This window comes from Neomonachus schauinslandi, chromosome 13 (assembly GCF_002201575.2).
Source record: "Neomonachus schauinslandi chromosome 13, ASM220157v2, whole genome shotgun sequence".
Classification (NCBI taxonomy): domain Eukaryota; kingdom Metazoa; phylum Chordata; class Mammalia; order Carnivora; family Phocidae; genus Neomonachus; species Neomonachus schauinslandi.
Window position 1 is genome coordinate 80,049,002 of NC_058415.1, and position 59,605 is coordinate 80,108,606.

Sequence of the window (59,605 nt, forward strand, 5' to 3'; positions counted from 1 at the left end):
CCCCGCCGCCCCGCGCGCAGGCACGCGGCGCGACAGCACGGGGACGCGGAGCCCGCCGCGACCCGGCCACGCCGCGGGCACACGCGGAAGCACCGCCCCGCGCCGCCGGAGGAAACACAGTAGGCTGGGGCGCAGACCTCCCGCTGGCCCAGACGCGCGGCGGGGAGCTGCGGCCGCGCACTGACTGCCCGCCGAGCCGCCGAGCCGCCGAGCCGCCGAGCCGCCGAGCCCGGGCGGCGGACGGGACTCATGAGTACACACACGGCCGCCCGCGCTCGCCGCCTGGACGGCGGCACAGCGACACGGCACCAGCCGAAGGTGGAAACGTACACAGCGCACCCAGCACGGACCCAAGGTCCCAACCCACGACACACAACAGAGACATTTACAGAGTATAGGCATAGATACACACAAGCGGAGACACAGTTTGCACAGCATAGACACACAACAGAACATACGCGAAAGGTAGACGAGCAACAGGCATAGACCCACAACTCAGTAACAACACAGACACAGGAGGGAAAGTACACCAACGACATATCGCACACAAACACAACACAAAGATACAATCGCAAATACATGCCACATACACAAACACAACGTATAAATAATCGGCACACGGTGAAAGACAACATGCAGGGTCCTAGGAATAGCTGACGGAAGCAACGGACATGGCCCCAGTCAGATGGCGTCCTTTCCTAGGGGAGAAAGGGCAGACTTGTCCCTATCCAGACTCACTCTCTGTGGGGGTGGGGTGGAGAACACTTGCAAACAACCGCCCACCCCGTCCCTCAGCCCTCCCCTGACCTGCTACCATCCCATTCTGCAGACACCCCCGCGAGGCTGGACAGTGTGTGCATCATGGGTGTGGTCAGTGGACATCCCCATCCCAGCCTTCCTTGCTCACTGTCAAGTTGCCCACTCTTGGCCCTTTGCCTCCCAGCCGGGGGGTATGATCTCCCAGCTGGCTGGTTCTGCCTTTAGGATGCGAGGGGCGGAGCCGATGGGAGGAAGGGCTTACCTCTGGGTCTGAAAGGCCAGCTCCACAGATTACTGGCTGTGGGACCCTGAGTTTCCTTATCTGAATAGAGTTGCTGTGAAGATTAGAGTTAATATATGCACAGCCCCTGACACCCAGTGGGTGTGTTGTGATTGTTGTAGTTTCAAGCAATTACTTACTCATTGAGGGCACCCTTGGGGGGTGGGGACTAGAGTGGGAGCTAGGAGGCCCGTCGTCTCAAGGGGGAATCAGGTGTGGGCACAAGCAGCGACAACACACACACATACGGGGGGCCTGGTGCAGTGATCTAGACCGTGGGACTGGGAGAGTCCTGGCTTCCAGTCCAGCTCTGCCTTGGGGTCCCTATGGGATCTTGGGTGAGCTGGTCCCCCTTTAGGCCCCGTTTCCTCATCTGTTCAAAGGACTTATGAACACTACCCCATTTCACAGGCAGTTGCATAGATGAGGTTAAAATCAGATTATGAATGAAGATTAAAATAGCATAATGAAGGAGCAGATACTTTTGTAAAGGAAAAAAAGGTATGCAAAGTGAGTTGTTAAAGCCCTACACACTAGGAAGTGAGAAATGCCACCAGAAAGGTAGAGAGCTTCACCAGTGACTGTTTACAGGCAGCTCTAACTTTGAATTGAGAACAGTGTATAAATACCATGGGAAAGGTGGCACGTAGGTAGAATCTGGAAATAGGGAGGTGAGCCTTCCAGGTGGAGGGAATGGTATGTGCAGGAAGCCTGGGACAGAGCAGGCTGTGTTTATGGGGCTGGAATTAGGAGTGTGGAGGGAAGCAATGGAAGGTGAGGTTGGAAGAGAAGGTGAGCTGACTTTGGGGCTGAGCTCGATTTGCAGCCCACAGGCAAACCAGGGCCACTGAGCAAGGTGACAAGCTAAGCCGTGCATCTTCTAGAGAGAGCTGTGGGAAGTGCCATGATCTGAATTTGCTTTGGGATCTGGCAGGAGTGGCTTGAAAGTGGGGACAAACAAGACAAAGACAATCCAGTTGCTAAAAAAATAAAAACAAACAGTTAAGGATATCAATGGGCAATTCACAAAAGAGGAAATCTAAATTGTCAAAAATATGAAAAGAAGTTCAGCCTCACTGGTCATGTGAGACATGCAAATGAAAAGAGCCAGGCTACACCATTTCATATCCATCAGACAGGCAGAGTGAGAAGTCTGTTGTCGTGGGGCGAGTGGTGGGGTGTTAAGCACGTGGCATGGGTGGAACCCTCATACACCACTGATGGGGATGTAAGTGGCTCCAGCTACATTGGACAAGTGTTGACAACCTCTAATAAAGTCCAAGATGCCCATATCTGCCACGCAGTGACCCTACTCCACTCACTCTGCCTGTAATGCTGAAAACTTAGCTCTTAATTAATTGTCCATCCACAGCCGTCCAGATAGATAAATCATGATCTGTTCATACAATGAAATGATATATGGGGTGTAAAAATAAACCAAGACTATAAGCTTCAACACAGATATTTTCTAGAAGAAAAAAAACCAGCATCAAGTTGTGGAATAGGTACAGTGTGATATAAAAAGGTTTTTAAAAACACCCAAAACTGTGAAATATATATATACATATATATATGGACAATATATATATATGGACACAGTCAGGTACAGAGAGTGCTAAAATGTGTGCAGGAAATCAAAGTCACTGAATTTACACTAGCAGTTACCTCTGGGAGAGTTGGGAATGAGATCAGAAAGAGACACACGGGATTTAATTCTATCTGTGGTGATTTATTTCTTAGGAAATTAAAAATATCTGAAGCAAAGATGGCAGAGGGTCAAGATTTGACAGAGCTGGGTGGCCAGTCCATAGCTGTTCTCTGCAATCCTTTTCCTTCTCAAGCCTGAAACTTTTTCTCTATTTTCTGTATGTTTAAAATATTTGGAAATTTCATCTATTTGTTTTTAGTAGTCTACACCCAACATGGGACTCAAACTCAGGACCCCAAGATCACCGCAGACTCTTCCGACTAGCCAGCCAGGCACCCCTGAAATATTTGGTAGAGACCTTGACAAGAGTGCGGCAGAGGAGGTTGGTAATAGCACGACCTGTCACGTATGTGGGGCCATCACGGTTACGGTGTCCTAACACATCTGTCGCGGAGGCCTGCCAGAGCTTGGGGAGCTGGGCAAGGCAGCCTCCAGATCCGGTTGCAGGGGAGAGAATGGAGGCCAGGTGACGTGATTTGTCCAGGGTCACACACGATAGGGAGGGAGGAGCGGTCCCCTTCCCCTCAGCTGTGTCTCAGCACCTGCCCGTCACGGGAGACTACGAAACGCCACAGAACCTCCAGGGGAGGTCACCCTCCTTGAGGTAATTCATCCTTCTCCGTGCACTGCACTATTCTAGTTTTTTCTTCCGATGAAGGACAACTTGGAAAATAGGGAAAAGCACAGGAAGAAGATGAAAGTCACTTGTGATTTTCACGGTCTTTTAAGCTTTATTGAGGTATAGGTATTTCTTACACCATAAATCCACCTGCTTTCAAAGTACAGCACTAACTTATTTTGAGAGAGCATAATTTTGTTTCGGAAATATTTTCCGAGTGCTCTACAAAGAAGAAATGCTTTTCACAGATACAAATAATTATTGTTATAATTTTGGGAAATAGCTATGGTAAAGTTACTTTTACCCTTGAAGCCAGGTGGCCAGCTAGGTGGGTCTGTGTTTCATTGCCTGAATTTGGGGGTCAGTTTATAATGTCCCTGGCATGGAGGTGCCGAGAGTTTTCAAATTATAGTAGAAAGCAGGATTGTTAACACCATTTAAACACGAAAAACAACGACAACGACATTTGACAAGGTCAGACTCTGACCTATTGAAGTACTTGTGGTCTTGGTTAGCTGCCAAGCCATAAACACTTTAACCTGTGGCTTTTGGGGGAAATGAGAGAAGGCAAATGTCTGCCCCCTCTTCCAGCCCAGGAGGGGAGGAAAGAAGACTTCACTGAGACACAGGAGATCTTACGACAGGCCCTCCCCCCCGAGCCTTGCTGCGGGACCCTAGGTGGGTCCCTTCCCGCCTCTGAAATGTAGTCTCCCCATCTGTTAAAGTGGCGCTTTACTCACATTTCCACATTCAGGAGCCTTTTAGGGAAACGTGCTGCGGGCGGGCGCTATGTGAGGAAGAGGGGGTGATGGCAGAGGGAGATATGTCATAGAGAGAAAGACACAGCCTCTGGCCTCAAGAAACACCTGGACAGGACGGAGCTGGTGGGTGGGCCTGGAGGCACGGACCCATCAACAGGTTATTGTGATCGTGCATTAAGAGAGGGGTCAAGACAAGGAGTGGTGGCCTTGAGCAAATACCGGGGTTCTCTAAGGCCCCTCTGACAACATTATGTCATTCTGTGAACTGAATGTAAGCTTGGTTTCTCCCTCTCCGGGTGGCCTCAAGTAAGTCACTTCCGAATTTGGGCTTCGGACTTACTCACTGGTCAAAGCATAACATTTAGAACGAGTAGTTCCTAGTCTTTCTCCACAAAGGCTCTTGTATCAAGATTTGACTACCAAACACCGCTTTTATTATAGGATAGTTATTTTGTCTTCTCTCTCGTATGAATTAGGTTCACATATTACATGCAATCAGAACTTGGATTGATATGATACAGATAGCGTGATTATAAAATATAGAATTGATAGATAGCTAGACAGACAACAGACACACAGGATTCATGCCCAAAGCAAGGGCACTGGGTATTTAGTCCATCTATGCCATTCTATGGTAGATGCTTCCAGAGAGGGTTACAGACATCTTTCAAGCCACTCTGCCTCCTTTGCTTTATGGTAGGATATTCATGATGATCACCAAGGTGGATGGAACACATGCCACATGCCAGGCATCACCCTGGGTTTCACACGAGCTATTATTACTCCATTTCACTCATGAAGAAACAGTAAACTTGGCAGAGGTGAGCCATGAACCCAGGTAGTCTGACTCCAGAGCCTTTAACCCCCATGCCCTTTGTCCCCTTTGAACATTGCTATTGGGTCTCTCGTAGGGGCTTGTGCAGTTTAAGACACCCTAGATACATTGCACAATATTTCATCTTATGATAATAGTTTATATGTGAATAGTGCTTTGTAGTTTACCCAGGGGACCCTCACGTCTCTCACTCCATCCCCAAAGTCACTATACAAGATGAACAAGGCGGGGATTATGAGTCCCCTGTTTTGCAGGTGATGAATCTGAGGTTGAGGTTAAGTGATGTGCCCAAGGCCACATAGCTAGAACATGTTAGATACCAGCCTTGGGGAGCAGGAAGCCAGAACAACTGGAGAAGACCTTCCAAGTCAGGTCACCCACTCCTCATTTGTAGCTGGTATCTGAAGAGCAGGTAAGGCTTGCTCAAGGTCATCCAGGAAAGATTTGTTCAAGGTCAAGCGGTAAATCAGATGAGCCATCCTGTGATGGAAGCTTCTTTCTCCTTGCCCAGAGATTTACGTCACGTTGCTTTTGTTGGATCTCCAGCAGTCCTCTCAGGTTTCTCTATTGCCAGAACTTGTTTAAAAACCCTTCTGGTGGAGTGTTCTGTGATACGTGACATTCTCATGAATTTCAGAGGGAGTCTCTGCCTGGATGGGGGGAACACCTATATGACCATTCAGCTTGGAGAGCCTGGATCCCGCCACCAGAATTCTACAGCTATTTCAAGATAATCCTCAGTGTTTTGCTGCCCTCAGAAGAAAACTCTCAAGTCTGGTCTCTGTCTTTGGTCTGTCCTACTCCCTGATCTTTGGACCTAAAGTGGGACAATAGTTCCAAGAAGTTTAGCTAGGACCACTCATCTCTGCATCTTATAGCAGCTTTTTCCAAGATTATAACGCAAAATCCCATAGGCCTCCCGTCACGGAGGAGAGGAAACATCTGAGCCAGAACTGCGTGGAGGCCACCTGGCTTGTGTGGGAGACGCCCTGGGTAGGAGGCTGTGAGCTCAAGAGCTCTTCATTCCAGATGTGGCTCAGATCGTTAGTGTCTGGATCTCACCTGGGAGGCTTGGACAGGCCCAGGGCATGGGGGGGAGGGGCGTTGGTTAGAAGAGAGACTGAGAGGGGGTCCGGAGCAGTGGGCACCCGGGAAGGAGGAGCTTATGGGGCTCACCAGGAAGCAGCCCTCTGGGATGGCCCTTCTGCGATGGTTAATTTTATGCATCCATTTGGCTGGGCCGTAGCGCGCAGGTACCTGATCCAACACTGATTTAGGTGTGGCTGTGAAGGTGTGCGGTAGATGTGGTTACCATCTGCAGTGAGTTGATCTAAGTGAAGATTACCCCTGGTACCGTGGCTGGGCCTTATCTGATCAGTTAGAGGCCTTAAGAGCAAAACCTGGGGTTTTCCGGGGAGGAAGAAACGCTTTCTCAGGACTGTGGCAGTGACTCCTGACTGTCGTCAGCCTCGCCCATGGGCTTTAGGCGTGGCAGTCCCACAACCCTGAGAGCCAATTTCTTAAAATAAAGCTATCTCTAAATGAATGAGTGAATGAATGAATGATATATATGTATATATAGTGTGTGATATATATGATATATATATATATATATATATATATATGATTACAGATTACTGATCAGGCCCTGACGGGCTCATCTCCTGAGCACCTGATGATACATATGCAGGTCTCTCCCCCATTCCTTACCCTCCCGCACTCTGTCTGTATCCCCCAGCCCATCCCTCCTTCTGCAGACCATACCCTTGGGGTTTTCTTTTTTTTTTTAAGATTTTATTTATTTATTTGACAGAGAGAGAGATAGCGAGAGCAGGAACACAAGCAGGGGGAGTGGGAGAAGGAGAAGCAGGCTTCCCGCCGAGCAGGGAGCCCGATGCGGGGCTCGATCCCAGGACCCTGGGATCATGACCTGAGCCGAAGGCAGACGCTTAATGACTGAGCCACCCAGGCGCCCCCTTGGGGTTTTCTTCAGCCTGCTTCTCCACACTCAGGATGGGGAAGGGGCCAGAAGGACCTAGACAGGAATGGGGTTGTAGAAGATCAAACTTGGTGGCCACTGGAAGGCCTGGAACAGTGTGGTGAGACAGAACAGGACATTATGCCTGGCTGTTCAGGATGCAGCAGCTGGGTCTGTCGGCTGGGATATTTCTGTGGCGTTGGCAACAGAGGCTGTGTCAACATTTTCATTTCAAAAATGGTTTTCCTGGTAAGAATCTCCTGGGTCAGTGCCCACAGCACCATGAAAGGTGGCTATTTCCTGCTAGCTCGGCAAACAGGATGAGGACCTATGGCCTTGTATCAGTCGGGATTCTTGGTTACAAGTCACCAGGACCGTCTCTGGTCATCTTCAGCAAGGAGGGACTTGTGGGAAGACGGTGAGGGCTCACAGAACCAACAAGAGGCTGGGGAACAGGCTTGAACAAAGGGCAGAGCCAAGGGAGTCAGGGAAACCCCAGCCAATGGAACGCTGCAGACATAGTCTGATCCAGGGGCCTCTACTGAGAGTTGATTTTAGCTGCGACGGTCCCCTCACCCAAGAGTCAGCTTAAGGAACAAGTCCCTGATTGGCTGAGGCTGTATTTCACACATGCCCATTCTCTATCCAGGCAGGAGATGATGCTTTCATAGTCATGGTGGCCATGGGAAATGAAGGCTAGTTTTTTTCCTTCCTTACAATGGGGAATTCCCCCCCCCCAAAAGGGAACCAGCGTTCTAGGTGGGGATAGATACTGGGCAGATCCCAAGTAACAGCTAAACTTGGAGCTATCGTCTTACGTAAGCCAGTAACAGTTAGATGGTGTTGCTTAAAAATCAGCAAGGTAGAGTAGACAGAACTTAGATGTGAACTTGGATGACCTAAGAGTAAGTTCTACCACTGACTAGCATCATGATGCTGGGCAAGTTATCTAACCTTCAAGAGGCTCGATTTCCACCTCTGAAAAATGGGGAGAATAACAGCACTAACAGCTCACGAACTTGCATGTGTAAACATTCTGTAAAATATTTTGAGCCCTAGAGGGCTGTGGGGATGGAGCAATCATGCCTGAGGCATCTTTTCATCTTGGTTCCCAGTTCACAGCCTGGCACCTAGTAAATGCCCAGTAAGTGTTGTTGAGTCAATGGATAAACAAGCCATCAAGTGATTTTTATCCACATCCTAACTTGACCCTCAGCTTTGCAGAAAAAAAGGGCAGATGTTATTGAACTCTGACACAGGTTTTATGAGCTGAGGCTTCACAAATCAGGTTATATATATGTATTTATGTGTATAAATATATATTTATATTTTTTAAACAACCCCTTTGACATTTTCATTTTAATACGTGAGACCTGGCTACTTGTCTCAAGGAGAGTTTATGGGAAGAAAGCTTCCAGCTGGCTGTGGGGCAGCCCATAAAAACGTACTGAAAAAGGACCAGTTAGAAATGAGGGGCTATTATGGGGATAGAGATCAGTGACGCCATAAGCTCTAGTGAGGCCCACAGCATTTCAATAATTAGCTCTCTGGGCAAGAGGATGCATGCTTCATTCCTTCCTGGTTCCCAGTCAAAGGATGGGGCCCAGAATCTCTTAAAGAGAAACCATAGCTTTCAAATAACAGACAAACACATCTTTAACACAGGCAGGCTGTGTGATTCAAAGGGTGTGGGGGAGGGAAGGGTTTTCAAGAGCTTTAACTGTAATCAAAATGCCCCCATCTCTCCCTCTCTGCCAGCTTTCCAAATTCTACGCCTCCCCCCACCCCCCACAACTCAAGTCTGACCTCCTCCAGGAAGCCCTCCTTGGTAACTCCAGCTCATCATGAGCTCATCATGGGGTTTTTGGGTTTTTTTTAGCCATATGACTCCTTGCCTTTAAACCCTCCAGAGGTGCCTGTTAGATTCAGGGTCAAGTTCAGTCGCCTTGCGATTTGGCCCTTTCATGCGTCTGTGGCCTCTTATGCTCCCCAGCCCCAGCCTTGATCCAGCTGTGCCAGACAACCTTCAGCTCCACCTCCTCCCCCTCCACTCGGGCCTCAGAGTCTTGGACTGTACCCTTGCTTTGGCTGGGATTTTCCTTCCCCTTCTTTATGTGGCTGGATGGTATTTACTCCCCAGACTTAGCCCAGGCCTCTCCTCCAGAGCATGGGGGGAGATGGTTTGAGTCTCCCAGGCTGGGTTAGGTGCCCCCGCGTGTCTTCCCCTAGAGTACTCACCACACTTACTGTAAAGTCTGCTCCCCATCTGGGAGCTTTGCTCACTCACCTCTGTGTCTCTACAGTCCATACCAGATCTGGCTCAGAGAAGGTGCTGGGTTTTGCGTCCTGCTCCTCACACCTCGGAGCCCACTGGGATCACCTGGGGAGCTTTAAAATGCAGACACCTGTGTTCTCATCCTCACCGGTTCTAATTGGTCTGGCAGTGGGGCATGGGATTGGGGTGCACGGTTTGAAAATTTCCCCAAGTGGTTCTAATGCGCAGCCAAGGTTGAACAGCTCTGTGATTTATAGCACTTGACTCAGGACTTCCCCAGCAACTCAGAGGAGTTGCACTCAGGGTGCCTCTCGCAGGCATAACCTTGAACTCCCAGCCCCACTGTCCTTGCTGCAAGTTGTATTCAAAGAAGCACCATTCGTCCTCTTACCTGGATCAGCGGTGCTGAGCAGCTATATACCCCCGCCCCACGGCCCCCCAGCCCCCCAGGCCAATGAGGAGGGAGTCCCTGCGTCACAACACCTGTGAGAAGGATTCCGGTCTGAGCCGCACCCCGAATCCAAGGAGCCCATCTGGGACCCGCCGTGGAAAGAAGTTACCAGTGATTCTGAGGCACACCTGGGGGCCACGACTCGGGGCTGTAAGCTCCCCAGGGCTTGCAGAGCCAGGCATGGAAGTTAAAAACAGAAATGGCCTTGAGGGAACCATGGGTGGGGAGGGCGGTTCGGGGATTGGAAAACTAGCCAATCCTTGTCCTTTGGGAATGTGGGCCCCATGTTGTCAAATCCCCCCTCCTTTTTTAAATAACAAATCTGGATTTTTCTGTGAAATCTAACTATTTAAACTTGACAACTAATTCAATACAACTTTTTAAAGTTTTTAGTTAAATTCCAGTTAGTTAACTGGATACTAGTTTCAGGCATACACTACGGTGAGGCCACACTTCCATCCATTGGCCGGTGCTCATCACAACACGTGCACTCCTTCATCCGCATCACCTGTTTCCCTCTCCCCCCCCAGCTGCCTCCCCTCTGGGAACCGTCAGTATCATCTATAGCTAAGAGTCTGTTTCTTGGTTTGTTGCTCTCTCTTTTTTTCTCCCTTTGTTTATTTATTTTGTTTAAATTCCACATAGGAGTGAAATGATACGGCATTTGTCTTTCTCTGGCTGATTTATTTTTGCTTAGCATAATACTCTCTAGCTCCATCCATGTCATTGCAAATGGCAGGATTTCATTTCTTTTGACGACTGAATAATATTCCAGTGTGTGTGTGTGTGTGTGTGTGTGTGTGTGTGTGTGTGGACATACATACCACTGCTTCTTTATCCATTCATCAGTTGGTGGACACTTGGGCTGTTTCCATAATTTGGTTCTTGTTGATAATCTTGCTATAAACATCGGGGGGCATGTATCCCTTTGTAATTCAGTCCATTTAAATACACCTCTCCGGCCAAACAGAGCTCCCCTGAGGCCTGCATTTAGCTAGTAGATTGCCAGTTTGTCGCAAATGTTTCCTATAAACTCTGCGTACAGATTAAGCTGGGGGAGGCATGCTTGCCCTGTGTTGTCACCCTCTCCCCTCTGAACGGAAGCTGTGGGACTTTGGCCAGCACGGAGGGGCATCCAGGAAGGAGCCCCTAAGACCTGCCCCGAAGTGCATGGTTGGGGACAGTGCTCCTTACATTCTACTGCGTTCCCTCTCTTCTCCCCAGCTCAGCAGGAGAAGGCCTCTCTGGCCTTGGGGCCTAGGAGAGTCATGTTTCTCCTCTGCAACTGGTTCATGAACCCTGAACCGCGTGGGATCGGGGTTTGGTGGCTAAGAAAGCTCAGGGGACAATCTGGGACTTGTCTCCATAACATGCAGGACCTCAAAGCCTGCACTTTGTGTGCCTGCTTCATTCCCGGGTTCCTCTGACGTTTTCAGCTTCGGTTTTCTAGTTGTCACTCGTCTCATGAACATACCTGTACTGTTTGGTTTGTTTTCTGGCATAAGGCATGCTATAAATACATAAGCCCATACGAAGTAGTAAGTGTTCAAAAAAAAAAAAAAGGCTTGTTGAATAGGTGACTACTTGAATGATTCATCTTGCAGTCGCACCCAGAGCCCTGCCCAGAGCAGGTGTTCAGGAAATGAGGGCAGGAGGATGGGGTGGAAAGCGACAGTTTAGAGAGAGGGGGGGCAATAGGCCTGTCATTTCCTAGCCACTGGGACCTCTGCCAAAGTATTTAACCTCTCTTAGCCTCCATTTCACCCCCCCCTGTACAATGGGGACAATCTCAGCACTCACCTCATCAGCGTTGTTGGAGGACTGAACGAGCTCATGCATGTAAAGTGCCTGGTACACGACAGGTGCTTAGTAAATGGCTGCTGTGACTATTAATACTAAGAGTGCCCTCATCTGGGGCGCCTGGGTGGCTCAGTCGTTAAGTGTCTGCCTTCGGCTCAGGTCATGATCCTGGGGTCCTGGGATCGAGTCCCACATCGGGCTCCCTGCTCAGTGGGAAGCCTGCTTCTCCCTCTCCCACTCCCCCTGCTTGTGTTCCTTCTCTCTGTGTCAAATAAATAAAATCTTAAAAAAAAAAGTGCCCTCGTCTGTGAGGTCAGTATTTAAGAGCCTAATTAATAAGGCACAGCATGAGTGAGAATACTCTCGCTCTGCTCAAGCCAGCTAGAGTCTGACGAAGAAGCCACATGTACCCGCTGAGGAATAAAATGGAAATGAGTTCTGGGAAGCCCTCCATTTCCTCAGCTCTGTGTCCCAGGTCTCTGCTTACCACGCCCAGGGACCCCCTGGTTATAGCACTGATGGCAGGTGGCTTCCTGTCTGAGTCTAGAGTCTACTGCTGCCCCAATACTCTCTTTCCAGCATGCTCTGGTGCAGAAGACTCTGTCCTGCCCCTTCCATCCCTCAGCTCGGCAGCCCTAGTCCTGAACACCCCCTTTCTGGAAGCTTCTCACAGTTTCCCCCAAGCTTTCTAGCTCCTTTCCTGGCCCTGACTGACCGGCCTCTCTCCTCGTGATCACGTAGGAGCAAACTCATCATGAACAGTCATGAACGATTTGCTCTCATCGCTTGATGGCTACACCCCCACTGTAGGAATTTTGTGTCCTGGGGTGTTCAGGGGGAGCACTTACGGAGGACTGAAGGTAGCTCCGGGGGGGCATCCCTCTGAGGATGGGACATCAGGTGGACAGTCAGGAGTGTAACCCTGTAATACCGTTACGAGTAAGGCAATTCCTTATAGATCCTGGCCATGGGAAGGGGTCTATGGGGAATGTAAGGTCGGCCTAAATGCTGAATATTGATCCAGAGGTTCCCGGAGTGTGGTCCCCGGATCAGAATGATGGAAGGCATCAGCATCAGCTGGGAATGTGTGATAAATGCAAATTATTCAGCCCCACCCCAGCACTACTGAGTCACAAATCTGGGTGTGGGCCCAGCACTCTGTGTTCTAAATAGCCCTCAGGGTGCCTTGGATGCTCAGCCAGCTTGTAGACCAGCGGAGCAGTGGGGAGGGCAAAGCCTGGGTTCTCACTCTGAGCTTGTCACCTCCCCTGTAAAGAGGACTGATGCTTCCACAGCGGGCTCTGCAGGGAAACGAGATGAATGTGGGAACTGTGCCTGGCACAGGGTTGGTGCTGAGCAACCCCCTCAATGTGGGAGGTTGCCTACCCCTGCTGCTGTTCCGTGATGGGCTGGGAATCAGCCACAGACCCTGAGACAAGGGCTCCATCAGGGAAGTTCCCGGACACTGGATTAGAAAGGTTGGTTGGGCCCTAAATGCCAACCTTAGGATTTTGTATTTGAAATGTTTCTGTTACTTTTCTACTACAGTGCAACAGGATCCTTGTGATTACAGAAGCCCTGGGGCCACTTGGCGCCTTCCCTATAGGCCGCGGGCCTTTCCAGGCCTAGCGTCCCCAGCCCCACGCCTGGGCAGCCCAGGTCTGACACCACGCTCCCTCCCCCGGGGTGGGGCTCCGGGGTCAGCCCGGCGGGGCAGTGGGGAGGCCCTTATCAGACCTTGAGGCCAGGCTGCCGGGAGAGGCTCTGGCTGCCTGGGGAGGGCCCGGTGCGGTCCTGGAACAGGCTCGGGGGGAGCAGAACCGCGTGCTTGGAATGCAGGCGCCGCTCAGTGCATTCCTATGGCCACGGGTGCTGGGCGGTGCCGGGCAACCCGAGGGGACCGGAGGAGGGGCCGACTGGCCGGCAGCCCGACGCTTCCCGGTTCGGCCCATGCCCGGCCCTCCCTGCAGGAAGGCACATTTACTTGTGCTCATTTGCTGTCTGTCTCCCTAACCGCCCTGTGTGCCCGGACGTTGACCACTGATTACTGAGACTAGCACAGTGCCAGGAACATAGTAGCTGTCAGGAGGATTTGATGAGCGAACACTTAATAAACAACGTATTGGGAGAAGGCTTTAGGAATTCCCCCCCCCCCCTTAAATAAGCAGAGAGCTCATTTCCCTCCCATCCAACATACCCTGTGTCAGGACCTTATATGAGTGATCCCAGCCGCCCCTCATACCCCCACCAGTCAGGAACTTGGTGATTCGGCTCCACCCTTGATGGCAGCGGGGCTCAGAGCTGGTAATGCGACTTTGGACAAGGACCCCGCAGGGCCTGAAGCCAGGTCAGAGGACTCCAGGTCCAGTGCTCTTTCTGTCTGAGCCCCCCGGGGAGACAGGCCCTGCCGAAGCTTTACCCTGACCTCCTGGGTCTTTTCTCACTTGGATTCCAGAGTTACTGAAACTCATAAAGGAACTGGACTCCTTAAGAAAACAAAGCATAGAAACTTCCAGCAAGCTTTTCAAAAACATCTTCCCCCCACCCCCAGCTTCACTGATGTACAGTTGACACATGAAATTATCGGAGGATTTTTAGCTTTCAAATTTAAGGGAGCGTGATTGGCTTAAAGAGGAGTCTGATTTTCGTGTTGTGTTTATGTTACGGCTGTAAGAGCATGATGGCTTGATTAACAGGCTCTTCCGGTAGAAGTCTTCCAGTGAAAATTAGGAATCATCCAAAAGGGACGTGTGTTACTACTATTATTCAACCTTGTTCTGCAAATGTAAGCCACCACAGTAAGATGTGGAGCAAGATGGTGAGAGATAGACACCACCATTTCTTAAGGACTCTGAAATTGGAGTTTATATCAAATATTTTATCTGATTCTCGTAGCACCTCAACAAGCTAGGTAATTATTTTATGTATTAGTATTATTTTCATTTTTTACTTACAAAGTAATTAAAATTCACAGATCATAAGTCACTTGTTTATGTTTATCCACCAAATGGTCCTCTTGGCTCCAGAGTATTATTGCTGTTGGAAAGGAGACAAAATTATGCTGGGTTCAGGAGGATCTGTTTGTCCCTCTTGAAATCCAAGAGAATTCACTGAAAAGCTACTTGAATTAAGAAGAGATTAAGTAACTGGATGTGGAAGGTAGTCACAGTCCTCTGTATCTATACCAGCTATGTACCCACAAAACCAACTAGAAGATATAATTTTAAAACATCTGTTATGAAATACCTATGACGGAACTTACCAAGAAATCTAAAACACCTATAAGAAGAAAACTACAAATCCTTATTGAGAAACACAAAGATAAATAAATGGAGGTCCCTTCATATGATGGTCTTGGGTGGGAAAACTGATATTGTATAGACGTCAGCTTTTCTCAAGTGACGTTGCAAGTTTAATGAGATTCCCACAAGAAATCTTTGAAATATTTAATCATGTTTATTGTATCTGGAAGAATAAAAAATCAAAATATGTTGAAACATAAGAATAATTTAAAAAAAAGAATGATGTGATGGGCGATGGGAAATACCAGCTGTTATGGCACATTTTAGAACATACTATAAAGCTATAGAAATCAAAACAGAGCAGTAAGGTTGTAAGAAATGGCAAAAGGATCAGAAAAACACAAGACCAGAAACAGTCCTTATCATCTATAGGCTTCAGTGTATGATAATAAAGATGGCATCCCAGATTACCAGATACAGAAAGGATGGTTCAATGGGAAGGCGAGGACAACTGGCCAGCCATCTGGAGAAAAATTAAGTCAGAGCCTTTGCCTCTCACTATACATAAAATAAATTTCTGATGGAGGAAAGAGTCCATAAAAATTAAGAGAAAATCTAAATGATGACTCTCTTTTCTTTTGTTTTTACATTTTACCCTTTGATTTTGAAGTAATTTAGGACTCAAGTGAAGTTGCAAAAAGAATCCAGAATCCTTGTGTCCCCCATCACCTAGCTCTCCCTGATGACAGCCTCTTATGTAACATAGTGCATTTTCAAAACCAGGAAATTGAAATTGGTACAATATTATTAACCAATTACACAACTTACTTGGATGAGGACATATTAAACAATAAGAAATACAGCTCCATTTAAAAAATTAAGCTATTTTGGGGCATCTGGCTGGCTCAGTTGGTGGCACATGTAAACTCTTGATCTTGGGGTCATGAGTTCAAGCCCCATGTTGGACACAGAGCTTACGTAAAAAGAATGAAAATCTTTTGTATATTAAAAAGTCATAAAAAATAGAAAGGCAAATAACAAAGTGAGAAAAGTCTCGCAACAAGTAGGGCGGATGGATAGTTAATTACCATACGTTGTGATGATTGCTTCCAAATTAATAAGAAAAATACTAACCTTTACCTAGAAACTTGGACAAAGGGAATGTGTAGACAATTCACATAAAACAAAATGTAGATGCTTAATAACCACATGAAACAGATTTATCTTCCCCAGATACCAAAGGAACCTGTGTTAACATCTTAAAATGCCATTTCTCATGTAGCAAATTAGCACATATTTTAAAAATATAATCACACTTAGGTAAGATATATACTCTGATACACTGCTTGGGAAGTGTGAATTGTGTATGTAATTTCTGGAAAACAAATTTCAATGTGTATCAAGAGCCCTAATAGTGTTTACATCTGTTGATACTTTGTAGCTCTTCCGAGCATCTCTCCCCAGGCAGTGATCAGAGGCATTACTGAAGACTTTGATGAAGACGGTTGATCAAAGTGGGGTGAAGCTGAACTAGCCAGCAGTAAGAGGATGGTAAAATGACTTCTGTCCCCTCCATATAATGGAATACAACATTGCCACAAATAAATGTTTTTCATAGATTTTTTTTAATGGTACAGAAAACTGTTAATGGGAAACTGGAGATACAAGATAATGAATGATGTACACATATCCCAATATTAAAGTGTGTGTGTGTGTGTGTGTAATTTCTGTACCAATACCCATATCTCTGGAAGAAAATATACCACCATGTTAATAACAGTGATCTCTGAGCAGTGGGATGCTTTTCTCTATTTCCCCGATCCCTTTTTAAAAATAATGAGCACCTATCACTTTTATATTATTTTTCAATGGCTTTATTGAAGTATAATTTACTTAACCACAAAATACACCCTACCTTTATATTATTTTACATGATTATATATTTGTCCACTTAAAACAAATGTGTACTTAGAAAATTGAACATTATTTAAAACAAAAAACAAGTCTGGACTGTATCAGTTAGGATTCTACCGAAGAAACAGAAAAAAATACACCAGTATGTATGTGTATATATGTATATTTTATGTGTATGTATCAACACCTTTGAATTTTACACTTTACATGGGTGAATTGTATGGTATGTAAATTACATCTTAATTGTATCTTTTTTTAAATTAAAAAAATTTTTTTAAAGTAGCCTCCACGCCTAGCATGGAGCCCAATGCAGAGCTTGAACTCATGACCCTGAGATCAAGACCCGAACTGAGATCAAGAGTCAGACGCTTAACCGACTGAGCCACCCAGGTGCCCCTGAATTGTATTGTAATACCAAAAATTTCTTGACTCTGCCCCTCACAAGGTGTGTGACCTGGAAGAGGGACCCCCCCTGCCTCTGCCTCAGTTTCCTTAAGTTTGATGATTGTGATAGCGGGGATCTCATGAGCTTGTTGTGTATCAATGAGGGGAATTACGTAACCGGTTAGCACAGTGCTTGATACACATGGAGCCCTTGGTGAATAGTAACAACATGGAACATTCGCCGAGGTTGGCGGACTAGCGTGCTCCTCCATGACGTCGGTGGTCCTCCAAGCACCAGCATGCCGTGGAGTGGAGGAGATGGGGCACAGCGAAGGCCAAGCCAGACCAGAAACAGTCTGGTCTGCTGAGGGATGGGCAGAGTCTGGAAGCCAGGTAGTCCCGAGGCTGGAGTTCAGGTTCCGAACTATAAGGCAATTCTGGCTTCTGTGTTGTTTTGCCTTTATGTTTGTATGGATTTTTTTTGATTACTCTGACCTGCTTTGCCTGCACAGCCTGAGGCTAAACTTCATCCAACTACCACTTCCTTCCAAATTGCTTCTGTCCTTTTCTCTTGCTTAGAATACTTTCCAAGGTATAAGATGCCCCCGGAGAAAGGCTGCCTAAGACCTGGCAAGTGCCCCACACTCGGTGGACAGGGTCAGGCCTTGGGGAGGAAGGCTCAGCGTCTGCTCAGCCCCCTCCTCGCTTGTAGAGACCTCTTAGCCTCGGCCTCGCCATAGAAAACGTGCAGATGATGATAATACTTACTTGCCACGGGATGTTGAGAGGTTTGCTTACAAGCCCTGAAAGGCCCCAAACCATGGAGTTGTGTTGTCCCAGGACCCCCGTTGGCAGGGAGATGGCAGTCGTGGGGCTGGCCCACACCCAGCGAGCTTGAGAGCTTTCTGTGCTGAGGCAGCAAGTACAGCTGCTAAAAATAAAAGTCACGTCTAGCAGGGCCGTGGGCTGGCCCAGAAAGCAGGGCTCACCCCAGGCAGATGGGAGTGGGGGAGGAGGGCGCTGGGACACCCACCCACCACCAGCACCCTCGCCCGCAGTGTGTGTGTGGGGGGCTGATCCTTTTACCCAGCGCAAGGCCCCCATCCCCACCAAGGGGGGGCGCTGCTCCTTCCAGCCAAGGCAATGAGCAAAGCCCTCTAGTGCTGACCCACAGTGATGCAATGTGAGCTACATATTTTCCCAAAGTTTCTAATACTGACATTAAAAAAAAAACAACAGGAAAAATGAATTGTAATAATAGATTTAATCTAATAGGATGAAATGTTGATCATTTCAACATGTTCTCAATATAAAGAAGAGTAATGAAATAAATTAAATTCTCCTTTTTGTACTAAGTCTGGCAAGTGTGTGTGTTTTAGACTTGAGGCTCATCTCAATTTGGAGCGGCCACATTTCAAGCCCTGTATTAGCTCTGACTGCAGGTGTAACACATTTTCACGGTATCAGTGGCTCAGAATAGCACACATTTACCATCTTACCATTCTGGACGCTTGAAGTCTTGAAATGAGGCTTACGGGGCTAAAATCAAGGCGTCGGCAGGGCTGTGTTCGTCCTGGAGACTCCAGGGGAGAATTCCCTCCTTGGATTTTCCAGCTGCTGGGGGCCTGCTTTTCCACCTGCATTCCATCCATCCCCCATCTTCAAAGTGCATCATTCCAACCCCTGCTCCCATGGGTACATCTCTCCCCCTGCTTTGGCTGTCACTTTGCCTTCCTGGACTTGGACCCTCTTGACTCCCCACTTATGAGGACCCTTGCGATGATACTCAGCCCAGCCAAACGATCCAGGAGAACCTCCCTGTCCCAAGATCCTTCACCACATCTGCGAAGTCCCTCTGCCGTGGAAGGTGGCATCTGCAGAGGTTTGGGGATCAGGATGTGGATGCGGTGACTAACGGACCGGACAGCGCAGCTCCAGGGAATCAAGGTGAAAAGTCTGGTGAGATCTCCTAGCTTCACAGGGCAGCCCTGCCCCCAACACGTGGTGGGAACTTGGGCAAGTCGTTTCACATCCCTGCTTGACTGTACTTTCCTTGTGCATGAAATGGGGTTGATAATGATCCATGCCTGACAAAATGCAATGAGCTAGCGGGCATGTAAGTGCTTATTTAAATGTAAGGAGGGCAGACTGGAGGTTGTTGCTGCCCCGTGGTGGGAGACCTCACTGCTGGGAGGGTCCTCAGAGGCCATTGGTTCAGCAGCCTCGTTTTACACATGGGTAAACTGAGGCCCAGAGCTGGAAGAGGCTTGCTAAAGGTTCCCGGTGAGTTGGTAGCTGAGCCAGGGAGGGGATCCAGTGGGAACTTCCCATCCATGTCACACTGCCCATCCCCTATGAGCCCCAGTCTCCTCGCCTCTAACATGCAAATAGTGGGGCACCTGGATGGCTCAGTTGGTTAAGAATCTGACTCTTGATCTCAGCTTTGGTCTTGATCTCAGGGTTGTGAGTTCAAGTCCCGAGTTAGGCTCCACGCTGGGTGTGGCGCCTACTTAAAAAAATAAAAATAAATAAAATGCAAACAGTAATGGCATATTTTCAGGGCCGTTGTGAAGATCAAAGGATGTCTCAGGTTTGAACAAGCTCGGGAACAGAGGGTTGTGTGAAGGAAGGTCTCGATGACACCTGGGTGCAGGCATTAAGTATTTATCCACGGCAAAGGCAGCTGAACCCCCTGTCTCCCTAGCTTGCAGTGCACTGGAAAGATACCTCAGAGGACCTCAGGGGGCCTGCTGAGCGTCCTCACAAGCTCTTTCTGTCTTCCTGTCTATCCCTTCTCCCCCCTTCTAGAACCAAGTCTCAGGAGCAGCAGGAAGCTGGCTTTCTCCTTGTTGACAAGGGGCCTGCAGCCCTTTCCCGGAATGTGACCTCCCCAAGGCTTGGCCCTCACCTAGCTCAGCCCCTCCTGTGGGGGCTGTGTTTTGGTTGGGGTGAGAGGACCAGTCAAGTGCTCTTTGAGGCCGAGGGGGTGGAGGAGACTGAGCCTGGGGCTCCTGTTCTGACCCCTCCTGCTGCTGGCTGGGGCTTAGACCAGAGGTGCTCGCCTTCTGGGGCACCCTTCCCTGTCTTTACAGGGGCCAAGAGATAGCCTGTTCCTGAGCCAAACTCTCCCCTGCACCAGGAGGCAGGGCCAGCCAGCTGGTGGGAGCCAGCATGAGAGGCAGGGGTGGAAGAGGAACCCCAGGGTGGCTGTGGCCTGTGTCAGCTTCTCCCCTCCCTCCCAGCGTTCTGGCTCCATCTCGAACCCTGGGCCGGGCAGGGCTGTCCTTCGGAGCTGCAGGGAGACCCCTGGGCCGGAAGGAGTGGCGGCTGGCATCGGTGGTAAGACTCTAAAAACAGGCATGCTCCGGGTGTTAACCTAACCTGCTAGCTCGGCAGCTTCCATGCTGGGGGGAGGGCTTGCTTCATCCCACAACACCCCCACGAGGTAGGGATTTATTATCACCATTTCACACGTAGGGAAACTGAGGCACGGAGCTGTTAAATAACTTGCCCAAGGATACCCAGCTACGAGATGACAGAGCCAGGACTTCAACAGGACTGCTGGACTCCAACACATGTACTCCTGACCAAATGCAAGTGTGAGGCTTGGGGTGTGAGTCTTAAGTGGTCTGCACTCCTTGACCCATCACGAGGGAATCCAGCTCATGTGCTGTGGGGATGCACTGACCATGGCCCTGTGAGGGCAGACAGGGCCAGATCCTTAGGTCCTCAAGAAGCAGGGGCCAGGGCCTCGAAAAGCTATCACCGAAGATTCCCATGGGAAGGGGGCCTCTCTCAGTCAGACTCTTTGTGCCCAGAATCCAACCTGATCAGAGCTGGAGGCCTGTATCCATCACCACCTACCTGTCCACCGTGCAGATGGGAAAATGGGCTCAGAGATGGCAGGTGCCTGGCCCAAGATCCCGCAGCAAGAGTGTGGAGTCCTGGGGAGGCTGGACACTGGACATTCCGCTGGTCCTGGGGGTTCTAAGAGACCTCATTACACTCACCCGGCCCCCACCAGACATCCGTGGGAGGACAGTAGCCGCGGAAAAGAGCTTTCTCAACCGCTGTCCCAGATGCTTAAGTCCCAGGCGGATTCCACCCCACTGCTGGCCCTGGGATTTCTTGACAGATGGAGCTGTGCTTGGGAGTGGGAGTGGGGATAGACATCAGTTGTTTCCATAAAGAGAATCTTCAGTATTGATACCAACAAGTTACTGGGTGCAGGAGGAAGGGCTGGGCGTTGTGGCAGAAGACCCAGGTCCCAGGCAGGCTCTGCCTCTTGGCAGCTGGGTGCCCCCGAGTGAGTCACTTTTCTCCTCTGAGCTCCTTTTCACTTGTACAAAGAGAACAGAGACTTCGCGGCTAGAAGGGAGCCCACTGTTCCAGGGCGAGGTGACAGGGTCCGCAGGGCAGGCAGGGAGGGCCGAGGGCCGAGCTGACCTCCTCCACAAGAGAGGAACCACCGGCCGCCACCCCGAGCCACCAACCTGCTGAGTGACCTTGACCTCCTGCTTGCACGGCAGTCAGCCCTAACAGCTACGACATCAGCACCATACACCGCAGGTTTTCTGAGGAGGAAGATGCCATGAGATGGGTGGGGATTGAGGAAAGGACCCGAGAAGGAAGAAAGTCCTGGCCCAGATGAGTGTAATAGCCCAGCCCCCTCTGGAATGGCCCCCCAAGCTCTGGACCACATGAATTTGTGTTGCTTAACACACACATGTCCCCGATGCGGAGGTGGCAAGTGAGGTCCAGCTCCTGGCAAAGGGTCACTGGCACACCAGCGGCCCCCCGGCCCCTGACTTCATCCTTCTCCTTCCCGTGGCCTGACAATTCCACCCTTGTGGTGCCGGGGGGGGGGGGGGGGGTTGCCCCTGGAGAAGAAGGGCTGGCAGCCGGTCCAGAAGACCCATCACTTCTCATTTGTCTGACCCTCTCCCACTCCCCCAAAGCACTGGAAAGGACGTGACAATGGGCAAAGCCTCTGGTTGCGGGGGCAGAGATCTGCCTATTAGTTGTGTGACCTTGAGGAAGTTGCCTGGCCCCTCTGAACTTGTATCTCCATCTGTAAATTGAAGAAAAGGATACTCCCTCCCAGGCCAGTTATGAGTATTAAGCGTGGTGCTTGCAAGTAAAGCAAGCAGGTGCTCAAGAAGTGACAGCTCTCATCATTTTGTCAGGGCTGTTTAAAAAATCAATTTGCAGTCTGTGCAGAACTAAAACTGGATCTCACCTTGCGGTGCCATTTCCACAACATTATGCAGATCAAGTCACTGGACTGAAGGGTTTGGAGCTTGAATAGACTGATCTGGGTTCAAGTTCTGGCTCCTGGCCCTTGTGTGACCTTGGGGGTGTGGTTTTTACTCCTCAGAGCTTGGCTTTCCTTGTCTATCACCCCGGGGAAGATCATCACCATGCTTCCTTGTGGGGTTTCCGCAAGGTCCTGAAGGGCTACATGCAGCCAGGCATTTCATGGCTGTTGGGGATCCTTGTTTCTATTATTATTTGACCGGGGACCCCACAGTGCCCAAAGCCAGTGGTTTCTGCGACCCTGACACCCTTGCCACAACAGTGGGGTTGTTAGAACCCACGGGGCAGAAATGGAAACCGAGGCTTAGCCAGTCTCTGCTCTCGAGGTCAGCAGGGAAGCAGGGGGAAGTAGGGGAGAGCATGCCCTGTTTGCTCTGCTGGGGTTCAGCTGTTGAAGGCAGAGGATGGTTCACTCTCCCCCGGCCCAGGCTGCGGGCATGGTGTCCTGTCCACCAGCTTTGGGACCTGTTGTCTCTTCCAGACCCACAAAGAAAATCCTCTCCTGGGATCTCCCCGAACCCTGCCAGGCACCAGATGCAGGACAGAGAAGAGTCTAGACCTTTGGTGGGGGCTCACCCCTCAGGAGGAATGCAACCTCATGTGGGTCACTCCCCTCGTCTGTGGCTGTTTCTCCATCTGAGTGCGAATCACATCAGAAGTATGAGTCCCTATCCCACCACTTATCTGGAGTGGCCCTGAGTGAGCTACTTGCTTTCCCTTAGTTTCTGTGCCTTTGCCTACAAAAAGAGGCAAAATGTTATGATGGGATGTCCATGAAAACAGGAGAGCGTAAAGCTGTAATTGGTATGATTTTCATCGCATTTTAAAAAGTCTATGCGTGTGGGGATGCCTTGGTGGCTCAGTCGGTTAGGCAGCCAACTCTTGATTTCGGCTCAGGTCGTGATCTCAGGGCTGTGGGATGGAGCCCCGAGTTGGGCTCTGCGCTGGGCGTGGACCCTTACGGTTCCCTCTCTCCCTCTCGCTCTGCACCTCCCCACTCACGTGCTCTCTCTCAAAACAAACAAAAAAAGTCTATGTGTATGTTTGTATCCACTGTTTCAAAAAGACAAAGAAAATTTACTAAGACGTCCCTAGTCCCTCTGGACACTGGGCTCATGGGTGGCTTATTTCTTCCTATATTGTACTTTTCTTCCCCCTGATTTTTCTACAATGTGTCTCTCACAGTAAGCAACCAGCAATGAGAGGCATAAAAAGCGGCTGTGGGTACCGTTCAGGGCTGTCAGAGAATCACAACGAGGCGCCTGTGGGCAGACGTGCTGGGTGCTGACCACGCTCACCCTCTCCTCCCAGGGGCGGTCGGGGTTGGCCTGGGGGGGGCGGTGGTGGCTGCAGGGCTGGCCCTCTGTGGGCGGCAGAGGGACCCGCTGCCTCCCGAGGCCTCCGTGAGGATGTGACCTCAATGCACCAGCAGACACAGACTTCAGCCAAAAGGAAGCTTGAAGGGGAAGGAAAATAACAAACTTCTAACTCCAGCTGTCTGTCCTGCTCCCACCTCACCGTGGGCGAGGCACCTGGCTTCTTTGGCCTTAGCTTCCCGGTCCTTACGACGGGGTTCCGTGCCGCCCACCTCACAGGGAAGTAGTGAGGATCCGATGAAACGGTGGCTTGGCCTCCGTCTTGCCTTCCCTCCCCTGGAATCACCGGAACGCTGTGGGCTTTGCTGGAAGATGCATCGGTAAATGTTTGAACTCATTGTCTCATCCTGCTGCGAAGAGCCCAAAGGGCCACCTGCAGGTGATCTGAGCCCCCTCAGCCCCCCATGTCCCGTTTTCAGGCAGCTTGGACCCCTCCTGATGCCTTCGATATGCTTTCCCCTCCCCCTCCATGCTTCTGCCTCACACACCCCACCCGAAGCTGAGACTGCTCCCTACCTTGGGGTCTTTCCTCTCCCCCACACCCCGATCCTCTGCATCTCAAAATATTTTAAGGCTGAGTTTAAATGTCACCTCTTCTGTGAAGCCCTCCCTCCCTGCTTCACCCAGTGGATCTGGGATCCGGTGCTCTCTCCGAGCTACTCTTCCCTATCAGTCTCAACGATCTACTTATGGACCTGCTTCCTGCACTGAACTAAGAGTTATTGCGGGTGGGGTGCACGTCTTACATTTCCTCCCTAGTGTCTAGCCAGTGGGTGACAGCTGCATCTCAGTAAGGCTTTGTTGGAACAGTGGCTGTGACTCCCAGTTAGAAGCAAGTATGTGTCTCTTCCCATCGGAAACCAGCGAGCAGAGGCGAGAGTAACGATCATCTTTAGTAGCAGCTTGTCCTCAATCCCATTAGCTCAGCACTCAGCGAGCAGGGATGAAGATGGATTTGCCAGGACACCGGTGTGGAGGCAGAAGCTCCCAGAACTTGCTGGGCCATACCTTGGCTTGTTATTCCCACTCGTCGAGGGGAAGCAGGTCTGTCTCCATTGCCGGCTGCCTGTCGGCACCAGGGGCGAGGAAAAGCCCTGACACGTCTGCAGCCTGTCACGCCTGGCAAGGTGCCTCGGCGCAAAGCACTAGTGTGTTCCCTTGTTGTATTTGGGCCTCGTGAAAACCCCGTGAGCTGGGCAGGGCCGGGGAGGGGGCTGCCCCCCGTGTTCAAATAAAGAGGCTCAGGCACAACGGGATACCACGTTTGGGCCCAGGTTGGATCTGGGTTTTCTGGTACGTGACAGGTGCTGTGCTAGGGAGAACGGGCAGGGCTGCTGACCCATTTTACAGATGAGAACCCTGAAGGTGTGAGAAGTGAAATCTGCTGCAGCCTTGCAAGCGGAGGGCGAGTAAGCTGTAGGAAGGCTGGTGGGCAGAGGAGTGAGGTCCTGAGCTGGAGCCCCGGGCGGCCACACGAAGCCTCAGTCTCTGGGAAGCCGGGGGAAGGTCCCTACAGGAACTGGTTGTGTGAGGCCTGCAAGGCGGGAAAACAGGTGTGGGCCACGGCCAGGCCAGGCGAGGCCAGGCGGGCAGCAATGTTGGGGCTCTAAGCAGCCTCTTAGGTGTGGCATCCCCTTTGCGGTTCTCAGGACCCAGCACGGGAGGCAGGCTGGGGAGGCTCTCCCCAGCACAGAGAGGAGGAGCCCGGCGCCTGGAGGGTATGCTCCTGCGGGCCGGGGGGCGTCCTCTGCGAGACTCACAGCACCACCCAGGACTTGGCAATGGGCTTTTCAAATTTGGCGCAGTTCAAACCAACTCCCACCATCAGGCAGTGCATGAAAACCACAATAGAAATTTAAACAATCTCTTTCTTTGGTTTTATACATATTTAAAAGGACAACCTCTGCTCAGTGGCTCAGAGACCCTGATCAGTCAACTGAAAGAAGGAAATACCTCGGTTAATTAGGTGACATGAGATTCTGGAAAGCGCCGAAGGTAGGGCCTCTGAGGGAGGGCGAGCGGAGGGTTTATGGCCCCCTCCTCCACCTTTCTTCTCGCTGCTCCTGGGAGCTGAGGGACCTGGTTTCACCTGGAGGAGGTGCAGGGGAGTCCTCCCAGCAGAAGCATGGACCTGCGCGGCCCCCGCATGCTGGGGAACGGGGCTGCCAGACCCGGGGTGGCAGGTGCTGCGCAGGCTGGCTCGGCCACGGGGTGGCCCTGAAGATGACAGAGGAACCTGGAGGCCACGAGGCTCCTGAATGTTTCTAGCACCCCTGCAGCCCTAGGACTCTCCTGCACCAGGAGGCCCAGACCTGGAGGCTTTCTGGGCTGGAAGGAACCTCAAGGTCTTCAAACCCAAGTCCCAACTTGATGCCACCCCGCCCTCCCCACCCCAGTACAGAGACCTTCCTGTCCAGAGAGCTGCCCTGCTCAGAGAGCTTCTTTCCTCCTCCCCATGCTCACCCTCCATGCCCCAGGCCCGGTCCCTCTTCCCTCCCCATCTTGGTCACAGGCTGCCTCAACATGCAGGGCTGGAGTGACTCCAATGTCCTGTGGTCAGCGTAGAGGACAACAATCCTGCTACCGCCTCCTTCTGGACCTTTGTGGGCCCAGCCCGGGGGCCCCGCTGCCACCGAAGCTGACGGCCAGCCATGGTCAGTCAGTCCTGCTCAGATCATGCCGGCCTGGCCCATCACGGTGCCCCGGGATCCTGGACGCCATGGACAGGACCTCAGTCATCGTACTGAGAGTACACCAGTGTACTCTGGTGCTCCCTCGGGAGTCAGGTGCGGCCGGCACAGCCCTCCCCGCCCTAAGCACTTGTCTCCACGATGCACTTGAGGAACATGGTGTCATCCTTCACGTAGGCATGCTTGGGCGACTGCAGCCTATTGAGGGGGAAGAAGAGCGGGCAGCCGCTGGCCACATTGGTCTCACCCTGGGGCCGCTGGAAGGACGCTGAGCTCAGGTCGGGCCGGAAGGCATCGATGGCGTGCTCTCGGTTGTTCTGGTCGAGCAGCATGAAGGTGACCTGCGTGGCAGGGGGCAGGTGGGGTGGTCAGGCCCTGGGCGGCAGCACCGAGGGACCCCCGTACAGCCCCTCTGACCCCAGCTCAGGCTGATTAAGAGTCAAAGAAACAATGTAAGGACCGCGTTTGGCGTGTGGCAAGGTCCCCTGAGATGGAAGTCTTCCAGGGTTGCCCTGCCAGTAGGGATCAGATGTTCTTTCCACCAGGAAGGGGGGAATTCAGAGCCATAGTCAACTGTGGTTGGATGGTGGGGGCTAAAGGTGGGACCAGGCACTGACAAGGAGGCCAGACTCCATAACCTATGATGCCCCTTCCTGCTCTGGAACATTTCATCCATCAACTACAGCTGGGATCTCCTGGGGAAAGGCAGAGGGACAAGAACAGACAGGCCTTCTCCGGAGGGGCTGTCAATCCGTGTCCCGAAACACAAATGCGTACCCCAAGACGCCGAGGATTTCAAAGCGACACAGACCCCCTTCTCTGGCACATGTCCCTGAGACACTCACAGCCGACCACAGTGGTTTTCAGATTGGGCTGCACTTTAGAAGGCTCTGGGAAGATTTTAAAAACCCTGACGCTCAGGCCTCACCACATACTGGAGTGAGACCTAGCCGTTGGGTATTTTAAAACCCTCCCTGGCAGGCCTGCGAACCACTGACCTAGTGACTCATACCCAGACCACTGTGGCATCCCCACCCTGCCCCACCTGTTTGCTCTTTTCTCCCTCCACCCCTTCCTTCCCCTCCCCCCTTGCTGGTTCACCTGCAGGGAAGGCCTCGCCTCCCCGCTCCTGTCGTCCTTCTAAATATTTTTAACAGATTGTGTTTTTTTGAGCAGTTTTTGGTGCGCAGCACAAGCAAATGGGAACTGTAGAGATTTCCCACGCAGCCTCCCCTCCCCCAGCCAGCATCCCGCACCACGGTGGTGCATTTGCTACAAGCGCAGTCCACGGTTTACCTCCGGGTTCACGCTCGGTGCTGTGCGCTCATCCTCTGGGTTTGGACAAATGTGTGATGACACGTATCCAGAATTAGAGCACCCAGAAGAGTTTCACTGCCCTAAAAATACGCTGTGCTCTGCCTCCCCTCGACCCCTGGCAACGACCGATCTCTCCCGGTCTCCAGAGTACCGTTGCCAGGATGTCCCAGAGCTGGGATGGTGCTGTGCGTGCCTTTTCACACCAGTTTCTTTCACTCAGGGATAGGCCTCTATGGGTCCTCTAGGTCCTTCCACGGCCTGCTGGCTTGTGTCGTTCTAGCACTGACAATATCCCGCTGTCTCAACGCCCTGCAGCTCATGCATCCACTCACCCAGGGAAGGGCACCCTGGCTCCTTCCAAGCTTTGGCAATTCTCAACAAAGCTATTATAAACATCTGTGTGCAGGTTCTTGAGAACCAAAGTTTTCAGCTCATCTGGGTAAATGCCAAGGAGGGTGGCTTCTGGGTCACAGGACGAGAGTTTGTTTCGTTTTGTCAGAAACTGCCAAACTCTCTTCTGTCTTGCATTCCAGCCAGCCGTGAACGAGAGTTCTGACTGTTCCGCACCCTCTCCAACATCTGGTGTTGTCGGTGTTCTGGCCATTCTCAGAGCGGTGTTGTGGTAGCTGCCTCCTTCCCTTTCTCCAATTCACAATGGCCCCACAGCACCTCCTCCAGGCAGTTCTCCTTATTTACCCCACCATGTGAATTTCATTGCTACGTGCCTTCCTGGGGCGCTGCTCCAGGCATTTTAGCCCCTGGACTCATGACGCCCATGGGTACTAGATGTGGACTCAGGCTCTTGTTTTATAAAAGGTGAAATTGAAAATGCAGACAGGACCAGGCCCCGGGCTCGCCCCCTCCCCCGCCCGGCCCGTACCTTGTTCCGAAAAGGCCAGGGCAGCAGAGCATCGTACTCCCCTCTCATGATCACGATGAAGAGTGACAGGTGGGTCCTCTTCCCCGTCCCATCCCCGTTCAGGTAGAGACGCAGGCAGAGCTTGTAGCCATACTTGGCAGTGTAGAAAGCTGAAGTGTGGAAGGCGGAGTCAGCACCGGGGGAGCTGGACCGCGTCGCCCGCGCTGACCAGGTAACCGGCATGCCCAAGGTCAGGAGCTCAAAACTAAGCAATCTGGGGCTGGAGCGCAGCGCTCGTCTCAATTCTAGAGCGTCAAGGAGGACCAACCGGGCTCTTGGAGATCATCTGGCCTGGTGGCTGTCAACCAGCCGTCCGCATCAGATTGCCGGGACCGGAGTTTGACTCCTAAGTGCCGGGCGAGGCCTGAGGACGTGCATCTCTAACAGGGGACAGTGATGCTGCTGGCCCTGGCACCCCACTTTTGACTTAACCAACCTGCACTTTGCAGTGGGGAAACCAAGCCCAGCGAGGGGAAGTGGCTGGGCCCAGTCTCCTGCCTCACAACACTGACCTCTTTCTGCGGCCCTAGGCCAAGAGGCCCCAAGCACTGGAAGCTGGGGGAGCCACCTTGGCAAAGGCCCCCGGGGGATGAATCATCCCCGTTGATTACGCACCTCGGCAGCTGAAAGGGCCATCCAAGTGTGGGGGCCAGTGGCTGTCAGTGTGAGGGCCCCTCTAGGAGGGGCTGAGGGAGGGGACAGGCTGGGGAAGCAGGCAGGAAGAGGTGGAGGAAGGACGGGCTGACAGTCTGACTCATCTGTCCCCTTACATCTTGGTAGAACAGGAAGTCAGAGGCACTGCTTCTTTTTTTCCTCTTTGGAAAGAAGGGCGGGGTGGGGGGGCTCTGTGGAGGAGGTGAGGCCACCCCATGAAGGGGGCTGCTCCCAAGGACAGGGGCCCGGCTACGGGAGCCAGCCCTGCTCTGCGGCTTGCGGCAAACGCCAGTGCCTATGTGGATCCCGGCCCCGCTGATGGGGGGTGGGTCAGAGGAGCTGATGGACAGGAAGGGTATGAAGCCCAGGCAAATGTGCGAGGCTATTCAAATCGTCATCAGCAGATCCTCCTAACAGTCCACCTGCTTACTTAGATGCGCATGTGTGAGAGGAGAGGACAAGCACGCAGGTCTGAGAATTTTAGGCACAAATATACACGTCGTTACATCAATGGAGACCAATTAATTAAGAGAAACATCTACTGGGGCGCCTGGTGGCTCAGTCCTTTGGGCTCAGGTCATGATCCCGGGGTCCTGGGATCCAGCCCTGCGTTGGGCTTCCTGCTCAGTGGGGAGCCTGCTTCTCCTTCTCCCTCTGCCTCTGCTCATGTGCTCTCGCTTTTCGCTCACTCCCTCTCTCAAATAAATAAGTAAAATCTTTTAAAGAACCAAAAAACAAGAGAAACATCTCCTGAGTAACTATGCCTTGCATGACACTGCGCCAGGCCCGGGGGCCCCAGCAATGAATGAGAACTTCGCGGATTTGCACAGCACTCACTCACATGCCACTCACGATCTACAACCGCACATTTCACTTCACTCTCCACTGGCCTTATTTCGGACCACCGGCGCTCTGAGGGCAGGGGTCCTACGGTAAGCACCTGTGGGGAGCATCCTCTGCACACCTCTCATTTCCACAAGCTCTGGCTCAGAGCACGCTCTGTCACATCCGAGACCCACATGAAGCAGACAACAATCTTATTCCTATTTGCAGAATACGACTGACGTCAGGGAGGCAGAAGGCGTGCCCGGTTCAAACAGCCCATGCTCCATGTGGCTGAGCGGGGAGCCTGCCACCTCCACGACCCCAGCGTGGCCGCTGTCCCTGCTGGTTTCCCGGGCCCAGGGAAGCCTGCAGCCCCCTGCTGGCCTGAGCCCCTGGGGAGCTGGTACCTGGGGAGAAGAGGCTGAGGGTCCTGCCACAGGCTGACTCGTGGCAGCGCCTGGTGACATTGGTGATCTTCCAGAGAAAGGTGCCATCGAAGGAGGCCTCCTCCATGAGGCGGAGGCTCTGCTCCAGCTTGCCCAGGGCCTGGTCTTTCTGAGCCAGGGTCTGCTGCAGCTCCATCACCTGCGGGAAAGCCCATTCAGCCAGGGACCCCAGAGCACAGCTTGGGGACAGGGTGGGGATGGTAGGATACGGAGATAGAATTGCCCCCAATATGCCTTCTGACCATGCCTCCCTCGGGCACGCGTATCTGCCTCTGTCCCTGCTGTCCCTGCTGCCTGGACCTCCGTGGCCTTTCTTCTCCCCTGGCTGACTCCTCCTTATCCATCAGGAGCCTGGCTTACACAGCCCTCTTCCGGGAAGCCTCCCACTACTGCCCCAGCCCTGCTGGTCCCTCTCAGCGCTGTTCTGCAGGGCACTTTCAGCAGTTTCTTAAGATTCGTCTTTCTGCCCTTCCTACCAGGGAGATGGTTTCCCCTAACGAAGGCTGGGTCCATGCTCATTTTCTCTGCCTCCAGGCCTCACACAACGCGTGCGTGACTAGAGCCAGGAAGGTTCTTGATGCACTAGAGACACGGCTGCTGGCCTCAGGGGCCCACCTTCTCACTGAGGCAAGAGTTACATGAATAAAGGCTTTACTCGGTCACTCAAACCCACTGCCTTGCTCTTCTGGTACGCTCCCCGCATTGATATCTGAAAAAACAGACTTATTCTTGGGCATGCTCAGGTCGGGAAGGCAGGCATGGAAGTGGGTGTCCTTAGAGGAAACTGAATCCCTAATATTCCTGATGGGAAAGCTGAAGTTCTGAGAGGGGAAGTCACTTGCCCAGACCCACAACAGCAAGTTAACAGTGGAGCTGGACCTAAAATCCAGGCCCAACACAACATGAGGCAGTGACAGAATGTTGCTGGACAGAAAAAAAAAAAAAGCAATATTAGCATGGTGACTGTTTATATTAGGAAAAGTATAAACTCTGGAACAAGGGAGGGCATGGTCTTGCTCAACTAGGAACTGTCAGACAGCCGGATTATCTGGAGTTGGTCCGGGACCCCGCCTCCGAGTGTGTAGAATCCTTCAGAGACTGAGCCAGAGCCTACGAGGGCAGCGTGAAGCCAGGTGCTCTGAGGAAGGGGTGAAGGCACTGCAAGTGCCGAGCTTCCAGAAGGAAATACTCAGTGACTGCTTCTCCTGGAAGGGCTGCCACAGGGCCTGGAAGGTAGATTTGTTAAGGGGGCCCGGAAACGCAGGGCCAGGGACAATGCCGGGAAGACAGAGACAGGCTGATTTTAGTTTCGTATAAGGAAGCACTTTCTCATTGTGAAAAATGCCCCCCAGTGGAATGAAATGCTTGGGAAGGGAGGTATCCTATCACAGGAGAACTTCAAGCAAAGGAAATGAAGCACACTGGATGGGGGAGTTTGACCTTGACTATAACTGGGATTCAGTGCTTTTCCTAGAGGGTCCTGGAACACAGGACAGATACTTTTTGATGGCGGCAGGGGAGGGGGGTGAGGGAGCAGGGAGAATGCTCAGAAGGAAGGCTGCCGGTCCACTGCTCTGGAGATAAGACAGGGCCAAGGCCCCCCGGCCCCCACGCCCCCCCGGAGCCCACCTTGAAGGGGAGCTTGCCTCCCACGCTCACCCGCTGTTCCAAGCTCAGGATATGCTCGCGGTCAAGCTGGCTCTGGTGGATGGAGGCTGCTAAAGCCAGGTGGGAGGCTTCCACCTCCTTGTTGAGGACAGCGACGATGTTCTCAAACACGCGCAGCTTCCCCTCCAGCTCAGCCAGGAGCTTCTCCTTCATGAAGTGCTGCAGGGCCAGCTCGTCCTGGCTCTCAGAGCGGGGCGCCCGGTAGCAGTCCACTTCCAGGTCCCCCGCCACCTCCACAGCTGCCTGCAGCTGCAGGTCTGACAGATTCTGCTCCAGGGCCATGGGCCTAGAGCTCAGGCCCGCGCCCTGCTGGGCCTTCCGCTGATTCAGGAACCCCAAAAGCAGGTTTAGGTGGGTGGTCTGGGAGGTGACCTCATGCTCCTGCAGAAGCTTTGAGCTCCCCTGCCAAGAGAGCGGGGTTGGTCAGTGAAAACCGAGGAGGTTGAGGAGAACCAGCGAGTGGGGGAGAGTCCGGCTACCCAACGGCTGCCAAGGGAAGTCAGGTCCATTTACCCAGCAAAAGGGAAGATGCTTTGTGTGTCGCAAGAGGGATCTGGATGAGGACCCGGGCATCAGACACGCCCAGGGTGAGCCGTGGGCGTCCCAGTCTCTGGAGCAACAATTGTGCCCTGCCCGTGAGAGCAGTGCTAATTCAGGACCACGGAGAGGGGCAGGGGAGGTTGGGGGGACCTATTTTAGGGATGCTACAGTGCTCAGGTGAGACATTCAGAAGAACTTCCTCCAGTATGGAGATGATTTACTAGTGGGATTTGTTGCTCTGAAGAGCCATTAATGTAAGGGGCACCAGGAGGAGTGGCTTGGTGTTGTGGGAAAATCTGGGAGCTCTGGGACTGTAGTGGACCCTTCTCCTTTCTCACATGCAGATGCTTACCTTGTAGGAGCAGCCAACACCAGCAAAGGGGCACCCAACTTCAGCCTCAGCCTCCTCAGGGTGATCCTGGAAACAATAACCATGTCACCAGACATTATGGGGGTCCCAGTGGCCACCACTGGGGCTCTGCAAAGCACGAGGATCCACCAGGGCAGAAGCTGGGCTGGCCCACATGACTTGGCACATGCTGTTCCTTCTGCCTGGTTGACTCCTTTCCACCTTTCGAGCATCAGCCCTTCCGGGACCCTCCTTCAAAACAGGATCAAGACCTCTGCTGAGATCTGGGCAGCGCTGCTTCTGTCAGGCTATGTCTCACCCGGCTTTTCAACCATCATTCACTCTTTGGTTGCCCCCACTGGGCTGGGGGGGGGTCTCTGAGGGTCCCAGTTGTGTTCCCAGTGTGGGGCAGTGTCTATTACAGAGGAGACACTCGGGACATGCTGGTGGCAGGACTCGCCACCTTCTTCCTCCTGGAGCCCAGGGGGGCCTCTCCTCACAATTCCCATCTGCCTCCCTCCTCAGCCATCCACCCGTGACTGACTGAGGCTTGGCTGCCCTGCACCTGCTGTCCCTTCCAGATAATGGACAGCCCGAGGACAGCAACACCAACAGAACTGAGTATTCAACAGCAGCTGGACAATTCCGTTAACCTGCTTATAGGTCTGAGGAGTTCACAAAATGCTTTCATGATCACAGTTCTTCCCAGGCCCCTAACGATGCTACAAGGAAGGCAGAATAGGTTTTTTGTTCCATTTCACTGATGAAGAAATGAGGCTCACAGAGGGGAAGGAATCTGCCCAAGAAGGAATGGCGAGGGAGAAGCATGGCCACAGGACTCTTCACACACCAGATCACCAACTCTTATCAAGAATAAGCCCATGGGAAATTGGCAGGAGATTTTTTCCAAAACGCATTATTTAGAAAGGGCTTGTATACGGAATATACAAAGAACTGTTACAATTCAATAAATAAGACAAGCCACCTAATAAAATGGGTAAAATAATGAACAGATACTTCACAAAAGGAGCTATATAAATGACAAGTAAGCCTATGAAAAGATGCTCAACATCACCAGTCGTCCCAGAAATGCAAATTGTAACAAAACACCACAGTGAAATATACTATCGACTCATGAGATGGGCAAAAACGCAAAAAAAAAGAATGATAATACCAAGTTTTGGTGAGGATGTGGAGGAACTTGAGAACACAAACGGCACAGCCACTTTGGAAAAATTTATGGAAGTATATCGTAAAGTTAAATCACACTTAAAAAGCAACTTTCTTACAAAGCATGCCTACACGGTAGGTAAGCGTACAACCCACACATTCCATCCCTAGGAATTTACCAAGAGAACCTGAAACACACATCTCTGTGTGTATGTGATGTTCAGGGTAGCTTTACTCATAATAGCCCCAAACTGGAAGCAATCCAAATATCTACCAAATGGTGAATGGGTACGCAGTGTGCTCTATCCATGCTCTGGAAAGTTCCCTGGCAATCAGATGGACTAAAATATGATAGGGGTGCCTGGGTGGCTCAGTTGTTAAGCGTCTGCATTCAGCTCAGGTCATGGTCCAGGGTCCTGGGATCGAGCCCCACGTCGGACTCCCTGCTCAGCGGGAAGCCTGCTTCTCCCTCTCCCACTCCCCCTCTTTATGTTCCCTCTCTCGCTGTGTCTCTCTCTGTTAAATAAATAAGTAAAATCTTTAAAAAAATAAAATAAAATACGAATAAATGCAATAACATGGAGGAACCTCAAAAGCACTATGCTAAATGAAAGAAGTCAAACACTACAAGAAGTCAAAGACTGCATGCTAGGACTCCATTCTTAGAGATTCTAGAAAACAAACTCGAGTGACAGAAAGTGGATCAGTGGCTGCCTGGAGCTGCAGCTCGGGAGACTGCCCAGTCAGGGGCCCAAGGAAGCTTTTTCCAGTGTAGAAACATTCACCCCCTCTGCTGTAGTGGTCACACGACTGTATACATCTCCTGGCATTCATCAGATGGTACACTTAAGAGGAGTGGATTTTATTGCATAGCAATAATATCTTGATTCTCCAAGGGCTTTGTTGTTGTTTTTTAAAAAGAATGCTCTCATGGGGCAAAACGAAGGCAGATTTGGATGCAAGGGGTGGGAGGAGAGGTCTTTTGGGCTGAGCAAATACAAAGCCACCCTAGTTATTCTTTAAAAGTAAAATAAGCAAGAGCTGTGGGTTTAATGAGTACCGTTGGTTTGGGGCACACAGCACAGCACAGCAAACGGCCAGCCTTCCCTTCAGCCCCCGCCCTGGGCCTTCGAGCACAACTTGTTCCCAAAAAGGAATAGGACACAGATGTTTCACTGGGGCGGGGGCACACTGCGCTGGCTTCAGGGAGCGGACAGTGACGCAGCCTCTTCCAGCAGGTGGGAGCACGGGGCGGGGGCCGGCGGCACCAACAGAGGGCCTGAGGCTTGGCTGTGGACCTGGTTCCTGGGTGAGCAGACCGGGGGTAAGTTCCTGGGCCCTAAGCTTGAAGTGAGTCATAGGAGGCAGAAAACTAAGGATGGAACTGGAGAGATCACCCGCAGGTGGAGGGGCTGGTGTCTGGAAAGCCCACTGCAGCCTGGAAAGCGTGGTCTGGATGCATTACGATGCATGGATGGGTGTGGGCCACGGCCGGCCTCCGGTGACTGACAGAGGATGGGCAGGGTGACTCGGGAGGACTTCAGACACCTAGGTGGCCAGCCAGGCGGCCCCCAGTCCCACCACCAGTCCAGTCACTGGCTCCTTGGAGTGCCACAGGGACTAAGGGGGTGGGCTCTGGAGTTAGCCTGCCGGGGTGCAAAGCCCATTTCAGTCTCTTCACATGCTGTTTGGTCCTAGGAGACTTACTAACCTCTCCCTGCCTCAGTTTCCTTATCTGCAAAATGAGGATAATAATAGGACCCCCCGGGGGCGCCTGGGTGGCTCAGTCGTTAAGCGCCTGCCTTCGGCTCAGGTCATGATCGCAGGGTCCTGGGATCCAGCCCTGCGTCGGGCTCCCTGCTCGACGGGAAACCTGCTTCTCCCTCTCCCATTCCCCCTGCTTGTGTTCCCTCTCTCACTGTCTCTCTGTCAAATAAATAAATAAAATCTTAAAAAAAAAATAGGACCCCCCCTCCCATGGAGTTGTGGGGATCACAGGCGACAATATTGGTAAGTGCTAGCATTAGTTACTTACGGCGGCTGTAACAAAATACCACAAACTTCATGGCTTCAAACACCACCAATTTATTATCTCACAGTTCTGGAGGGCAGAAGCCTTCACATCAGGTGTCAACAGGATTGTGTTCCTTCTGGAGGCTCTTGGGGAGACTCCGTTTCCTTGCTTTTTCCAGCTAGAGGCCACCTGCATCCCTTAGCTCATGGCCCCTTCCTCCATCTGCAAAGCCTGCAGCACAGCATCTTCCAATCTCTCCAGCCCTGACTCTCTTGTCTCCCTCTTATGATAATCCAGGGTCATCTCTCCATCTCAATTTAATCCTTGATTTAATCACATCTGCAAAGTCCCTTTGGCCATTGTTATGGGCAGAGTTGTGTCCCTCAACTCATCTGTTGGGAATCCCACCCCCCCAGAACATGACTGCATTTGGGGACAGGGTCTTTATAAAGGTAATGAAGTTAAAATGAGGGCAGCAGGATGGCCCTCCTCCAATATGACTGGTGTCTTTTTTTTTTTTTTTTAAGATTTTATTTATTTGCGAGAGAGACCACGAGAGACAGAGAGCATGAGAGGGAGGAGGGTCAGAGGCAGAAGCAGACTCCCTGCTGAGCAGGGAGCCCGATGTGGGACTCGATCCCGGGACTCCAGGATCATGACCTGAGCCGAAGGCAGTCGCTTAACCAACTGAGCCACCCAGGCGCCCCGATGACTGGTGTCTTTATGACAAGAACATTTGGACACCACGGGAGGATGATACGATGATACTGGAAGAAGGCAGCATCTACAAGCTGGGAGAGAGGCCTCGGACGAAACCCACCCTGCCTTCGGCTTCTTGCCTCCAGAATTGTGAGAAAAGACATCTGTGTTGTTCACGCCACCCAGTCTATGTGATGGTGGCTGGAGCAGATGAATCCAGCCATGTAAAGTGACATACTCACAGGTTCTGGGGGTTAGGATGTGCACCTCTTTGGGGAACACCATTCTGCCTACCATAGCACTCAATAAATGCTAGCCATAAGTAGTAGCTCTAAGTAGTACATTATTTGTATTTTTATTCCATGGATCAAGCACTGCCCTTGGGATATCTTTTTTTTTCTTTCTTCCATGGCTGTCATATATATGCTTCTCATTTAATTCTCCCATCTTAAACTTTTTTTTTTTTTTTAAAGACTTATTTCAGAGAGAGAGAGAGAGAAAGCATGAGCAGGGGGAGGGGCAGAAGGAGAGGGAAAGGGAGAGAATCTTCAAGCAGACTCTCCGCTGAGCATAGAACCTGATGCAGGGCTTGATCCCAGGACCCCAAGATCATGACCCGAGCAAAATCAAGAGTTGGACGCTTAACCAACTGAGCCATCCAGGTGCCCCTCTCACATCTTCAACTCTTAATAACTAATCCTATAAAACGCTATTTTGCCATTGGATTTCCTTGGGGAGATGAGAACAACCTAAACATGTTTGTATTTATACTGGATTAAAGCATTCTTGCATGTTTTTTCATAGGATCCCTGGGGTGACAGGGCGGGAGCAGGTAGGGTGGGATTAGCTTCCTCTCAATACAGATGGAAAACTGAGTTAAGGGCTGGCCTGAGGTCACAGCAAGCTTGAACACTGAGGAGCCGCCTGGACCTGGGTCTTCTGGCCCACAGTTACAAGACCTTGCAAGGGTTTGCGGCTTTCTCAGCAGCTGAGCGAGCACAGCCCCGACGGATCTCAAGGAGGAGGTTGGAGCTCTGAGGCTCTGCTTCTCGTGTAAGTAGGGAATCCGAAGCTCAGGGACGGCCAGTGGTTTCCAGTTCAGGGCAAAGGCGAAGTAGAGGCCGGGGACCTACAGTCCATGACCAGGGTCCTTCCTCCCAACCGGGGAGTCCTCGCCTTACCCAGAGGGTGGCCTCCCCTAAAGGGTGGGGCCAGAGGGGCCGGGAGAAGGAATCAGGCCAGGGCTGCAGAAGAAGAATAGGGCATCTGTCCTGGGTCCAGCCTGGTGTGCCTGGAGCCACAAGCGGCCCCGTGAGTGGCCCCAATGCTTGCAAATGGCTAAAAATAAAATCCACCATGGAATTTTCTCCAAGGAGGAAACAGAAACAGAAAACAAAATCCCAGCCCCGAGGGAACACTTGTCCTTCTGTCTGTGTCCGAGAAGTCTGGGGGTGTGTGCTATTCTGGGCCACCGTGCTCACCCAGGCCCTTTGTGATGGGATCAACAGGGGGGTCCCATCCAGGCCCCCCCTACTAGGGGACCTGTGGGTTTCTGAGAATGTGAGCATGAAGAGGGTGCCAGGCATGGCCCCCACTGCCGCACCGGGCACAGAGGCTGGCTCGGGTCCTGCTCGGGGGTCAGCTGGTGCTGAGGGGGAGGTCCTTCACCGGGACGGGGGGACCTGGTCAGCCTGCGTCTGCCTGCCAGTTCCTGCCCTCCTCTCTACCAGAGCCTGTTTCCTCTTTGGCAACTTCTGCTCAGCTCAACGGCCACCTCCTCCAGGAAGCCCTGCCTGAGTGTCCTAGTTGAAAGCATTCTTGCCCATTCCTGTTTTCCTGTAGCACCTGGTGGACTCCAGTACTCAGGGCTGATGGTGTTATTTAAACCTGCATAAAACACTTGGGGTGATCCACCGGGAGAAGGTGCCACCAGCCGAGGAGGGCAGGGCTTAGAACCTGGGCTTGCCTCCCCCTTGCGATAGGACTTGGGTCCAGACGCACCTTCTCACTGAGCCTCAGTATCTTACCTAAAATCTCGGTAAAACAGGGATATTACCACCACCCATGACACAGGATGTCACAGGGCCAACACACTTCAAGGGACACCGATAAAGGGGAGAAAGTTACCCCAAGTGCACAGACTGGGGACAGACTCAAGAGGGACGTGGTGTCTTCCCACGGATGCGGGCTCGCTTCGGGGGGCTGAAGGCTGACTCACTTGCCTCTTGTGGCCCCCAGGGAAACAGAATCCGGCTCAGTACAAACAAAGGGGAACACGATGCGAGCATCAGGGTCCCCCTGGGTCGAAGAAGTTGTCTCATGGGGTCACAAGCCCGCAGCCTGTCGTAAGCCACTGGCGTCCGAGGCCAGCTTGCTCTTGGCCTCCGCGGGTGGTCTCCGAGGCAGGAGAGTGAAAGGAACAATCCTCCTCACAGGGTCACGGCAGACAGAACTGAACGTTATTTTCCAGACACCGGGCTGTTCCTTATTTCACTGTCACTTCTAGAAGAAGGTCATTCCAGGCAAGAACCCGGCCTCTAACTAGGTCAACAGTGATCCTTTAATATCTGGGTCTTCTATTAGCTCCTGCGTCTACGGCTGTGAGCGCTTCTGAGACACTAATCTAAGGAAGTCAGAGGATGAGGACTCGCTGATCAGCAGATGGCATGGGCGCCTCTGGGGTTGACCCAGCCGGGCTCTGGCCACACCACACCCCCAGTCCCCAGGTTTTCCTGCATGCACAAACTTCAGAGTGACCACATATGCAAAGTATTGACTTCTAATCAGCTGCTTTCCTTTGGTCAAAAGTCCCCCAAAGTTCCCACTGGGGTCAGGAGCCAGAGGAGCCTCTCTAGTCTTTCCGGTCTGTGGCTTTGTGCGGGTCTGGGACCACGGACTCACGCGATACCCTCCCCCACCCCGGCTTTTCCCCATCAGGCGGGGAAGCCGGGGCGGGAGGCCTGCTGCTGCCCTGGCCCCCTTGGAGACAGCACCCACTCCTACCCCGAGGGCGATCAGAGTACCTGTAATTCTACCATCAGATCACTTCATTTGATTTAGGGCAGCAAGCTTCCCACTGTGCTCTGCAGAACTCCGGGAGCCCCCAGAGTCCCTCAGGGGCTGGGACAGGAGAAAGAGATGGGATAACTAAAAGGATGGGGTGCCAGGCTCCCCCTTAATCGGAGCGCTTATACTCTCACTGGATTTCACGTTCACAAAGATGAAAAAACACCACTGGATTATGAGATTGAAAATACCTCTTACCTCTATTATCTGAGATTTGTACAATGAATGTGTATTAATATTGTGAAGAGGAAAAAAACCAGACAAATTGGAAACAACCTCCTTGGAGCACTCGAGCGGGCAGGAGCCTTAGAAGGCAGGGAGCACAGCCTCTCCTTTGCAGGTGGAGCCTGGCGGCCCATACAGAGAGCTACGTCCGTGTCTGCTGGCGTCGCATGGTTAGCTCACTAAGACGTCCAGACAGGGAGGCTTGGGAAGCCATCCCACGGGTCAGTTTATCCAACTGGCTCTTACCGCGTTGCAGAGTGGAACGTTCTGGGAAAATGCATGGTGTCCTTACTATGAGTCCCTTGAGGGCCTGCAGGGGAGGGGCTGCTGAGAAGAGGATGGGAGAGCCCTCAAGGCCAGCTCTGGTGGGGGCAGGAAATTCCTCCAGCTCTCTGAAGCTGAGAGGCCAGAAGAAGAGAAGGGAGAAGTAGGTGTGAAGACTTGTCTGTCTCTGGCTTCCTTACAGCCAGCCACGGACAGGTAAGCTGGACATCACAGGCCCTGAGCTGGCCTTGCAGAGCCAATCTGGCTTCTTCATGGAGAAAAAGGCATGAACGTGACCTCGGCCATGCACAGAATCTACAATACCATCCCTGGACACCAGGCTCCCGAGCGCTGGGCCATGGTTTCAGGGCAAGGAGGGAGCTCTGGCTGAAAGCAGCCAGGAACCTCACGGAGAGGGAGGGTGGCCAAATGGCGAGACCCCGGGTGCTACGGAGTTTTGTGCTGAGACTCCCCAGTGGGTGTTGGGGCCCAACGTGTAAGACCGGGGGCTAGATTTGGAGCAGTGGTTCTTATAGATTTGGGCCAATACAAGTTTGTTTTTTTAATTGGAAGATGAACATGAAGACTGACATTTTTTTTATTTTGCCAAGTAAAGACGTTATCAAAAATCCTATCATCGACTATCACCATCATTTCATTTGTACAAAGACATGTATGGGGAGGATATAACCCCAGATCAAAGGTTGATTCTATAAATGGAAAGGTTTTAGTTTTATAAAAAACTCACTACGATTTCCTTACTTTTATCACTTTGTCATGTGCTGGTGGGAATGGACCAGGTCTGGTTGGCTTGTGGGAGCCTCTTCCCTGGACAGATGGACCTGTGAGGGTTCTTCCAACTTGGAAGGGCTAGAGTTCTAAACTGTGGTGTCTGAAAATGTCTCTTTGGTCCCTCACACTTCCAAAGCTGTTTCTTATTCCTAGAAGCACAGCATGGCAGAGCTTGAGAGGTAAGCTGAGAAGGACTTCTCCCTGTCTGAGGGCACACCGGGACAGAAAGAACTGTCTAGATCAAGAGGTGACAGACTTCTCCATAAAGGGCCAGATAGCAAATATTTTGCACTTTGAATCCTCTATTGCAACTACTCACCTCCCCCGTTGTAGGGCAAAAGTAGTTACACACCATGCAAAAACGAGTGGGTTGTGGCTGTGTACTAATAAAACTTCATTTATGGACACAGAACTTTGAATTTCATAAAAATTTTCATGTGTCACAAAATGCCATTCTTTTGACTTTTTCAAACCATTTAAAATATCAAAACCATTCTTAGCTTGTGGGCCAGACAAAACCAGGTGGCAAGCTGGTTTTGGCCTGCAGGCCATAGCTTGCAGACCCCCGGTCTAGACTGGTGTTCTCACCCTGAATCTGTCACACAACAGCGAGGTGTCTTTGGGCAAGTCACTTTGCCACGGTGAATGTCAGGCTCCTCAGTGCTTACAAACTGAATTCAGTCCAGATTCTAGACAAGGGGCAGGTTCCTGCCTGGGACTTTGTGGCCAGCTGCCTAATGGCTTCAACCTCGACCGAAGGAGGAAAAAAGTGGTCAAATACCCTTTCCTGGTGGTGCCACGTACCTTCTCCTGAGACAGGAGGCTTCCCGGGCTTACAGACTGGGGGTCATCCCCTCTGCATTTTGGACAGAGCCGGTCCTCGCTGGTCCTGGGGATACATGAACAATCCTGCTGAGTGAAGCATTCATGACTTCCTGGCACCAACCTCCATCCTGATAGCTCCAAAGGCCTAGGCCTTGCCCAGTGTGGCGGCTGATGTCAATAAGCCGGCTGTCCACCATCCCAGACCCACAATTCCCAAACCTCAAAAGTACTGGGCACCCCCGATGTCTTCTGGTAGTTTGCTGTGAGCTTAGTTGGCAGCCAAACCTGACCTGGGGTGACCAGAGGCTACCATCACCCTTACTTACCCCACTGAGTGTGACTATTTCTGTTTCAGCGCAGAAACACTGATATGCTGGATTATAAGGGACTGCCCCAATCCCCACTGGAAGAATGACGTAGTAATGCACTGCCTCGCTTTTCTAAAACCTGAAAGAGTCTGAATTCCAAAATACATCTGACCCCAGGGGCTCAGGTAAGGGATCGCGGATATGTGGCTATATACAGGCTTCTTGGCTCCCTCTATTTGGCTTTGGGTCTCTGATTTTCGGGAATGACAGATGACCACAGTCAATTAGAATGAGAAGTGGCCTCAGAGAACCCGAGCTTCTTAACCAGGAGTGGGTGTCAGACTCTGAGCAGAGCGAAAAGCACCTACGTGCTTTCAGAAAGCTCCCACGTGATGCTGACCCACAGCGACAGCCACTGGTCAGGCCCATCTGACACGGCAGGAAAACAAGGCCCTGAGGACGCATGTGTTAGCCAAGAGTAGACTGAGTCAGGAGCCAGGCATAGCTCTTCAGGCCCGGGTCCCTCCGACACCCTGTCAGCTCTGTCCCCTGCTCTGCCACATTTTGGAGGAATGGGGAGGGAAGCCAAGAGACCCATGGCAAAAGCCTGAAATGAACCCAGAAACACCAGCTCGATTGTACAAGCAGTCAAGCTTTGCTCCCCACCCCCCCACTCCCCACCTGGCTTTTCCACAGCCACATCCTCTCCCCTCCTACCGGCCGCCCCTGTCTGAGCCTTTGAACTTCGCAAGCTTGCCTGATTCAGTCTTCTCACCTTCTGACGCTGTAAAGCCCCAAACAAAGGTCACACGGGGGCGCATGGCAGAAAATGGGAGCACATCTGCCAGGAATCTGACCTGGGGCAAGCTGACCTAATCTCTCCATTAGGCCTCATTGTCCCCATCTATACAATAGGCTAATAACAGTATCCACCTTTCCAGGCTCCTCTGAGGATCCAAGGAAAGAGTGCTTAGCCTATAGTAGGCGCATAACAGTTGCTTAAGATGGGGATGCTGATGATCATATTAATGTCACACCTGAGTTATTTATATTATAAACATAAATATACACATATTTTTACATATTCTACACAATACGTGTGATATATATAATTCTATATATATGTAAAATGTGTATTCTATATAAATATAAATAGGTATTTATATGCAGACATATACAATATATTCTATAGAAATATATAAACATAGACATATATAAATATAGATATCCCTGTGTCCCCTTTAAAAGGGTTGCCAGCCGGGTGCCTGGGTGGCTCAGTTGGTTAAGCGACTGCCTTCGGCTCGGGTCATGATTCTGGAGTCCCGGGATCGAGTCCCACATCGGGCTCCCTGCTCGGCAGCGAGTCTGCTTCTCCCTCTGACCCTCCTCCCTCTCATGCTCTCTATCTCATTCTCTCTCTCAAATAAATAAATAAAATCTTTAAAAAAAAAAAAAAAAAATAAAAGGGTTGCCAGCCTACAAGGTGAAGGGTGGTATTGTGGAAGGAGATGGATTTTATAGCAGTTTGTCGTTTACCAAGGGAGTTTATACTCATTTTTATAAGAACTTTTCCGCATACTGTTGGTTGGGCCTTGTCCCAACCCCAGGAGGTAGAAAAGAGCTGTGGAGGCATCTCACAGACAAAGAAGCTGAGGCTTCAGGATGCTGGGCACTCTGCACCAGGCCACACAGTGAGTAAGCGGCGCCGCTGGGTGCAGAGGCTCTCCCTCCCTCCACCCTGGCTGGCCTCTGCTGTGGGAGCTAACATCTTCCCGTGGCTACTTCTCCCTCCATCCCTAGAAGGGCCCATGCCAGGGATGACAAGGGAAGGGCGTGGAAACAGGCCCCGGGGGGGGGGAAGTCACCTGCCTAAAGCCACCAGCTCCTCTCACCCCTGCCTCCCGTCAGGGGCCCCTCCCCGACACCCCCCCCCCCCCCCCACCCTCCGACCCCTCACCTCACGGTCTCAGAGAGACAGGCCGCACAGCAGAGGGCCCTGGGCTCTGTTGGGTCCTGGCAGACGGTGGGGGGGCACCCAAAGGGAAACTCGTTCTCATCAGGGGCTGGGTGGGGGCTGCTGGCTGGGCCAGACGCCATCCTGGGGTCCCAGGTTGGCCAGGGGCTCCCGGTCTAAGCAACTGTGGGGAGGAGACCAGCCCTGTGGAATCTGTGCTGAGAGAAGAGGTGAGTTCTGTCTGGTGAGCAGGAGTCTGACGACTTTATCTTTTCGTCGGCTTGTGTGGTTCAACGTCACAGCTGAGTCACAGCAGGGATGGGGCAGGAATTACCCTTCGTGGTGCAAAAAATCCCCTGGATGGTGACAGAACGCTTTAGGAGTGTCCAGTCATTCTTTAAAGTGAGAGAGAAAAAGAAAACAAGTCAGAGAGAAAAAAGAACTGGGCCCCAGATTTTCAGGAACTGCAATCAGAGTTTCCCTGTCTGAGCACCTTGGGCGGCTGCTGGCTTCCTCCTCCTCCTCCTCCCTGGGGACATCGGCAGAGAGTCACAGCTGATGGCTGCTGTGTTCCCCGGGACCTTGAGGGAGCCCAGAATTCTCGGTGAGGGTGCTCGCTGCCCTGGTGGAAATCCCCAGGGTTCTGTCCAAAAATGCAAGTTTCAGGAGCTTTAGCTCTACCCTGGCCAGAGTCTCCCCCAGGTAAAAGTCACTTCCTCACAGTGGGTCTGGATAACCCCATCTGTTACAAAAAAAAAAAAAAAAGGACTTGTAACAGGCTGTCTCCAAGGCCCCTCTGGGCTCTAAGACGCTGGGACCCCAATGGCCAAGGCAACCCGAGGCAGCCGGGAGGCTTCTGATGTCCCAACCTTGCCTGTGGCGTTCCTCATCAGTCATGGTGACAACACCGGACCCTCCCCACTCCTTTGAAGCAAGGCCTCGGGACCATGAACTGCTCAGGGCCCTTCCCCCATTTCCCCACTCAGGAAGTCACAGGTGGCCACACACTTGGGTCAGGCGCCGCAACTTTCCCGGCCCTGAGAACAAAGCTCTAAATAAATACTAGGTCACAGGGAGCTGGTCCAAGCGACCTGCTGGGGATTTGACAGCAGGAATTTAACACATAGGCACAGAGAAAGGAAGTGCCTGGTCTGAAGTCAGAAGCCCCAGGTGGGGGAGTAGCATTAGTACCAGGTCTGAGGAACTCCAACCTCTGTGTTTCCTACCCTTAGAAGAGAGATGAAAGCAAGGCGACCTGGTGGTGCTTACAGAGCTGGGGTTGGAGGTCAGAGCATCCAGCCTGTTCTCTCATCTACCAAATGCAGGAGATGATCCCTCTACCTCTTCCCATCCTGCTGGATTTTGCAAACTTTCACAGTGGTTTCAAATCCCAGGCCTTGAGGTCTGACAGATCTGAGCTGGGATCCCAGGTCTTCCATGTACTAGCTGTGGGTCCTGGGACATGGTCTTTAACTTCTCCGAACCTCAGTCTTGGCATCTGTCAAGTGGGGGAGAATAATAAAGTCTACTTTACCTGACTGTTGTGGTGACCAAGTGAGGGGGTGGGCGGAAGCATCGCATGGCACACGGCCCAAGCGAAGTGCTTGGAAGGCTCTGACATTGTATCCCAGTGACGGCCACAGCCCTTCCGGCTCCTCAAGATCAAGGGAAAGAATTAAGATGGTAAATTATGCTTCTACAGCGTTTCCACATCCATCAACTTTACTTGAGCCTTGTAAGTGGGCAAGGCAGGTCTGATGTCCTCTGACCCTAGAAAAATTCAACCGTCCCCCTTCCCTGGAGCGATATTGGGGCTGCTGGCAAAGAGGACATGGCCCCCTACCGCTGCAGGTGTAAATCGGGACCTCCACCCTCACCTGGGTCAGCTGTGGCCTGGCCCTCTCAGCAGATGACCTTGAGGCCTACTTCGGAGAAGGCCTATCAGAAAGGCACTCCCTTAACCACATACCCCAAGCCTGCAAACTTCCCTGCATCCCCACCAATTCCCTCTTTCCCTTCATTTGGCATAGAAGGACACCTGTCTCCCCATCCAAGTTCTGGGTCCCTTTCTCCCTGGTCCCTGTACTCTCCCCTCTGTCTTCAATGCCTCCCTCTACCAGATCTTCCTATCAGCATCAAGGTATGCCCTGTTCAATAACAAAAGTGAAAAATAATAGCTACAGCATTTTAGTGCCATGTTAAGTACTTTTAAACACCCATCTAATCTTCACGTGACCCCTCTGAGGCAGGGAGTGTCTTCATCATCCCATTTTACAGACCAGGGACTGAGGCACAAACCGGTTAAGTGACTTGCCCAAGGTCTTACAGATAGTGTGTGGGGACTCCTGAACCCAGAGCCTGTACTCTAACCACACGTTCCACCCATATCCCAAAGTTCTCTCCCGCATCTACACTCTCTGCACACTTTAATAGAACTTGTAGAAAAGACTGTCTACGCACAGAACTCCTCACTCGAATCTCCAGAACCATCTCCCCAGGGTTCTCAGTGTTGGGGTCACCAGTGCCCAGGGCCTGTCCCAGTTTCTATCTCACCAGCTCTCTGGCCAGCACCTGACCCCATTCTTGGCCCTCCTTCCAAATTCCCTTCCTTCCCTTGGCTTCTGCACCCACTCCGTCCAGTTCTCTGGCTGCTCTCTATCTTCTCCTTGACCCCTTTTCTCTTCTACTCTGAACCTCCACTGGTCCCATCTCGGTGACTCCACCGTGGGGATCCACCCCACTTCTCTGGCTGCTCTTTATCTTCTCCTTGACCCCTTTTCTACTCTGACCCTCCACTGGTCTCATCTCCGTGACTCCATCGGGGGGATCTACAGGGTTGGAGTCTCTCTGCGCCGCGTACGCCCCCCCTCGCCAGCCATCCACTTGACCTTTGGGGTGCACCTGGACTAGACCCCTTGAGCCTCGGTGGTCTGCCCCCAGAATGGGGTTGGGCGCCCATCGCGACCCCAACCCGAGCATAGCCCCCTCTCCCCGCTGTCGCCCGGCTCGACGATGCCGGGTTGCCTGTGCCCCGCCCCCAGCCCCGTTCGTGCATTCCCCCCCCCCCGGGGCGGGTGACTGTCCCCTCGCCACCGCCACTGCTCCAGGTGCGTGCCCCGTGCCGAGAGCAGTGCAGCGCGGGCGACTAGTCAAGGATCGGCGAGCCCCCGGGCTGCCCCGGCTGCCCGCAGGAAGCGCTGGGGTAGGGAGTCCGGGGGCGGGCTCTGCAGCGGTGGAGTCCAGGTCACGGGCCGCGCGGGGAGGCCTGCACTGGGGGAGCCCCCGCCCGAGCGAGCGGGAGCTGGGGCGTCCCGGGCCGGGGAGCGCGGGGGCGGGGGCCGCGGAGCCTCGAGCAGACCCGGGGCGGGGTGGGGCGGCATGCAGTGCAACCAACCTCGGCGCCGTCGCCGTCGCCGCCGCCGCAGCCTCCCCGCGGCCCGCCGGGAGCTTCCGGTGGGGCGCCGGGGACGTGGCCCGGGAGGCGGAAGCTGGGAAGGGCGGGGGCGGGTCCTCGCAGCCCCCGCTGGCTCCCGGGGCCGCCCCGGGGGCGGGGCGAGCGCCTCTCCCCAGGTGGGGAAACTGAGGCTCGGGGTGGCGTGTGCAGCGTGGGAACTGACACGCTGCCGTTGCCCTTCGCCCCGCGCGTGGCTGCGGCACAAGGGCAGGACTCTGGAAGACTCGGAAAGCCTTCGCAGAGTAAACGAAAACAGACCTGGGACTTGAACCCCCCCGAGTCTCCCGCTTGCCTGAAATCCCGCGTGGGGATGGGGTCCGCAGTCTTAGCTCTCTCGGATTCCTGCAAAGAGCCTAGCGCAGTGCCCGGCTCGCGCAAGCTTACTGGTTTGGGGCGGTCGGCAAAGAAACGGTACAAAGCGGTTCCAACGGCGTTCTCCCTTTACAAAGACCGATGTTTGAAGGAACCGTTTCTGATGTCATCTAAACACACACACAGGAGCACATATTCTTTATGAATTTGTGTATATCAGTCAAAATAGTTATGGAACTTAGTGTTGGGATGGAATTTTTGTTTAAAAGATACAACCTTTATTTTTACGAGTTTGTCAAAGACTCCTCCATCAGACCTCTGATATCTGCAGGATTGGTAGCTGAGGGAGGAGTGAGGCTGCCCACTTTGTTGGTTTTGTTTTGTTTTAGTTACTCAGAGGCATCCATTAAATTCTCTTTATGTATCAGGGTCTCATTTGTGTGTGTGTGTGTGTGTGTGTGTGTGTGTTGATACCCCACTGGATATGGGAACTGTGCTTTATTTCTTTGGTTTTGTTTCTTGGTTTGTTTTTGGTTTTGTTTTGTTTTGTTTTTTCAGATTTTATGTATTTGTCAGAGAGACAGAGAGACTGACCACAAGCAGGGACAGCGCCAGGCAGAGGGAGAAGCAGACTCCCTGATGAGCAAGCCCCATGCGAGACTGGATGCCAGGCCCCTGGGATCGGTCTGGGATCATGACCTCGTCCGACACTTAACCAACTGAGCCACCCAGGCGCCCCTGGTTTTGTTTTTTTCAGGTGAGACGTGTTTAAGCCTCCGATCCATCCAGAGCAGAGCTTCTGCCGGCTTCTGAGGGAGCAGCTCATGCTGCAGGACAGGGAACCCTGCTGGTGAAAGAAGAGCTTCGGGTCCAACCTGGAGGGGAGACATCTGCTTACAAACAAGCAGAGGCTCTCCGGGGCCTCCAACAGAGGCCATCTGGGGGAAGTTGACCAGGGGTGGTTTCTATAGGGTCTTTGCATTCTAAGAGAAATGGATTGAGTTTTGAGTCTCTGGTTTAAAAATCCACTGATTCTGGGTCCAATCCACAAAGGATGTGGGGTCTGTAAAAACCATTCTCTGGCCCCACCTCGGTCCCAACCATCCTGTCCTCTCTGTCCCCAAAATAAAGCAGTGTAAGTGAACAAGCAACCTGACCTCACTCTCTTCATGTGTCACTTCCTGTTTTCAAATTAATGAGCTCATTTGGTGGAAATTTACCAAGGGAAATAGTTTAATTTTGGAAAGTACCAAAAACTTATCTGTAGTCATTTGGCTTATTTTGGGGGGCTCTTGAAATTGAGGGGGCATCACCAGAGGACCTCTGAGGGCTCAGGGAACAGCACAGCTGAAGAAATTGAAAGCCAAGCCCCAGGAGGCTGAACCTGACTCAGAAAGGAAATGAGACCTTTTGGAGACCACTCATCTCTACCCAGTAGAGAAAAAAAATTTTTTTCTAAAAATAAGTTTAAAAAGAAATGTAGTCCATCTGGCTAAGCCCTAAGATCTGGTGGTCTGAGAGCAAGGCCTTGACTGAGGAACAAGAAAGCAAATGGGGGAAGTGGGGAATGTCTGAGCCTCCGCGGCCCCTTTCACATCCCTCTCTGCTGTGTTTGTCCTAGGAGGCACCAAAAGGCTCCAAAAGGATGGGGGTTTTGTCCCCATCCTTCAGCCATCGGGCTCTTGATGTCGACGCTGCCTGCCTGGCCTCGAAGCCTTGTGGGCCTGTGGCTCCTGAAAGGTACCGTGTACTGAATGGTCAGAGGACTCTGGATAGTTACAGTTTTGTGAGTTGTGTTGGGCTGGTAGAGCACAAGTCACAAGCCCCTAAGTGTCTTCCCTCTCCTGGCCTCCCCTATTTCCAAGAGCAGAGATCTTTAATCCCTTCTAAGACGGAGAATAGAAAACTGGCGAAAACTGACAAAGCTCTGACAATTTGGTGCTGGGAGGAAAAGAAGCTGTACCTTCCTTCTCTCTGCCCCCACCTGAAAATCTGTAGTGATATTGGAGTATATTTTGATGTATTGGAATGAGCACTGGACTAGGAGTCAGACTTATGTTCTGTTTGTTTTTTCCTTGCCTCTAAACCAGTTGTTTGGGGGAAGGGGGAGTCAGAAGATGACTAAACGAATGCTTAAATAATAGTTCAAAAAATAACAGTTCATAGATTTTTTTGATAGAGGAAAATGACCTTAAAGATCATAGAATGTGTTGGGTTTTTCAAACTTTGTATTAGCTGTAGGACTGTGTCTTTGAATGTTTTCTGTCATGGAACCCAAATATATAAACCTGCTAGAGGCAGAGATGCTCTGTTAAGCAGAGCAGGTGGCCCAGAGCCTGTGCACGGGGCTTCTGTCCTCCCTATCCTGACCTCTGGGCTCCAGGAACATGGTTTAAAAATCATGGACCTAATGAGATGTGCTCAGGTTCCCAAATGTGGAAACTGGGATCCTCTCCTGATCTGACCTGCCTCTGCTATCCCAGCCCGTTCAACCTACACTCTGACAACTGTGCCTTTGCACGTGCTGTGGTTCAGGCTGCTGGTGAGCCAGGGCATTAGAGGAGGGAAACATTACCCTGGCCTGGGTCATTGGCCTTCTGGAAGAAGGCAGAATCAGACTGCAGCCTAAGTAAGCCTCTGGAGGATTGGGGTTTGTGGCCATGGTAAAAATGATCATAAGAGTGGGACAGATGCCCTCGGATCCTTTGCACACCATCACCTCCAGTTTACGAATTCCAGGCTTTGGGTACAGGTAGGTGAAGTGGGGTTACCAGACTCTTCATTCTGGTTCAGTATGCCAGCCCCCTCTCCAGCCCCTTAACTCTTGACATTGCTTCAACCAGAGACAGATTGAGGTCTTCTTTAGTGAGAGGAGAGGAGCTTAGTCATTGGCTCCATTTAGGGGTCAGGAGGAGTCTTCCTAAGGGCAGGTTGGGAGAGGAGAAGGAAATCAGAGAGTCTATCCTAGGGGGAGGTGGCGGGGGGAGGGATAGACGATGGGTCACAGTTGCTGCAGACATTTTCATTGATTTCACTTGAACACTCACACTGTGTTAGGCCATAAGCTAGGCCCTGTGCTGTAGCTGTGAGTGAGGCAGACGCGGCTCCTGGCCCCACCACGGCTACCTCCTAGATGTGCATGAGCTAGCTGCGAGAATGCAGTCAGCTACTGACAGCCATTTGGGCATGCCTCTATTTGTCATCAACCCTTAAAATGTGGAGCCCAAAATGGGCTATACTCCCTCTCCTTATAAACACTGAGTACTCCCAACTTTGCCCTTCTATGCTTTCTTCTCTTTGCCAGCAACACGCTTTGTCTGTTACAGCTTGTGTTTAGTAAAAACAGTTAGTGGAATGCCTGGGTGGCTCTGTCCATCCGACTCTTGATTTCTGCCCAGGTCTTGATCTTGGGGTCCTGGGATTGAGCCCCGTGTCAGGCTCCCTGCTCAGCGGGGAGTCTGCTTGAGGATTCGCTCTCCTTCTCCCACTCCCCCTGCTCACCTTCTCTCTCTCTCAAATAAATAAATAAATCTTTAAAAAAAAACAGTGACCAACTTTCCTGTTAGCATTATCTTAATCTCCTCTGATAACTGCCGATTCCTGAGCCAAGAAATTTAATTAAATGGATGATTTCAGGTTAGTCACCTAGGAGAGTAGGAGACCAAATTATACTGGGTTCCTCAATCCAAATTCAATACTTCCCGAGGGTAACTTACATACCAGTGATATCAACAACAAAATGAAGATATACACCAAATGATCTTGTGAAAGCTGTAGCCCTATAGTATATCCCCTCTGCCTTGGTGTGATGATTAAAAATGCCCCACGTTTCCTTCTGTTATTCTCTATCTTGGTTCTTAATACACTTATAATGACTGGCAATTTACACAATGTGCCTGTTTATAAAGTTTTTTTCTTTCTGCTCCACTAGAATATATGAATTATAAGGAATATAGGACATTAAGTTAATTAAATCCATTAAAGTAGAGCTGTATTTGGTTTCTTCATTATTGTTTCCCCTGGCTTAGCACAGAGGAGGCATTCAATAAACATTTGTTCAGTGGGTGACTAACATGCAAGGCACTCTCCATAAACATATTTAGTTAAGGGGAACACCGTTGATGATTTTACCATCATCAAAAAACATTTAAGTATCTTTGACTTGGCCGTTTTTAGGGTGTTGTGAAGAGAGAGATAGCATTCTAACAAAAATCCGAAAAGAAACCTGGGGTTGTTTGTTGAAGGGAGTTTCTATGTCGTGTGATTTTCACTTTCTCAACCGATTTCCAGATTTTAAGGTGAGCAACAGAGTGCCTCTGAAGTTCTTTGAACTGTAGACATCAGAGGTGTCCCTAGGGTTTTTCCAATTATTTGTGGGACTGGCCACTTTGAAACTGAGATGGGAATTTCAATTTATGATAAAAGTGCCAATGACACTCATGGGAATAGTGATGTGGTTGAGGCAAAGAGCTTGGCTGATGGACCCTTTGATCCCTTTGACAAGCTCCCAAGATGCCAATAACAAGCAAGGCAAACATCTTTGGAATAAATACTAGTCAATCTACTCCTTCTCTTTGCTCTCTCTGGTCACCTGTGTGCACTGCTCTAAGAGATTGGTTTTATCCGTGTTAAATTTCTTCTTTTGTGGACTCTGGCAACAAAGATTCTCCTAAAGGTGGATACCCCAGGCCTCCAAGGCCTTTTTCTGGGCTACAGAATTACTGCTCTTCCTTTACACATACTTGTGTGAGATTGGGTTTCTCGGGCCTTTGGCTGGTGCAGAGCAAGAATAACTCAATGTTTGAGCTCAACAGCAGTCAACATCAGGCTGAGAACGGACGTAGCCTGGAGGTCTTCAGCTCGCTTTGTCCTGAGGACTCGGCCTGAGAGAGAAAAATAGTGGGGAGAGTTTTTGCTAAGGAATCAGAACTGTGAGGAAAGTCCCTCCTATCCTTGGGTCTCATTTTTCCCATCTGCGAAGTGGGAGAATTACCTCAGAGGAATCCTTCACAGCAAGCCCTGGTGCTAGAGAAGGGGTAAACTCTCCCACCTGTCTGGGGGCTGCTCTCCCCACCTGGGCCAGGAACCCCAATAATGGATGCTGGAAGATTCCACCAGATGCCTCGTCTTTTTGGACTCCAGACTTTTTTTTTTTTTTTTTTTTTAAGAGAAAGCAATGTGAAAAACCTCCTCTAATGAATTTCTTTCAGAGCTCAAGCCAGATGAATTCCCAGCACAAGCCAAGACTTGGAAACAAGAATGTGGGGTGGGGAGTAAGAGGCGAAGAACTGGGGCTACACCTTGTACTCCCTCAAAAAAATGCCGAAGCTGGTGGCTGGGCAGGGCTGTGAATGTGGGGTTGGTATTCGCCCATCTCTTCTGACCTTCTTATCTTACAAAAGGGAAAATGGGGTCCAGAGAGGGGGACGAGCTTGCACAGTAAGTCACAGGTCTTCCTCCATGTTTTGGTGTTCCTTGGTCCCAAGATGTCTCAATAATACCCGTCCTTTCTTGTTTCTGCATTCATTTCTCCTTGGTGGCTCTCCATAAGACTGAATTTCCCGAAGGCCTGGGAGCAGGGCATATTCATCTGTGTAGCCCCCTTTTGCCCAGCCTACATGCTATACACAATGGGGGCCTAGTAAATATCTATTATGAGGGATTGATTTGCCATCTTAAGAGGATCCAGGGACAGTAGGAAAATGTCAGTCTTACCTTTCACACATGTAGGTTCCCAAAATGTATTTTAACAAATCCATTTTTAGCTTATACCAGGACCCCATTTGCTCATTTTATTTTATCATTATTTTTTAAAGTAGGTTCTACACACCACAACATGGGGATTGAACTCACAACCCCTAGACCAAGGATTGCATGCTCTACCGACTAAGCCAGACAGGTGCCCCCTATTTGCTCATTTTAAAAAGAACCATAGTATATACATTCCACAACACCTTCTGAGAAGATCATTGCCTTAATCATTTTGGAGCTATAATTGAGGCATTTTTGAAATGCAAAATCAAATAGATAAGAAAAGCCATTTTGTCCAGCTGCCATCCTTGGTTACAATCTTTGGTAACCAGTGTCCAGCCGCATGGCCGGAGCCTGGGGTAGGGTCCACAGTTCTCTCTGCCCCTCTGATGACCAAAACTGGAGCTGCCCAGGGAGGTTGGGGGCCCGGGCACCAGCTTCTGCCCAGTCCTGCTTCTCCTTTCATAGAGAACATGTCTGCACAAGAGCCCCCCTGAACCACCTTGGAGCCCCTCCAAGGACAGACCTGGAGACCAGCCAGGAGGGAAAGTGCTCCTGGGAAGGACATATTTATGGGAAGCAGAGACCACGGCATACAGGCACACACATGCAAATGCTTGCAGGATGGCCAGATTGTCCAGGGTTTGAAGGGAAACTGGAAATCGGGATTGGATGTAGAATGTCTTGAGTTTTAGAATACATCATGAGCCAGAAACCAGACCCAAACTGGGTGAGTGTCCCCACAAACTATGTCTGTGGGCCATTATTTGTGACCTCCGATTAGAGCCTGGCACACCACATGCATGACCCAAGCAGATGAGCTAACGTCCTGCACACAGCTCACCCAGACTTTGCACATTGTATGTGCTTATCCAGGTGCAGACCTTGCAAGCACGTGACGGAGACGGGTCGTCAAACATTTACATATGCATGCTATCTCCAGGATGTCATTTTAATATGGTCACTTTCCAGCTGAGGAGACTGAGAGTCGGAGATCTCCAAAGTCGTGGAGCTCGTGGGTGGCTGGACTTGCATCCCAGGCTGCCTGACAGCAAAGTCGGTGTTCTGAACGGCCGGTGATACAAACTGCCTCCCAGATGTTTGTACTCCCAACTGAAATGCCCGCTAATCCGCATCCCTTGCTAAACTCAGCTCCCTGTGCTCAGGGACTGTGTTTTCTTTGTTGTTGCATTCCCACCCCCTAGCACTGTGCCCAGTGGAACACAGAAAATGCTCAATAAGTACTTGGGGGGTTGCCTACAGGCAAACAAACAAGTGTGCCCATAGAGGCACATATAACCCGCGTACAGTCACGTAACTCCACTGTGCCCGGGAGCACCTGAAGAGTCCCACAGGAACATCACCCACCCCCATCCCCTACCTCCCAGGGCATCCAACCCAGCTGGGCCTCCCTGAGTCCCCCTGCCAGCCTTGCCCAAAGCCTTCACAAATTGTTTCCTGGAAATCTCAAGGCGGCTGTGGTGTTCTTTTTCCCTAACTCAGGAGACAACTCAGCAGTTTTGTTTTTCAAAGTCTGGGACTCATAAACCTGGAATCCTTGCTTCGTTTTTTTCCCACTAGAATTTTCCTTGGCTGGGTGCCTTTTGCCAGGGCCTTAGCCAAGAGGTTACACTCAGCATGCCCTCTGCCGGGCTCCATCCTCCCAACCCAGTGGGCAGTTGCAGAGAGCGAAAGAGGGGACCTGCCTCAGGTACAATCACTTTACAGATGGGGAAACTGAGTCAGACGGTGCTAATGGGGAGAGGTTGGGGAAGGTAGGCTCATTCTAAGTATGTGCCAATGCATACTACTATTAACTACTTTGTAGTTTGTTTTTTTTTAATTGTTGAAAATAATAAAAGAAGAAATAGCTTCCAGAGCTCAGACATGGCAGAGAAAGGCCCTCTGCTCTCACTGGCCTCTGTGTGGGCGTCAGGGGTTTGGGAAATTCATCAGATTCGACTTTATCCTTGAATCCCTATCACATTTAATTGGCAAGGAAACCAAGACACAGAGATGTTGGGGGGAAGGAGATGGAGGAATATTCTTGGAGCATCTGCTATGTGATAGCTATGCTTACAAATTCCCTCTTGCTTACTCTTCACGGCACCATTGTTGCCGAGGTAAGTGGTTTTTGTTTCCATTTTACAGATTAACACATAGAGGCTGAGGGAGGTCTCAAGATTAGGTAAGGGTAAGGGGAAAGCTGGGATTTGAATCCAAACCTGCTGTTTTCTTGGCTTTGCAGCCTCCTGGATTTTTCCCATTTGGCTTCAAAAGGCCCAGGGTGAAGACTTTGTAGGCGGGCTCATGGAGGCAAGGTTTCCATGGCCCTCCTGCTCAGAAAGGGACACCTCTCTCCTTGGCCTCTTCAAGAGGGCAGTTTGGGGCCATGGGGAGATGGGTTGAGCAGCCCCATCAAGCTTGAAGCTGAGGGCCTCAGGGCTGAAAGGAGGGTGCTGGGACTGGCAGCTGTGCCAAGTGCCCTTAACTAAGAGTAAAAACAGGATTGGATGGCTTTATAAACTGAACTCATGAGAAGTTCCAAAGGGCAAGAGTTTTCCTGGAAAAGAAAGCAAGTCCTGGAAGGTTTTTGTTTTGTTTTTCTTCTTAATGGGACCCGGGTTAATGACTCAAGGAAATGAGCACATTTCACCAAGAATTAGTCACTGCCCTTCTAAACCCATCGTCCATCTTGCTTCTCTGTTCAAAACCTTCAAAACTCATTTCCTGTAGGCAAAAATCCAAACCCCTTATCTTGTTCATTTTGGGTCTGGCTTGGCTTAATCTTTCACTTGTCTTGTTTAAACAAACTACCTAGTGGCGTCTGTACACACGTCCTTGATTCCACCACTGGACATTTAGTCATATAATTCCCTCTCTCTTTCATTTCAGCTTATGGATATCTTAGTCTTTCTTTAAGACCCAGCTCAGAGCTGCCTTCTCCGTGGATCCTTCCCTATGGTGTCCAACAGGAACTCGGCTGCCTTGTGCTAACCTTATGGATACATGTTCTAGTTCTCCTAATAGACTGAAACTCTTGAGAAACACACACACATAGACACACACATGTACCCTTCATTACTGCTTAGCCGTATGGTGCTATAGAAAGAAACTTGAGGCCCTTGGTGCTGCCAATAGATTAGAGTTGAACAAAGATTGTGTTGGAGTGAGCAAATGCATGTCTCCCTTTCATGAGTCAAGAAAGGGGAGCTCTTTACACTTGGAACTAATATCACATTGTTAATTACCCTGAGAGAGAGAGAGAGAGAGAGAGAGAGATGCTCCATGGAGTCTACTCAGAGAGCTTAATGTGTGCTCACCTTGAGATGGGGAGATAGGTGGCCTGGCTTCTGACAGCCACCAGAGAGTCTAAAGGATGAGAGATTGGTGCCATCTTGGGCAAACAAGACAAAGGAGAGGTGGCACTGCTCAGATCAGCCTGAATGCCTCAAGATGGTTTGTGCAAAGGATGTTGTTCCCATGGACTAGAAGTTAGCCATGCACTAGAAGAACTGATGTGAAAGCCTCTCAGGTGTGTCTAACGGGGTGGGGGCGGTGGGGGAGGCTAGCTGAAGGTATTGCTGGATTTTTAGGACTGCAGAAGGAGTGAAGAATGGGATACAAGGCAGTGCCATGCCCACATAATGGGGAGGTCCTCAGGGCTTATGGGAGGAGTGTCTGGAAAATCCATGGATGTGTCTACACAAGAGTCAGCTTTAAAGCCATCATATGATAGCATTGGTCAGGTAAGATCTCTCCTGCTCTCCTTTCTTCTGCCTCTCCTCACCTCCCCAACCCCCCACCCCTATAGCCCTGGAGAAGTCAGAAGTCACATTTAGCAAACTGGGGAGAGAAGTCTGGGGAAAATAAAGAAGCAGCTGTCCCTGCCCCTATCCCCAACTGTAGGGGTCCTACCTGCAGCAAGCCCCAGTTGGAAGAAAAGATTGAATTTTAAATCAAATTTGGAATTTTGCTTTTGTATGGGACTGAGTTATTTATGAATAGGGTTTGTTTGGTGACTGAAGTGATCACAGGACTTTTTATTTCCTGAGAGTGATCAGAAAAGTTGTAGGATGCGGGGCGCCTGGGTGGCTCAGTCATTAGGCGTCTGCCTTTGGCTCAGGTCATGATCCCAGGGTCCTGGGATCGAGCCCCACATCGAGCCCTGCATTGAGCCCTGCATCGGGCTCCCTGCTCAGTGGGAAGCCTGCTTCTCCCTCTCTCACTCCCCCTGCTTGTGTTCCCTCTCTCTCTGTCTCTCTCTCTGTCAAACAAATAAATAAAATCTTAAAAAAAAAAAAAAAGAAAGAAAAGTTGTAGGATGCTTGAGTTCTCATTAAAGGGCAGAGAAAGGGCATCTCCCCATTGGGGGGTTGGGAAACGAAATTAAGTTGATTTATGATTATACACTGTGAGTTTTATTTACTCAATGTATTGATCCTCTTTGCTATTATAAAATGGGTTGGCTTCTTCGGTTATATTTTTCTAATTGGCGGTGTTTGCTTCTATCTTCCAAAGCAATTAAGTCCCTGTGCTCACCTTAGATAAAGTCGCTTAACAGCACTGAGATTTCACTGTGCTTCAGTCTTCAGATCCCTATCTTGACTGGATTTTAAGGAGCCTCATGTCCACAGGTCAACGGACTCGGTTATCAGTGGTCCTTTGTTGCACATTCCTATATGAAAATCAAATTCTGATTCTGATGTTCTATTATATGTAATAGACCTTAATTTATATCTCCCCTGTACCAGGTCTTGTGCTTAAGGATACAGAGAGGAACAAGACACAGCCCCAGTCCTCAAAGTTCTCACTCACATAGGAATGAAGGGACATGGATAAGCCATCAGGACATTCAGTGTATGGTAAGTATTCCACACAAGTGTGTTTGCAGAGAATGACTTATTGGAGATTTTACCAAGCCTATCCCCTGATGCTGCCACAATGCTTGGCCTATGGTAGGCATTCTGCCCTGGGCCATGCACTTATTTTGCAAAGGCCAGCTCTTCCAGGAAGACTTCCTGGCTTAGTTCTACTTCCACCCCGATTGCTTCTTTACTCTGCCATCTCAGCACTTTGCAATTCAGCCTTGCGTTCACTTACCCTGGAGCTGTAAATATATTGAACAAACATAACCTGCAAGATGCAGTGACATGCAACTTATCCTAGGCCGTTCCAAAGAGTTGGAGCTGGGATCTGAATCAGACGGTTTGACACCTGCTTCTCACCCACAGACAGTCATTACAGAATGGCAATCACGGGGCCCTGTGTGTGTAACACTATCATAAGCATTTTTCCAGGTCCCTACCTAGTCTTTATAATGACTCCCTTCAGAGGCGTCATAATATTTCATAGAATGTGTGTAATCATTTCTACGTCTTCAGGCCATCACTTCGTATATCGTACTTAATGTATCGTCACTAGCTTATGGTGCATTGCTTTATTTACCACAAGCTTACACTCATGTATCCGATCGCTGTTTGATAGCTCTACATGGGTATCTACAAGACTTCTCATGGAAACATAACAAGCTCTTCTCCTATTCTCTTCTAGATGGCTTCCCAGGGCTGCCAGAACAGAGTATCACACACTGGATGGCTTAAAACAACAAAAATTTATTCTCCCACAGTTCAGGAGATTAGAAGTCTGAACTCGAGGTGTCGGC

At 51.1% G+C, this 59,605-nt stretch overlaps 1 protein-coding gene and 1 long non-coding RNA gene across 3 annotated transcripts; one reads left to right on the forward strand and one right to left on the reverse strand.

Annotated features, from left to right (window-relative positions):
- Positions 1 to 25,558: 25,558 nt before the first annotated feature.
- Positions 25,559 to 47,877, reverse strand: TRAF1 (TNF receptor associated factor 1). 2 transcript variants are annotated; one of them, XM_021691157.1, is made up of 9 exons: positions 47,818 to 47,877; positions 45,958 to 46,078; positions 44,427 to 44,818; positions 42,141 to 42,225; positions 33,110 to 33,175; positions 32,209 to 32,619; positions 30,511 to 30,688; positions 28,586 to 28,734; positions 25,559 to 26,729 (listed from the first exon to the last, which is right to left on the reverse strand). In XM_021691157.1, the coding sequence occupies exons 3-9, from the start codon at positions 44,564 to 44,566 to the stop codon at positions 26,511 to 26,513; spliced, it is 1,248 nt and encodes a 415-aa protein (XP_021546832.1). In that variant the 5' UTR covers positions 44,567 to 44,818; positions 45,958 to 46,078; positions 47,818 to 47,877; the 3' UTR covers positions 25,559 to 26,510. The 2 variants fall into 2 exon arrangements, with proteins under 2 accessions (XP_021546832.1, XP_044776304.1); XM_044920369.1 differs by lacking the exon at positions 47,818 to 47,877 and adding an exon at positions 44,917 to 45,165 and having other exon boundaries at positions 45,958 to 46,153.
- Positions 47,878 to 55,495: 7,618 nt separating this feature from the next.
- LOC110581862 lies at positions 55,496 to 58,738 on the forward strand. The gene is made up of 3 exons (XR_002480409.1): positions 55,496 to 55,651; positions 56,092 to 56,128; positions 58,695 to 58,738. It is a non-coding gene; the product is annotated as an uncharacterized LOC110581862 (long non-coding RNA).
- Positions 58,739 to 59,605: the final 867 nt, after the last annotated feature.

Bases quoted from the DNA above. Each gene is read 5' to 3' on its own strand.
- TRAF1 (XM_021691157.1), bottom strand. From the start codon at position 44,566: ATGGCGTCTGGCCCAGCCAGCAGCCCCCACCCAGCCCCTGATGAGAAC. The intron at 32,620-33,109 runs GTAAGCATCTGC...CTCTCTTGGCAG, and splicing joins GTGTTGGCTGCTCCTACAAG to GGGAGCTCAAAGCTTCTGCA. The intron at 30,689-32,208 runs GTGAGCGTGGGA...GCTTTCCCGCAG, and splicing joins TCCTGAGCTTGGAACAGCGG to GTGATGGAGCTGCAGCAGAC.